This window comes from Pelodiscus sinensis, chromosome 13, assembly GCF_052426305.1.
Source record: "Pelodiscus sinensis isolate ZL-2025 chromosome 13, ASM5242630v1, whole genome shotgun sequence".
Taxonomy (NCBI): Eukaryota; Metazoa; Chordata; order Testudines; family Trionychidae; genus Pelodiscus; species Pelodiscus sinensis.
Genome location: NC_143064.1, coordinates 31,655,825 through 31,727,913, shown reverse-complemented (window position 1 = coordinate 31,727,913; position 72,089 = coordinate 31,655,825). Strand labels below are relative to the sequence as shown.

General features: G+C 42.4%; 1 protein-coding gene and 1 long non-coding RNA gene across 2 annotated transcripts; one reads left to right on the top strand and one right to left on the bottom strand.

The window, feature by feature from the left end:
• The first annotated feature begins 15,809 nt into the window (after positions 1-15,809).
• On the top strand, positions 15,810-43,352 carry CHMP1B (charged multivesicular body protein 1B). Its single transcript, XM_075940781.2, has 8 exons — positions 15,810-16,059; positions 21,164-21,261; positions 34,889-35,035; positions 38,749-38,817; positions 38,897-39,004; positions 39,739-39,782; positions 41,332-41,404; positions 43,142-43,352. Exons 1-8 carry the CDS (start codon positions 16,044-16,046, stop codon positions 43,184-43,186), a joined length of 600 nt encoding a protein of 199 aa, XP_075796896.1. The 5' UTR covers positions 15,810-16,043; the 3' UTR covers positions 43,187-43,352.
• Positions 43,353-44,097: 745 nt separating this feature from the next.
• LOC149523656 (uncharacterized) lies at positions 44,098-65,724 on the bottom strand. The gene is made up of 2 exons (XR_016350566.1): positions 65,612-65,724; positions 44,098-44,791 (listed from the first exon to the last, which is right to left on the bottom strand). It is a non-coding gene; the product is annotated as an uncharacterized LOC149523656 (long non-coding RNA).
• Positions 65,725-72,089: the final 6,365 nt, after the last annotated feature.

The following is a 72,089-nucleotide window of genomic DNA, read 5'->3' as shown; positions in this document are numbered from 1 at the left end:
TTTTTTCCGTTAGAAAATGTCAAAACATTCCCTTTAAAAAAAATTAAATGGTCAATGTAGAAACTTTTCAAAGCCTACCCTTTCTTGTGAATAGTTTCGCTTTTGTGGAATCATTATTTGGAAAAAAAAATCTTAAAATTCTCAAACTAATCCTATAGACACTTCTGCATGTGAGTAACTTCACTCTGGAAGAGGTCCTATTGCTCTCAGTCATGTTTGTGTTTGCAGGACTGAATCCATTAACACTGGTGTGAATACTGCATTAGCTAGAAGTGTCAGGGTAATTTGGCCCTGCACATGCATTGGGACTGGCACAGTGATAGAGGCAGGGGGTGGGATGCATTTCCCCTATTCTGAGGCTGCTGTAAATGGGATGCAACTGTCTTGGGCTTGGAAAGTTCTGAAGATTGCTCTAATTTGTATCCTTACTGCAGTGACCCTTAGGAGAAGTTGCACTGGCACAAGTTGCACTGGCACAGAATTGCTCAGAAATATTACTCCGGGCACTCGGAGTCAAGAGGTCTGTTACTGATGTTCTAACTGGCTACATGAACTGTTAAATCTCTAGGACTGTTTTTTTTAGTTTTGTTTTATAAGAACATAGTTTGGTGCTGGTGGTAGGCACCTTGGGATTTTTAATAATGATGCTTATTATTAAATTAGTACCAGCTGCACCAAAAAACTCAACTGCATGGTCAATTTGTCTCATAATAAACGCACCCAATTTTTCTGTTTCCTTAATTTATTTTTCAAGTCCAGCATCTTTGCTCTCAGTTGGTTTTCCCAAGACTTATCACATATTAGCAAGCAACTCCGTAAAACAATGTGTACTCTTCCTGATATCACCCCTTGCAGATCCATACATAGAAGGGTACCTATTGGCATGGAGCTACCCCCGCATGTGGGAAAGGAAAGTGACTCAAACCTTCCTCCCCCCAGGGTCTCTGGACACCTTAGCTCAAGTGGAAAAGGCATTCTATAGGCATGTCTACACAGCAGGGCTAAAGCCGAATTAAGCTACCCAACTTCAGCTATGTCAATTGGGTAGCTTAAGTCAAAATAGCTTATTTTGGCTTTTGGCACTGTCTACATGGCAGGAAGTCCGAGGAAGAGCGCTCTTCCTCCAACTTCCCTTACTCCTCGTACAATGAGGGTTACAGGAGCTGGAGTAAGAAGTCCTCCAGATCAATATTATTTTGATATTATGTCAAAATAACCACTTGTAATGTAGATGCAGACTATGTTATTTTGGAATAACGTCAGTTATTCCAAAATAACACTGCTATGTAGATGTACCCTGTGGGAGTACTTTAGAGCTATGAGTACCATGCTGTCAGTTACTGGGATAAGCCATCAGAAGAGAGCATGCTCACATGTGCTAAAAAATGTATTAGATCAAATCTGTGTTCATAAAAAGCATGGGTTAATTGGGCTTCAGTCCCGATTGGAGTAAAATGCCAATTAAGTCATTATTGTTCACCATCCCACACTGATAATTGAATTAATGGAAGTTTCTTGGCTCAATCTGAGATTAGGGAATTACTGGTTCAGAAATTAATTTGGAGCTACAGATCATTGAAAACTCAGGGATTAGGTGGGTCTGTATAGATTAGTTAGGCCTCCTCATGTTCAGCCAGGACCAACTGCACTTTGCTACTAACTTCATTAAACAGAACTGAACACTCTATGACCTCTAGCCATTTTTGGTATAAATCGGATTCATAGTTTCCTATCATAAGCAATTTTCAGGTATAAGTGCATTTGTTTGAGACCATCTGCTATAATGAATATTTCAGCAACTAGTAAAGTAGGAAGTGGGCTAAGATTGAAATTTCATGTGCCAGTTTTCCCCATTAGAGTAGACTGAAGGGCCAAACGGCATGACTAACTTAAATGTCCAAAATAATTCAGCTTCATGTGGCCTCTGAGACACTATAATGTGTAGGTTTAAAAAAAATCCCATTGCTCCTAATATTTGTATTTAAATTTCTTTAGGGACATTCAATACAACTTGACATGAAGCCTTTTATTATTTTTATTCAGTAATTGGCAGAAAAATTGTATGTCTTAATCATCAAAATGAATTCCACAATGTTCCCCTTGAGTTTTCTGGTGTGTCTACATTGTATGCTTATTTCTTCTGATCTGCTGCCTTGAATCCATCCAGTTATCTTTTTCCACAGTCACTGTCTTTACTTCCTTATGTATGATTGATATGAATGACAATTTAATTGTATTAATTACTGTAATTATAATCAGTCCTCTCCTCTTTATAATCTGCTGCTAGAGTTACAGGCAAACCAATGCATATGTGCACTCATCCTGATAATGCAACCTTTATGGATAAGGAAATACCACTGAATATAATGGAACTTTTCACAGAGTAGAAACTTCAATATGAGACCACCAGTAGGAAATAGTGCATATACACAATTTGTTTGCTATTAGTCTAAAAACAGATATGCAGTTTGTTAAACACATAATATAGAAAACCTTATTTTTTGTGTCTAGTATCAGTGATGTTTTATTCTCTGGTCTGGCACGTGACCTCTACTAACTTGTTTAGGTGATCTGTGCCTCAGTTTCTCCATATCTAAAAGTGGATAACACCACTGATGGACACTGTATTCTTTCATCAATCCCCAGGATGCCAGTGCAGTGTCCAACTTCTGTCCTCTCCTTCACAGGGCTCCTCTAAATTCTACAGTCCAAAGTGAGATTAAAACATTCCCCAATCATCTCAGGTCCAAACTATTCATTCCACAGGGGCTCTCCACTCCTAGTGCAGTGTCTCTCCCTTAGTTGGGGTTCTCAGTTCTTTCCCAGAATTGGGTCACAGTTCAATCTCTTTGCAGGAACCAATCTTGCTTCCTGCAACTACTTCAACCACCTACAAGGTCTCAGGTTCCTATTCTTCTGAGCAGTCCCTGGCTTCTTGCCTGTGGTAATGCCAACAACCCTTTCTCAACCACACCCCTTTTATATGTAGCTTCCTGCTGCCTTTTATACTTGAATTACTTGATTCCACTCAGGTGAGACTCCTCTTGTAATCAAAGCTGAGTTAGCCCCAGGCTTCCCACTCAAAACTAAGATGAGGGTTACAACCTATTTATATTGTGTGCCTTGAAATCCCCAAATAAAGGGCATCATGTAAACACTAATTATTTTTATATTCTGCATCTTATGGTTCAACTTGCCAAAAATGTTCAAACAATGAGCATTATTACATTATGAATTTATATTAGTTTGGAACTTGTGGGGTTAAAAACAGATAGGAAGATGGTAGAGGCATCTCCTTTTCTTCACATCTTCATATTAATAGCATTCTTGAAGGCTGAATGATAGTTTAAAGGTATGGTGGTAACTTTCCTGAAAAATAATATGGGCATCTAATCTAGTTGCTAATTAGGAGGTTTAAAAAGCTATCACTTTTATAACTGAATTAAAGCTGAAATTTCCATACTTCGTTGATGATTTTTGCTTTTTCTAACTTTAAAAATAACTAGTTGTGTTTATTCTAGGAACAATTTAACTCTTGCTGCATTCGTTCATGTCCTGAAAACCCACCCCCATTTCAGAGCATATGGGTTAAAAATGGCAGATTTGGCCAATCCTTTATCACTTTAGAAAACTGAATTCTTCTACTCTAATTTTCTAACATGGATGTTCAAGAATTCTTTCCCCATTCTTTAATTGAATTCTTTATTCTCATTCATGCTGTCATGCAGCTCAATTTGAAATGTTGTTTCTCAAAATGATCAAGCACATAGTGACACACTAATTGTATTATTTGTTTTGTTCTTAGCACCCATAATAACACAAGATATCACAATAGAATATACACAAAATAAACTAGTTGTCAATAAAAACTGAAAGAAGATGGAAGAATATCACATTTGCTTTAATTTTTAAGCTCCAGAAATAGAAAGCTAAAATGTCCCTGGCTTAAATAACATTTTTGACTGAAAAATCTAACTTCAGAACACTCGGCATTTCAAGACATTAAGGTGATTCAGGAAGACAACTCAAGAAAATAATTCAGTTTTGTCCCAATTGACTAAAGTATTTTTTCTACAATCTAGTACCTGTAATGAGTGAGTGAGCATGAGACCTACCATTGATTCTTTGCATTTCAAGCAACCCAAAAAAATGTTTACATGTGTTAGCAACATATTTTTGATGTAACTATACTTTCGAAGAAACAATCAAACCTGCAAAACTTGAATTAGCTTTTTGACACCCTGAAGGAAATACAGTTTTGTCTGACGCAATTATAGCCATGTCATTCTGTAAAGCCAACCTTGTTGTTTGATTACATACATTATCCTGCAAACATTTATGAAGAAGCTTAATTTTATGCATGTGAATAGTCTCAATTACTTTAAGACTTTGAATCATGGCCCTAATCCTGCACTACTAGAGTCAATAGGAGCATTTCCATTTATTTCAGTGAGTGCTAGGTCAAGCCATATATATATATATATATATATATATATATATATATATATATATATATAAAATTAAGTGTGTGATATGCCTGTTTATCCTAAGCATATCCCTTGATTTCCTCTTCCTTGGTGCAGCAAAATCCTGAAACTACTATGTAGCTGGGAAGAGAATGTAACATTTTAAAATAAAGATGTTTCATACAAATCTGGTGCCAGATCCTCAATTTATGCGATTATCATAGCTCAACTGACTTCAGTGATGACATTTTGTGCCAGCAGAGCATTAGATAAAATCCTGATTCTATTAAAATCAGTGGAGTGAGAATATCCCCCATTCATTGTCTCAAGTCTATTAAAATACTTTTATTAACCTTATTTTCTTCTGTAGAATGTTTACAGAATCCAGTAAGTAGGACTTGCCATCCGTTAGGCAAGGCTAGTTTCCATTTTTAAACTGAATACTCAGTGGTTTGATCTGGTTAGTTGGACAAGGTGACCGTGAACATAAATGGCAAACATTGAAAGTAGTATATAGATACTGGGGGAAGTTTTTAAGGTTAGGAAGCTATTCCGAGTAGCTTCTGTTCCAGGAGTTTTGCAGTTATGTAGTTTTGGCATCTCTGGATGATCACTTTTCTATTAAGAATGAGAAAGTAATGTGCAATGAATAATTTATTTTGTTGAGAACTTATCCACAAACACTGATTTTTGCAAATAAAGGCCTTGATCCTACAACTTGCTCCATGACAGTGACTTCTACTGGGCTCTGTATAGATGTCTGCAAAGAGCAATTAACAGGCCTGGAGTCCTACTCTTTAATTATAGAATTTCAATTGTATAGATTATTCTAACACTCTTAAGCTTTTTCATGCAAATATTCACATTTTGTACATGAATTGCACTTCCAGGAATATTTTCTGATATTCAGCTAAAATTCACTGACTTAAATTTTCTGCTGGGATAAACTGGTGAAGCTCTATTGACTTTAATGAAAATGCACTATTTTACACTTCAGAAAATTTGCCCCTCTGTCTTTACAAACCTTTTTGTTGATGAATATATTCACAGAAAATGAACTTACCCAAAAAGAATTCAAAATTTTATTCAAATAAATTTTCACAATTTCTTGAGGAATTTGTTCATCTTCTACTACAGTATATATTTGGAAGAGTTTGTACACCTGTGTCCATCCATCTGTTCAATAATTCCTCCTATATGGTAAGAGCTAGGACCACTAAATTCATGATGTGGCTTCCTCTTATCATAACTTAAAGCAACTTCAGGATTTGGTTGTGCCAAGAAAACAGGATGTGCCTGGAATGCAACTGTTTCTCATAAAACACTAATGGAAGGGTCTGCTAACAGGCATAGGTATACTGCTGAATGACCATGGCGGGGAGAAGAGGGGATGCACATCTGTAAGACAGTGGCCGTTGTGGGGAGGGGCTCTGGATGTTGCCAGCCACGGATAAGGTACCCATGCTGGTGCCGGTCATGGTTATACTCCACCCACCATGCTGACACCCATGCCCCACAACTGGAGCCCAAATCACTCTTCCCCGTGCCCCCCCCCCCCCCCCCGCCTTGATCCCAGCACCAAACATGGGAGAGGACTCAGGTGGGCAGCACAGCCCCTGTGGCCCTGGGGAGGAATCACTGCCGGCTCGGAGGCACGACCCCTGCTGGCCCTGGGCTGCTGCCAGCCAGCCGGCCCCAGGCTGCCCTCCCAGTCCCCTGACCTGAGCCCCCCTATACACCTTCCAGCCCCTGCCCTGACTCCTGCACCCCCCACATACCCAATCTCCTGCCCTGACTCCTGCATTCCCCATTCTGAGCCACCACAAGGACCTGAGCATATTCAAAAGTTACACTGTAGAAAATTGCACAAATGGTAAATCTGATCAAATGCAAGAACCCCATGACTAGAGAAAATGAGGTGGACTTTCTCATATCAACATTACTAATGGAATTCTCCATCTTCAGTATAATTTACAAAAATTATGTTTATGTTTCACTTTAATTAGTTACATATCTTGTATTCCATTGCATTTTAATTACACCTATCCTGTTATCTACTGGCATAGTAAAAAAATAGTGGCATGAAACATTTATTATTTAAAGAGTTGAACATATTTCCTCAGGCATATCAGAATTTGTTGTTGTTGTCCCATCAATCTTTTTAAAAAAAATCTTATAATTAAAAAAGGCATTACAAGATACATGTTATTTGAAAAATGAAATAACATCCCATCCTGAAAACAAATAATACACAAGGGTATGTCTACACTACCCTCCTAGTTCGAACTAGGAGGGTAATGTAGGCATACCGCACTTGCAAATGAAGCCCGGGAATTTCATGAGGAGTAACGGTAGTTCGAACTAGGAAGCCTAGTTCGAACTACCTAGTTCGTGCCCCGTGTAGTCGCGCTGCATGGGGTTCGAACCAGCGGGGTTTTAAAAATGGTGGCTCCCCGCTTATGCAAATGAAGCCCGGGAAATTCAAATCCCGGGCTTCATTTGCAAGTGCGGTATGCCTACATTACCCCGCTAGTTCGAACTAGCAGGGTAGTGTAGACATACCCCAAGAGAGTAAATAAAATTAGGAGAGAATAAACAAAATATAGGTAAGAAAACCAATACAAATGCTCTTTCACTGTGCTTCATACATATTTATGTGTAAGGCAGTGGTTCTCAAAGCGTGGTCCATGATCATCTTGCAAGTGTAAGGGGACTGTTACCCCTTACTAAAACTCTGTGGGAGTTTTTGGTTTGCTAGCTCGCAGTATCTGAAGGGGAAGAGTTCATGAGACTGACTGACCCCAGAGACAATGGAAAGCAGTCAACACTCCAGCTCAGCCTGATTGACAGGTTGGACAGGCCAGTGAGGAAGGGGAGAGGCCAGGCCCCATCCTCCCTGTGAGCTGGGATTGTTCTGGCTCTCTCTCTGAACAAACAAGCTGTGTGCAGAAGAGGTCCTGCAAAGACAGAGAGCTGAAATAGGAGGACAAGCTGTGTGAAGAAGTCCTGCCAAAACAGGGAGCTGAGAGACTAGCAAAGCAAGCTGTGTGCTGAGGGGCAGTTTTTGCAGCAGCTGAGCCTGACACACACAGCTCAAGAGCGCAGACCCTGTGTTGAGCAGCAGACTGGCAGTGCTCAAAGAGCCAAAAGGAACAGAGAAGCAACGCAAGAAGCTAGTGTCCAGCCTGCAGCCCCCTGCAGCACATCCAGGGCCTCTAAGGAAGAGACTGTGGACTGTCCTTACACTCTGCAGGCTGCTGTTTTGATGTCCCTGTGCTACAGAGCAGGGCTGTGTGTTCTCATTTAACCATTCTCATTTTGTCTTATTCTTTTCTCTTTAATCAGTTGTTGTTTAATAAATTGTATTTGCTTTAAACCTTATGAAGTGATCACTGGGCCAAGAAGGCCTGCAGTGTAAAGAGAGTACCTCGGAGTGGGGACACCCTAACTCCTGCCCCTAGTGACTACAAGGTCAGGGATTAAGCCCCAGGAAACCTGGGCCCAGCCTTGTTGGGGTTTCAAGGGCTCTGCTACTCAGGAGAGTGGAGGGGGAGCCCTCAGGATCAGGGAGCCGTGGGGTAAAGGAAGTGGGAGCGGGGACTCAGATCCTTTCGCTGGTTCATTTCACCGGGGTGGTATAGAAGCCAGGAAAGTTCCCCACAATAGCGGGATCATTCCCCCGCTTACACAAGTAGGCCACAGGCTTGGGATTCACCCCTCTCATCCTCAGTGGGGAATCTGCACTGGTGGCCCTCTTCCCACGAGGTTGGAGTGCCAGCACCAACTTCCTGCTGCAGGGGAGGAGGAGGGAGGAGCCTAGCAGGCCGGATTCGGCTTGCAGGGAGAGTAATTGGCTCTGCATGCTGCCGCTTCGTCCTCCTGGCTGGGGGAATGGCAGCACAGGAAACTGCTTGCCTGGAGGTTTCCCCTGCTCTTTCACTGGCTGTATTGGGAGTGGGGGGGGGGGGGCGTGCCTGGGAGCAACAGGGGACATGGAACCAGGCAAGAGCCCTCCAACCCTTCATGCCCACACCCTGTGCTCCCATCCTACTCCCATCCCTATCTCCTAGGCCCTCCCCCGACTTCCATCCTGCTCCTGTACCCTCCCTCCTTCATACCCCGAACTCATATATCCACCCCACTCTTGCACCCATCCTGTCATCATGGATGGTTGGCTGGTGGTCCGCAGAGTTATGCGTTAAACAGGGTAGGCCACTAACCAAAAGGTTTGAGAACCACTGGTATAAGAAGACCACTCCACTATAAATAAAATATATATATATATAAAATTACTAATGGTATAAGCCTTGATATAGCAAAGTACTGAAGTAATGCTTAATTTTAAGCTTGTGAACAATATCATTGATTTTAGTGGGACTGTTCACATATTTAAAATTAAACATGTATAAATGTTTTTGCTTAATAGATGACTAGATGAATTAGAGTTTAGAAAACCTTCTCTTTTGCAGAGAGAAACATAATTTTTGCATGCTCAGCAATGAATAAAAAAGTACAATCCCCTGATAAAAGCAGGACCGATCCCAACTAAATCATCCCAATCAGGACTTTGTCAAGCCAGGACTTAAAAACCTCGAGGGATGGAGAGTCTACCTAAGTAATCCATTCCAGTGCTTCACCACCTTCCTACGTCATGTTTACACAAGGAAATTATTTCAAAATAACTAAATTGAAAATAATAACTCCCGAAATAACAAAATCGAAATACTATGTCCCCATTACGGGGGAGCCTTGAAATTAGTCCAAAGCAAGCTCTATTATTGTGGATGCACTATCTCAACTTAGAGCCCCAAGAAGCACTGAGGAGTAATTACTTCAAATTACTCTGGGGAGAACTTATTTCGAAATAGCAGCAGCGGAGCATCCACACTAATACTATTTCAAAATAAGCGTAGCTCCCCATGAAAGGCAGGAGTTATTATTTCAAAATAACCAGCCTGTTATTTTGAAATAACATGGTTGGTCGAGTAGATGCTTCGCTTACTATTTTGAAATAAGGGGAGTTAATTTGAAATAGCTTCCTAGAGTAGACCTGGACCTAGTAAAATAGTTTTTCTTAATAGTCAACTTAGACCTCTCCACTGCAACTTGAGAACATTGCTCCTCATTCTGTCATCTGTCACCACTGAGAACAGCGTCTTATCTGGAACCTCCCTTACAGGGCCGGCCTTAGGCCGATTCACCTGATTCCCCTGAATTGGGCCCCACGCTCTGAACCCAGAAGTGTGCTGGGCGCACTGTGGGAGAGGGCGTCGGCCCTGGAGGAGTGTGGCGGCTGCCTGCACTGCAGGAGGTGTGAGTTGAGCATAGGGTTTCCCTGTGCCACGGGCAGGAGGAGGGAGGTGTTAGCTACCTCCGGGGCTTGGTGAGGGAGGTAGCTGGGGATTTTTTGTGTGCCTTTTTTTTTTGCTCAACCAAAATTGCTGTGGGGCCCCATCGAAATTGTTCGAATTGGGCCCCGCACTTCCTAAAGCTGGCCCTGCTCTCTTCAGATAATTAAAGTCTGCTATCAAATCCCCCGAACTCTTCTCTTCTGTAGACTAAATAACACCAAATCCCTCACCCTCACCTCATAAATCATGTGCTCCAGCCCCCTAATCATTTTTGTTGTCCTCCATTGGACTCTCTCCAATGTATCCACATCTTTTCTGTAATGGGGCCCCCAGAATTGGATGCAGTACTCCAGATATGGCCTCACCAGTGCTGAATAAAGGGGAATAATCACTTCATTAGATCTGTTGGCAATGCTCCTATTAATACACCCCCAGTATGCCATTAGCCTTCTTGGCTATAAGGACACACTGTTGACTCATCCAGCTTCTCATCCACTGTAATCTCCGGGTCATTTTCTGCAGAATTGCTGATTAGCCAGACAGTCCCCATTACATTATTGTTGCACATAACTCAGCATTTTAATCAGAAAAATCAATATTCAACACTTCTTTTAACATCACCATTCAAAACTGTTCTGAATTGAAACAGAGGTTCTCTGTCTAGAAATTATCTTGTGTAATTTAGTCAAAATATATTCAGCTAGTTTTTTTCCCCAGAGGAAAAATGTATACTTTTCCTGGTTACCTTTTTATAGTCTTCTAGCAAAGCAAAAAACATTTTATAAATGCTTCTTTGATATTGTAAAAAATTTGTCAAAATCTCATCTAGCATGAATCCATCCAAATCTGAGGATTTGTCACAGATTGAAGTGTCATTAAAGGAGGTTTTGGAATTAATTGATAAACTTAACAGTAACAAGTCACCAGGACCAGATGGAATTCACCCAAGAGTTTTGAAAGAACACAAATGTGAAATTAAGGAACTATTAACTATGGTTTGTAACCTATCCTTTAAATCAGCTTCTGTACCCAACGACTGGAAGATAGCTAATGTAACGCCAATATTTAAAAAGGACTCTAGAGGTGATCCTGGCAATTGCAGACCAGTAAGTCTAATGTCAGTACCGGGTAAATTAGTTGAAACAATAGTAAAGAACAAAATTGTCAGACATGTAGAACATAATTTGTTGGGCAAAAGTCAACATGGTTCTGTAAAGGGAAATCATGTCTTACTAATCTATTAGAGTTGTATGAAGGGGTCAAAAACATATGGACAAGGGGGATTCAGTAGATACTGTATAGTATATTTAGATTTCCAGAAAGCCTTTGACAAGGTCCCTCACCAAAGGCTATTACGTAAATTAAGTTGTTATGGGATATGAGGGAAGGTCCTTATATGGACTGAGAACTGGTTAAAAGACAAGAAACAAAGGGTAGGAATAAATGATAAATTTTCAGAATGGAGAGGGGTAACTAGTGGTGTTCCCCAAGGGTCAGTCCTAGGACCAATCCTATTCAACGTATTCATAAACGATCTGGAGAAAGGGATAAACAGAGAGGTGACAAAGTTTGCAGACAATACTAAACTGCTCAAGGTAGTTAAGACCAAAGCAGACTGTGAAGAGCTTCAAAAAGATCTCACAAAACTAGGCAGCAAAATGGCAAATGAAATTTAATGTGGATAAATGTAAAGTAATGCACATTGGAAAAAATAACCCCAACTATACATATAATATGATAGGGGCTAATTTAGCTACAACTAATCAGGAAAGAGATCTTGGAGTCATCGTGCATCGTTCTCTAAAGATGTCCACATTTTGTGCAGCGGCAGTCAAAAAAGCAAACAGGATGTTAGGAATCATTAAAAAAGGGATAGAGAATAAGATGGAGAATATCTTATTGCCCTCAGCTGTTCCTAAACTTTTCCAGACGGGAAATTCAGAAAGACTTGGTGACCCAAGGCAATTCAAAAACAGGGGGAGGAGGGAGAGCAGAGCCACCTGGGGACACACTTGGCAACTCTTTTGAAATTTCCCATAGGCTGGGAAACCCTGCTTTATATAAATCTATGGTATGCCCACATCTTGAATACTGCGTATAGATGTGGTCTCCTCATCTCAAAAAAAGATATACTGGCATTAGAAAAGGTTCAGAGAAGGGCAACTAAAATGATTAGGGGTTTGGAACGGGTCCCATATGAGGAAAGATTAAAGAGACAGACTTTTCAGCTTGGAAAAGAGGAGACTAAGGATAAGAGACTAAGGATAAGATAGAGGTCTATAATACCATGAGTGGTGTGGAGAAAGTGAATAAGGAAAAGTTATTTACTTGTTCCCATAATGTAAGAACTAGGGGCCACCAAATGAAATTAATGCGCAGCACGTTTAAAACAAATAAAAGGAAGTTCTTCTTCACACAGCGCATAGTCAATCTGTGAAACTCCTTGCCTGAGAAGGTTGTGAAGGCTAGGACTATAACAGGGTTTAAAAGAGAACTAGATAAATTCATGGAGGTTAAGTCCATTAATGGCTATTAGCCAGTATGGGTAACGAATGGTGTCCCGAGCTTCTGTTTGTTAGAGGGTGAAGATGTATGGCAGGAGGAGACCACTTGATCATTACCTGTTCGGTTCACTCCCTCTGAGACACCTAGCATTGGCCACTGTCAGCAGACAGGATACTAGGCAGGATGGACTTTTGGTCTGACCCAGAATGGCCATTCTTATGTTCTTATGCTTCAATTTTAAATTTGCATATTCAGAGACTTTTCATTTTACAGTTTCCATACTCACCATATACATTTATAACAATAATTCATAAATAAAAATATTGGTTATAATAAAATACAAAATGTAGATTCCAAAACTGGCTTCTGAGATCAATGAGTTTGTTGAAAGTACAACCTTTTTGAAGTATTTCTCATATGCATTAATCATTTAATCTGTCTCCTGTGTTTTTTCTTTTACACCTTCCCTTAAAGGGGGAAATCTCTTATTTGATGAAATGTCAGTGGGTCTGTATGAGTACAGTTGTCCTAGAAGTATTCTGTATGGCCATAGAAACACAGGGAACCACAAGGCTCATAAAACATTAGAGCTAAATTGTTTTGGTTTTAAAGAGTGTATCTTAATTTTACTAGCTTCATAAATAATGGCTTTATTTATTTTGTTTTAGTTTTGAATTTAAGGTAGATGAGAAGGGAAATAAGGCCAGGATTAGGGTTGCTAAGTGTCTGGTTTTGAACCAGACAGTCCAGTATTTGAGCTTTCTGTTTGGGAAACAAATTGAGAATATATATACGAGAAAATATAAATGTCTGGTATTTTCTAAATAAGATGTAATGTAGATTGTGATGTAATATCAATTGTCATTTTTGTGATGTAATATCAACAAAAATCAAATGTATTTTTGTTGAAACCATCTGGCAACCCCAGGATCATGGTATATTTTCAATTTCTAATGATATTGAATGACATACTTAAAAAGAGTCAACACATTAAAACTAACTCACCTAGGGATATAAGCAAATAGTCGACTACCTCAGTGGTTCCCAACTGGTGCTCCGGAGAACCCTGGGGATCCGCGAAGCGAAAGCAAGGGTTCCGCAAAGAGCCAGCACTCCCCCACCCCCTGTTAAAGAGACAGAGCCATGGTGAGGGCTTTTTTGATTCAACAAAACGCGGCAGAGGCCTTTTTTTTTTAAAGGCAACTCTAGGAGTTCCGTGGCCAAATAAAATTGGGAAACACTGATAAGCCTGGTCAAGTGGTGACTTGACTAATTGCTCCTCCACTTGCTGCCTCTATCAGAGAGAAGCAGCAAGGGGTGGAACAGAAACCAGTGCTGGGAGGAGCTTGTCCCACTGCTGTGCCTCTTCCTTTGAAATGTAGGAAAAGTCCCAAGGGCCCCTCTTGTCTTTCTTATGTCCCAAGGGTGCCAGGTGCATCTATTGCCAAGCTGGTCTGAGGTGACCGCATGTTGGACGTGGGAGTTCAAACCCTTGACCTCTGGAGACAGGTACTATATTTACTATACTACTGGAGGAGCCCCCCAAGCTCCCTACCTTCAATTCCATCAACTAGTCAATAGTTGATTAATCAAAATTTAACATCCCTAAACTCAGCACAACTTACCAAAAACCTACTATTATCCATATTACAATAGAAGTACTATGGAATAGATCCTGCAAAGTGCTGAACACTCCAGATCTGATCCTGTGAAGCATTTAAGCATCCACCTATCTGACTGACTTAAATTTAAGCAAATGCTGAAGGGTTTCCTGAATTGGATTTGGACTTGTGCTATACAGCAAACTTTTTTTAAAAAATTTGCTGCCTGTTCTGAAGAATTAAAAAAATCGTGTCAACTTGAAATAAATTCCCCAACATTAAACAGATTGAGTTAAAAAAATGTTACAGATAAAAAAACATATGGCTTGACCGTATGCTAAATATTGTTAATAAAGTTGAAGGATTTTTTTTTAAATTGAAGTCATTTTGAGTAAGAGAAGCAAAATTTGTCAAAACTTTTAACTTTGCAGGCACTGGGGTTTTTTTACTAAAATAATTTGGTGAAAATAACAGGAATTCACAAAATGTTTGTCAGCCTAAAGTGCCATTTTACTGGGAGAAAAAGAGACAGGGGAAAAGTGAAAAGTTTTACTCAGCTCCAACCCTACATGTTCCATAGTTTTCAGTACTGAGCCTGTTAACGTAACATGGCATCTGCATGGATTAAGAGTTAAGGAGCAGGTATTTCGTTAATCATGTAGTCAATACCATCGGTATCAACTACACAATTAGTCAATAAGGAGAAGAGCTCTGCAGACCTGCAGTGAGGCTAGCTCCCGGAGTAGGCATGATCCAGGACTGAGTAGTCCCAACTCGCGCCGGGTCCTGGACCACTGTACTTCTGCCTTTTAAATGTAGGAAGCGCCAGGTGGCTTTTACTACATTTAAAAGGCAGAGCTGCAGTGGTCCCAGACTGGTGCAAGCCGGGACTGCTTGATCCCAGCTTGTGCCGGGTCCAGCAGCCTGTTCACGGTAGCCTGGGTTGGCTGCAGGCAGAGGCTGCTGCAGGAGCAGCCTCTGCCCGTGGCCAGCCCAAGTTGCCAGAAACTCAGGATGCTTTGCAGCAGCAGCCTCCCTCCCCCTCTTCCCGCTGTTGCCTCTCATAGATGCAGCAGAGGGGAGGAAGGTAGGTGGCACCATAGAGACAGTGCTGGGAGAACTGGCTTTTAAGCCAGAGCCCCCCAGCACCAGCTCCTGTCTCCTGGTTTGCTGCCTCTGCTACAGAAGCAGGAAGGAGGGGAGAACTGAGTAGTCTTGTACTCCACAATATGCGTACGCCCCTAGCCTGGATACCTATGTTAGGGAAAGGTCTTAGGAAGAGGCCCAGTACATCAGCGAGTCTATGTCCAATGGGAGGCAGCTTGAAGCTCCAGGCAGAGCACTTGCAGGCTAAGTGTGCCTACAGTTGGCATTAGCCCCGCAGACTGACTAGAGGCGATTCCCTCCCCTAATTCAAGACAAGGGGGGAAGGAGGGAAGACCTTCCCGCAGGGAAATGGGGGGAGGGGCACTGCTAGGGTTGCTAGATGGTTTCAACAAAACTATGGGACACACTGGACATGACATCACAATCTACATCACACCCTATTTAGAAAATACGGGACCGAACAGAAAGCTCAAATACTGGACTGTCCCATTCAAAGCCGGACACCTGGTAACCCCAGGCACTGGCTGGAGGGGATAAAGGAGCTGGGCGCCCCAAAGGCTTGCTATTAAAGCAGCTGTGAGCCGCACATGCGGAGGCTCCGCCCCCCCACGCGCAGTACGTTTCGCGGCAGGCCAGGCAGGTGGCCGCGGAGTGTCAGGCTAGGATGGATCTTGCGCTCTCCCAACCCCTGTAGGGGGCGGGGGCGGTGCGGGGGCGGCTCACTCGCATCCGGGGATCTCGGCTCCGCTCAGGCGTCTCCCCTCGGTGAGTTGCACCGCGGCGGCGCGCACGTTCCCCTCCTCCCTCGACCCCACGCCGCTCACGCGGAGCGCGCACGTTGCTGACGCTCCCTGCCGGCTGCCGTCGCGTAAGCGCTGGGTCCCGCCGCCTGCGCGAGACGCGGCTCAGGAGGGGAAGGCGGAAGTTGGTTCCCAAACAGCCGCTGAGGGCCGGAGAGCGCTGAGCTGCCACCCCGAGCCTCCCCCGCCGGCCGGGCCTGAGGAGCCGCCGTCATGTCCAACATGGAGAGTATCCTTTGGGCTGAAGGGCAAGACCTGGCGGGGAGGAGGCGCGGGCAGGGCCCCCGGGTGTCTGCAGTCCCTACCCCCCACAGGGGTCCTAGCAAGGGAAGACACCCCAACTCTGGGGGGAGGCCTCGCCAGGAGTGGGCCCGCCGGGGATGGTGAGGGGCCCCTCCCTGGGAGAACTCCCTCAGGGGAGGGGCCCCGTCGGGAGGGGGCTGCCCATTCCTCCCTGGGAGTGACGCTGCCGTTGAGCGACACATCAAACCCCTTTCCTCACCAGACCAGCGACGGGCAGGCACTGAGCGCTGCTGTTGGCTAGAATGTCAGTCTCCTCCACCTCGGGGATGGGCTGGCAGGATTGCAGGGAGCGGCCTGAGCCATGTGACACTTTCTAGGATCGCACAGCCCAGTGTTTTATTTCAGTTCAGTGTGAAAGCACAGTATTCATTCAAGCCTTGACAGGGGCTCAGACCATCTCCCTTTACCACATCAGGCCTGTTGGAGACGTGTCTCAGTGGGGATGTCATAGCAAGTTTCATCCAGTTTTATTTTGATCTTGGGCTATGTGGGAAAGTGGAAGAGTCTGGAATGATGCATAATAGAAACTGGTAGTTTCCTTCTTGTAAGACCCGATGAAGGCAATAGCTGAAGTATAAATTGATCATCTTATGTTAGTACCATAACAGAAATTGTGTATTATTCTGTTCTTAGATACAGAGTATACATGGAAACAAGTGAATTATTCCAGTTTTGCAAGGAAAATAAACATGCTAAATGGGAGAAGGGAGGATTTCTTTTGTCATAAGAGAGCGAACTTCTTTGGGATTTTTCTTGTATTCATGAATGATACAAGCATTGCTGCCAAAACCTAGCTTCCCAAATGGGGGTAACATCTAGTTACTGCTGCAGGGATAATAGAAAGCTTTTTATCTAGAAGCAGGAATGTAAGATCCTGGTAAATTGGTTAACCAGTTAAACGTGATGTTTAACCAGTTAATGGATTAAAGAGGTGCATCCGCTGTGGACAAGACTGTTCCGGCTGCTCTGGAGTCCTTCTATCCATGATGGACCCTGCAGGGCTGGAGCATCTCCCTGCCCACAGTGAGCAGGGAGCTGCTCCAGTCTCTGCCAGTGAACTGGTAAACATCATCTATTACATATGATGTTTATGTGTTACACTTCTAGATAGGCATGTGAAAGGTTAAGTTTCCTCCCACTCTTTCTTAGCGGTGGGATGTGAAGAGGATGAAAGTTACTTTATTTATAAGAATCTATTTTCTTATGTTTTATAATGTTCGTAGTAAGAGATTGCTTATATTTAAACTTTCTCTTCCATTTGACCTTACTACTCTTCAGACTTCCTTTCCATTTTAAATCTGACTTGTTTTATGTAATTGGTCTGATCAGTATCTTATTGGCACTGTGTCTTAGTAAAGGTAGCTGTACATTCCCTCAATCCTCGAGTGAGTTGGGAGGGATCAGATCAATGACAATCCCTGGTGCAAACTTACATCTATCTGCCAGCAGCACCAAAGGTTTATTCTGTTAGCCAGAAATAGTATTCTAGTCATGCTTCTAAGCCAGAGTCTGTGACAGAGACGACATAGAGCCATCTATTCTAGCTTTATGTCAATTGGGGTTTTCTGCACACCACAGGAATTGTTACGTGGATGGGTCATCTGACTTGGAGGCCATAGCAGGGGCCAGAAACGAACCCTTTTTTTCCTCATAGTGGCAAGGAATCATGCTTAATATCCATTATAAACAAAAATATAATAAACTTTTCCTTGGTATATAAAATGATCTTACCTTTAATGCTATTCTGTATGTTTTGCTCAGCAGAATCTTGATCTGTAGTTTTAAGGATGTTGACAAGATGAAATGTTGGAACAGGTTTCCAAATAAATTATGGTGAATAGAAGAAGTATGATTTCATTTGAGTTACCATATATTGAGACCGATACATTTAAAGGTTGGAGCAAGTCTATGCTAGGGAATGAAAAATCTGTGAGGCAACAAATGATGCATTGTGCTATCCAACATAGAAACATTGAGTAACTGAGAGAGTTTAAAAATAAAATCCTTGTGTGTGTCACCATGACTCAAAGCCATTGATTTAAGGAAGTGATGTAATACTTTACATGGTTCTGATCATTACCTGAGCTGGATTGCAGTTGGCAACCTATAGATGAAATTCTTTATAGCCTGTTATCAGTCCCTAAGGCAGAACGGTCTAACTTGTGATATAGTTTACGGGCCAATGTAATATATTTAGTCCTGAGGGAGTTGAAAGACATGGTGACCTAGCTTTTACAGCCCAGAAAAATGAACACCAACAATTATTTCAGTATTGTGGGTACATTTTTCTTAAAAAAAAAAATAAATAAATAAAAAATACAGTGAGTTTGACAGTAAACCATACAGATAATTTGTTACTTTTTTTTTTCATCCAGCGCTTGGCTTCTTGCCCGCTGAAGGGCACTGAAGCTTAGCACTTCTTGCCCGTGGTAGGGTCAGCTGGGTTTGTGGCTCCAACTGGGGATGAGAAGCAGGGTGAAACTTCCTCTGGATGAAAGTAAGCAACGGCGCAGGTCATGGGTTCTCCACCTATATCTTAGGGTTTGCACACCAAACTTACACTCCTCTCTCTTACAAAAATGAGGCATTGTGGCAAAGTCAGTTCCTTTTTTTTTTTTTTTTTTTTTTTTTTTTTTTTTTTTTTACTATTCACCTTCAAGCCAGGGTTTCACAAGCCAAAGTGTAGTGTGTATGATTTAAGGGGGGGGGGGGAATTCTACAGAAAATTCATTGCATAAATGTATTTTTTATTAACAATTAAAAGATTGTTCACTGCTGCTTGTGCCAACTAATGAGTATATATTAGGGCAGTAGTTCCCAACCTTTTTTTATACTGCGGACTGGCAAACTCATTCAAAAACTTTTGATGGACTGGCGTGGAGTCATTTGCATATTCATTAGAACAGCTTATTTGCATATTTTCACATTCATGATGGTAATTAATTTTAAGCAGTCCTATGTTATTTTGCATTGCATCTGTATGCACACAATGAATAACCCAGCATTTCTCCAGGTTTGCCCACTTTATGAGGGTCATTGTCTGTCTTCGCTTCCCTCCTGCCTCATTCCCTTTGCCTCAGGACACCTTCCCCTCCCCCCCCCGGCGTCTGGGCATTGGCCCCCAAGCAAGCTCCCACCTCCAGCCCATCAGCGCTGCCCAGGGTGAGCCCAACCCACCTCACTCTTCCCCTGCGATTGGCACCAAGCTCTTGTGCACCTGGCCCGTGACCCTGCACTGTCACTTATTGGCTTGAGTGGCTGGGCACTGCATGCACCCTGATGGAAAGGGAAGCAGAAGAGCAGCTTTTTGCCGCGACTGTCCAAGCTCACCAGGATCACACTGATGGGGCTGGTGCTCTCACCTATCCTCCCCTCCGTGGGTAGGCAGAAGCACAGCTGCTGCCACCACTGCTCCCCCCACCTCACAATTCCATGCATGAGTGGCAGCTGCGGGCCATAGAGATGCCTCAGTTTAGGGGCTTAGAAGGGCCCGTCAAGGAAGCGAAGACTGGTGGACTTTCGGTTCCGTGCATGCGCTCCACAGCTTGCTAATGCTGCTTTTCTGGATCTTGTGGAGCAGCCTGTGGCAGGTGGCATCTTCCCTGGGGCTGGGCCTGCTCCTGCGAGGCATGAGACACACGTATCTTCCGCTCTTTTCCCAATGCTGCTCGGCCCATATGCACATGCAGGCCCAGCAGAGACCCCTGGAGCACCCGCCCACTGTACCACTCACTGTGCACTTCTCCAGTGAGTGGGGTTGAGGCAGTGTGGCATGACCTGGTAGCATGCCGCGACCCAGCAAGCAGCTGTTTGCGGCCCACCACCAGTCCATGGACTGGCATTTGGGAACTGCTGTAGTAGGGTGGAAAACTACTTTGAATGAATACAAACATGGTTTCAGCAAAATCATTCTTTGCCTTCTAAAACGAAATGATTCGTCCTTCTAGAGTCTTAAATAAAACATTTGTTTATGCCAGAGGAAGTTTTATTTACTTATGATGATTTTTTATATTTGTAGGCTACATAAGGGCAGTGCTACTCCACTAAACAGTACATGACAAAATTGTCCATTGTTATCTAGTAAAAGTAAAGATTTATAACTGAAGGATGTTGTTGAAGCCTCATCTTGTCATGGCCAGGTGTTATAGCGCACATTGTGGTAAAATCTCTTATTTGTCTTCCTACCTGATATAGGGATGGATGAGGTGAAAAAGAATGACATGGTAGCTTTTAGGGATGTTAGTGTGTACTTGTTTACACGATTAACCGATAAGCCTGGGTGCATCGGTTTCACCCTCTTGTGGGCATGTCCTTCCTGTGTGCAAAATGTAATCGTTAAAAAAGTCAGTGGTTACATGTTTTCAAAAATAAATTTTTCACATCCCTAGTTGCTTTGTTTTTCATTTCAAATTTACTATAATTAAGATGACCATTTTTTATATGGGGGGGAGGAGAGATGGGGAGTGTTTATGGCATCACAGAATTCCTTAACAGAAGGAAACATCTTCATAGAGTTTTAAAAGTTAAAACTGGATAGATGTCGTGTATGTATGTAGGGATGGCATTTCAGAAGTGTTTAGCATTGCAATGATTCTGTTCTGTTTGAAGTCCATGATAAAACTATCATTATCTTCAGATTCCTAGGGGTTCAGAATCATCCTACCTATATAGGCATACATTTGAAAGAACAGCATTCTTTATTCCTTTTAACTACTTAAATTGAGTTAATCAAATTAAGCTAATTTTGATTCCAAACATTAAAAAAATGTCCAAACTATGGCTTTTAAACTTTAGAACTAAGATGACAAAAGGAACAATGTGGACAATGAAAAATCAACAAGAGCAATCACAATAAAGTATCTTTTTGTTCAGTTTCAGTTTTATGCAAATTGAATGGCTGACCTACCAATATTAAAATTTGCAGAAGGAAATACAATATGCATGTAATAGGCTACTAAATCAAACGGAAAGTGACCTGTTCATATTTTCAGTATTTGTAATATTTTGTAGATCCTTAATATGCATTGCAGAACACCTATTTAACTTGAAGTTTGCTGCCAAAGAGCTCAGCAGGAATGCCAAAAAGTGTGATAAAGAAGAAAAGATTGAAAAGGCTAAAATTAAGAAGGTAAGTAATGAAAATAACGCATGCGTATCTACAGGTTGAACCTTTCTAGTTCAGAATTCTAGTCTTCTGGAATGATTTTAGTTAGCCAGATGTCCACTTTTCATGGGTATGGCCAAGTTTCCCATGGTCCCATAAAATTTGTTTACAGCCACTAGTCCTCGCTCTCTGTGTTCTGTGCTGTTATTTAGCTCTAATTTACCCCTAAAAGTTCTCTAACAGCCCAGTAATCAGTGGAATTGTTGGCAATGCTGCTAGACAATATTGACCTCCTGTGGTCCTGAAAATTCTCTTGTTCAGAACTGGTCAGGTCCCAAGGGTGCCGGACTAGAGAGGTTCAATCTGTACTTAATTTGTTTTCTTTTGTGCTAGGCAGGTTCTTAACTTGTATTTTGCTATAGTTTTCCAGCTGTGCATTGTAATAAAACATGAATGCAAGGGGGCTGGACTTGATGGCCTTCTAAGGTCTCTTCCAGCTCTATGAGTCTAAGAAATGTATGTAGATTGGCAATGTAATATTTCCTTTTGGGTGTAATGTATTTGCGACTCTTGTCAGAATATTTTTAATATTTTAAAATATTGTACATATTAACACTGGACTTGTCTTTAAAATATGTATACAGTGTTTTTGTAGTGCAATCACTTTTTCTTGACCATATTTCTCTAAATTATCTTAGATTCACACATTACTAAATGTGACATTAAAATTTTAAAAATAGGGTTCATATCTTTTTAGCTGTTTAAAAGTAGCCTGAAGTTTTTTAAAAAAAGGCAAAAAAATACATCAACTTCTGTGTGGTTTGATTCTCCTGGAGAACACATTGAGCGTCTTATGAGGACTCAGAGGTGTGTCAGACCTATTTGAGGTGCTAAGAGGGTTGAATTTTCTCCCAAGTGCATATTAAACATTGACATTAAATAGATCTTGAGGCAAGCTTTAAGCCATCAGGATAAAACTCAAAGCTTGGTTGTTCTGCTTTCAATCTCTTGTCTGATATCATAATACTAGTCATTTTCCAGTCCATAAAATTAGAGTGAGACGAGTTGAAGTTTAGACAAAAGGAATAATACAGGAGATATCTTTCAGGACTCCTTAATATTGTAAAGTAGCAAAAAGGGCACACACATATTTTTCCCATTTCTAACACCCCTTTAAAATGTTCATCATTCTAGTTGACTAGATGAATTCATTATTTTGGAAGTTATTTTTTCTTGTTTAAAGTACTGTGATAGCAGAAGGAAGCTCTTGTGACACACAAATTTCACTTAATCATCTGAAAGAGCAGTTTTGTATTTAAAATTCTCTCTCTGGTTTCTGATTGTATAATGGATTTATTCAGTATTGTACTAAATACTTTGTATTGTACTAAAGTCTTTCAAATTCATTTGGGAGCCAGAAGTTAAACTGGATTCTTTTCTGGTATGGCTAGCTGAAGGCTTTGTTCATCATCATAGTACCTAAGCACCTTCCATCTAAAATCAATAAAGTTCTAAATGGACTTCAGGAAGTCTCTGGCACTTCTTCCATTTTGAGGTTAAAACCTCTGCTTATGGGTAGGATTTTTAATTTTGATTTTAAATAATTTCCTTTTTTAGGTTGATTTTTCTGAGGGTTTTACATTTATTTTTATTAGGCGGTGTGACATACTGGGGGTACCTTGCTGGTTTCTATGCTGGCTCTGTGGTAACCCCCCCTGGCTGCTGTCGGTACCACGGCCCAGCAAGACAGGGGATGAGTCATTATGCAAAGAGGGTCTCTTAACCTGTCTGACCAGCTACCCCCCAGGGAGAGAAACAAAGGACGGTGGAATGCTGCCCCTGGCTGGGGGGCAGAGCTGGAAGAGAGTTAGTTAGTCTCTGTCTGGGATCATGGAGGAAGCAGCCTAAGCAACAGGCTGCGGTTTTGGAAGCCGAGACTCCCCGCCCCATATCAAGGGGTGCTGAGGCATCCTAGGCCTGCCCTGGAACCAGATTACATCTGTGCTGTGCTGTATCCTGGAGAAGCAATAAACTCCCTCTATTCTACTGGCTGGTGAAGTCTGTTCGTGCCATTTCGGGGGTGCAGGAGGTGGGAAAACCCCAACGTGCCGTCACAGGCGGGTTTTTGGGTAGAAAGAGATGTCCGTATTGACTTCATATGGTTCATATGTTCAAAGAGGAAGATATTTTTAGTGCTTCCACAATTCCTATTTAGTCATTTATTGCTAACTAAATGCTGCCTCAATGTATATTACACAGATATGCCTGAAGGCAGAATTTGATCTTTCAGTTTGAATTTAGTTGTCAGTTCTGTTGGTTTTATAGGAATAATAAGGAATATAATTTAACTTGCTGTTTCATTGCTGCGGGACTGGCTTTTTTGTTGTTGCGAGACTTCTTTTGTCTCTACACAGAGACTTTCATTTCCCTGTTTGACACAGGTAACATGAATTATGAAAGCCAGTAACTTGATTTCTAGCTCTGCCTTTGTATTTTTCGCGGTGGTGGTTATCTCTCCACCCCTTCTTCCCCCTGCTCCCCCCCCCCCACATTTTGTACGAGGGTCTACTCACCCTAGCCTCAGAGCTCTTAACTGCAACATACTTGAGGCTTTGTCTACACTTTTAAAATTAAAGCGTAGCCATGGCAGCACTTTAAATTGAAAGTGTGGCCATGGCAGAAGCACTGAAAGAAAGTATATAAACCACATCCATGAGGAGAGAAGCTAACAACACTGGGTGCCTGTTTTAGGGATGTAAGCGACTAATTGTCTAGTCAACAAGTCTCTTCCCTCCCTTGCTGCCCCTATCACAAAGAGACAGCAAGAGGGGGAAGTGAGGGGGTGCTGGAGGGAGCAGCTTAAAAGCCAGCTCCAGCTCCGTGGGAGAGAGCAGGGGCCCAGCAGCGGCCAACTTTGAAATGTACAAGAGTCCCCGCTGGGGCTCTTGTGAATTTTAAAGCAGAAATGCTGCATGGCACCTGAGGTCAGCGGGGGACTCAGAGTCCTGTGCTGGCCCCAGGCTCCATGCTGCTCTTCCTCTTTGAAATGAGCCAGAGCCCCTGCTGGGACTCTTGTATCTTTCAAAGTTGGCACGACATGTGGAGCATGGAGCCAGCAGGGAGTCCCCACTGGGCTCTTGTACATTTCAAAACGAAAGTGCCCACATGGAACCTAGGGTCAGCGGGGAGCTCCCTGCTGGCCACGGGCTATGGAGTGCCAACTTTGAAATGTGTAAGGGGGACTCCGAGTCCCCCGCTGACCCCAGGCTCCATGCGGCGCTTCCACTTTGAAATGCACAAAAGTCCCCGCTGGGGCACCACACAAAGTTTCAATCTTTGAAATGCACACAAGCCCCTTTTGGGGCTCTTGTACATTTCAAAGGTGGAACTTGAAAGTCCTTATCGACTAATCAAATAGTCAATGGAAATCCCATTGACTATTTGAATACTTAATCGAAATTTAATATCCCTAGCACTATAACTTGCGGCTCTTGAGTGGAGTGGTGGGTTTTTTTTCACATCCCTGGAGCAGAAAGTTACATTACAGCCAAGTGGCAGTATAAACTGAAATAAGAGGTGTTAACCAACACAGGCACACACCCCCAGCTCAGTAAGTTACAGAACAGTAAAGTGCTAGTATGAACCAGGCTAGTTAACTACTCTCCTTGTAGAGTTGGTTTACAGAGTGCTCGGAGATCTTGCTTCTCAGCACTGGTGCTGTGATCACACTTTCTGTTTAAAGAGCAAAGTTTTAGCCAGAGTGTGATATGTGATGAGTTCGGAAGCTGGATGCAGCAAGGCAGGTTGTTTATAAACAGAGGTAGGGTGATTAAGAGAACAAAAGGCTTGTGGTTAAATAAGCGAAAGATCATTTGATGATCCCAAAAGCATTTTCAAACACTCGAGTTAAAGATAGAAAACAAATGGGGAGAAGAAAATAGTGGTGTCCTCTGGAGGTCTGTACTGGGACCAGTGCTGTTCAGTATGTTCTAAAATGATGTAAGAAAGGATAAATTGTGAGTTGGGTAAAATTTGCAGATGATAAAAAATTTCTTCAAGATAGTTAAGTCTAAAGCAGACTGCAAAGAATTTTAAAGGGATTTCACAAAACTGGGTAACTTGTAGAGCCCTGCAAATCCTCAGGTATTCGCATTCCACATCTGAAGATGTGGATGTGGATATCTGCAGCTTATTTTTTATGGATATTGTTCCGGACACAAGGATTGTTAGGAAGAGATGGGATCCACCTAACCAAGACAGGAAAGAGTATCTTCATGGGCAGGCTTGCAAACCTAGAGAGGAGGGCTTTAAACCAGGTCTGTTGGGGGATGGTGACCAAAGCCCTGATGTAAGGGAGTAAGTTGGACACTGGGAAGAATCGCAAGGAGGAACAAGCAACAAAGGAGGACCCCTGATTCAGATGGAGAAGGCAGGGTGATCAACTGGTTATCTAAGGTGTTTGTACACGAATGCGAGAAGCCTGGGCAACAAACAGGAAGAATTAGAAGCCCTAGCCCAGTTAAAGAACTATGATTTGATTGGAATAATGGAGATTTGGTGGGATGATTGTCATGGAAGTGTATAAACTGTTCAGGAAGAACAGGCGGAGGAGAAAAGGAGGAGGAGTTGCTTGTATGTTAGAGAGCAGTATGATTGCTCAGAACTCCATTACTTAGAGGGAGAACAGACTGTTGAGAATTTGTGGGCTAAATTTAGAAGCGGAAGCAACAGGGGTGATGTTGTGTTTCGTGTCTGCTATAGATGGCCGGATCAGGTGGATGAAGTAGACAAAGCTTTCTTTAGACCACTGAGAGAAGCTTCCAGATCACAGGCCCTGGTTCTCATGGGTGACTTCAATTACCCTGACATCTGTTGGGAGACCAATACAGCAGTATACAGACAGTATACAGGAAGTTTTTGGAGAATTTTGGGGATAACTTCTGATCCGGAATAGTCAGCATGGATTCACGAAGGGCAAGTCATACCTGACCAATCTGAATAGCTTCTGTGATGAGGTAACTGGCTCTGTGGATATAGGAGAGTCAGTGGATGTGATATACCTTGACTTTTGGTACGGTCTCCTACAATATTCTTGCCAGCAAGTTAAGGGGGTGTAGATTGGATAAATGGACTGTAAAATGGATAGAAAGGTGGCTAGACTGTTGGGCCTAACGGGTAGCGATCAGCAGCTTGATATCAGGTTGGCAGTCGGTTTCTAGTAGAGTGTCCCAAGGATCAGTTCTGGGACTGGTTTTGTTCAACATCTTTATTAATGACCTGGCTGAGGGGATGGATTACACCCTCAGCAAGTTCACAGATTACACTAACCTAGGGGGGAGAGGTAGATATGCTGGAGGGGAGAGATAGGGTCCAGAGTGACCTGGACAGATTAGAGGATTGGGCCAAAAGAAATCTGATGAGGTTCAACAAGGACAAGTGCAGAGTCCTGCACTTGGGGCGGAAGAATCCCAAGCATTGTTACAGGCTGGGGACTCAATTGCTAAGTAGCGGTTCAGCAGAAGAAGACCTGGGGATTACAGTGGGTGAGAAGCTGGATATGAGTCAACAGTGTGCCCTTGTAGCCAAAAAGGCTAATAGCATACTAGGGTGCATTAAGAGGAGCATTGCCAGCAGATCCAGAGAAGTGATTATTCCCCTTTATTAGGCTCTGGTGAGGCCACATCTGGACTATTGTGTCCAGTTCTGGGCCCCCCACTATAGAAAGGATGTGAACGCATTGGAGAGGATCCAGCGGAGGGTGATCAAAATGATTAGGGGCTGGAGCGCATTACCTATGAGGAGAGACTGAGGGATTTGGGTTTGTTTAGTCTGCAGAAGAGAAGAGTGAGAGGGGATTTGATACCAGCCTTCAACTTCCTGATGATAGTTTCCATAGAGGATGGAGAAAGGCTGTTCACAGTAGTGACAGATGGCAGAACAAGGAGCAATGGCCTGAAGTTACAGTGGGGGAGGTCTAGGTTGGATATTAGGAAAACCTATTCCACTAGAAGGGTGGTGAAGCACTGGAATGGGTTACCTAGGGAGGTGGTGGAATCTCCATCCCTAGAGGTATTTGTCTCCGCTTGACAAAGCCCTGGCTGGGTGGATTTAGTTGGGATTGGTCCTGCCTGGGGCAGGAGGCTGGACTTGATGATCTCCTGAGGTGTCTTCCTGCTCTATGATTCTATTTGGACTTAAAATTTTGACTGTAACTACTCAACACAACAGCAGACGAAATTCAGTATTGATAAATGCAGGTGGCAAAATATAATCCCAAATATACATAAAAATGATGGGGTTTAAATTAGCTGAGTTCATAAATAAAGAGATCTGAAAATATCTACTCCATGTCTAGTGGAAATCAAAAAACCTAAGAGAATATTAGGACTTATTGAGAAAGGGTGACCAGATCTGCACAGTTTACAATAAATGGGTGTACTATAGATTTATATATCAGAGGGGTCATGCATCTGACGAAGTGGGTCTTTGCCCACGAAAGCTTATGCTCCTACACTTCAGTTAGTCTATAAGGTGCCACAGGACTCCTCGTCGCTTTTATAGATTTATATAGATGCAATATATTTTCTATCTAATCCTTTCTCAAAAAAAGATATATTAGATTTGGAAAAGAAACAGAAAAGGTTAACAGCAATTATTAGGAGTATTGAACACATTCAAGATGAGGAGAGCTTAAAAAGACTCGGACTTTTCAGCTTGGAAAGGAGATGACTAAGGGGGAAATATGACAGAGGTATATAAAGTCATGAATCGTTTGGAAAGATTAGGAAGCGTTATTTACCCCTTCAAATAACACAAGAAGTAGGAGGCACTCAATGAAATTAATGGCCACAGATTTAAAACAAAAGAAAGTTTCTCTTTACAGTCAACCCGTGGAACTCTTTGACAGGGGATTTTGTGAAAGCCAAGATTATTGCATGGTTCAAAAAAGAACTAGATAATTCGTGGAGAATAGGTCCCTTAATGGGTGTTAGCCAGTGTGGGCAGGGATTAAGGATGTTAGATATCATGTAGTTGAATAGACATGTAACTGCATAAAATATTATCGGTTACACAACTATTCGATAGTCCCCAGGGGCTGGGCTTGCAGCCAGGGCCTCTATCATAGGCAGCAGTCTGGGGTCTGTGAGGGGAGCCACCTTAAAAACCAGCACCCCTGAGACTGGCTCCCTGCAGCCCCTCTGTACTGTAGTCTCTGATACAGAGGTAGCGGGGGACGAGGGGGAAGGTGGTATTTGGTAGGATTAACTAATAAACCATGGTTCTTTGAGTGATGTCCCCATGGGTGCTCCAGTGTAGATGGTGGACTCGTCCTGGCACTGCAGATCGGAGTTTTGAGCAGCAGTAGTCATCCAGACTGTCCATGCATGGCTGGTGCCTCAAGGTGTTCGCGCCCTTTTGCACACGAACACGGTCCGGCTCCCATCAGTTCCTCTCAACCATCCTTGGCTGCGGATGGAGCGAGCTCCTCTCTTCAACTTTGTCTAGTCAGAAAAAACAAAGAGAGTTGTTAGTTAGTTATCGTTTATATAATCAGTTTGTAGTTAATAATTATAGTCCTTAGTTCGTAGCGCATTTTTAAAAAAACACCTTCTTTATTGCTGACCCTTTTCAGGCCTAAACAAAAAAAAAAACCCAAACAGACTTAAGATCAAACCAAAGAGGACGGGTTCTCCCGGTTTTAAGAAGTGTGACACGTGTTGCGAACCCATGCTGGCCTCAGACAGCCATTCTTCATATATCCTGCTTGGGTGAGGCTCATGTGCCTCAGAAATGCTCTCACTGTTCGAAATTAACAGCAAGGGCCAGTGCAATAGGGAAATGCACCTCCGGATGATTGTGTTTGACAAGATGCTCCAGTCATTGGTCTTTGTGTCCATGGCTTCCGCAGACCCTGCTACCGTGCAAAAACAAAGTGCATTCTCTTGAGGATCAGTTCCGGCAAAAAAGATGTGGGCTTCACCAGCACATTCCCTCCTGCCAGTGCTGCTCAGCAGGGTGAACACCAGGGATAAGCCTGGGACGTCAGGCACCACCTCTTTGCATGCAAAGGTGGTTCCAGTCACAAAAACGAAAGAGACAGCACTTTCAGTGCCGATACCACGGACTCCGACAGCACTTAGATCGACGTCGGCACCAGCTGCCCCATCTGCCAAGACCCTGGTGCTGGCCACAGTGGCACCACTGGCACCTGCAGCTCTGGAGCCCAGGTCACAGTCCAACCTGGCACCGGAGAGGACTGATACTTTCTCGGTACTGAAGAAAGCCCCTGCAAAGACAGACATCCGAGCCCAAGTTCTATTTCTCCTATGTTGGCACTGGCACCTTCTCCAGCGGCACTGAGGTCACTGGTCCCACACACCCTTCAAGCAGAATGGCAGGCTTCTCCATACTCGCCACATCAAAAATCTCTATCCCTGTTCCCTGCGGCACCGCGGAGAGATTCTCGTCACTATTCGAGGTGCCTTGCTCTTTCCCTACCACCTTTGTCTAGGGTTCAGTAATACTCCCTCATTCATCCATGCTGTCACCACATGATGTGTATTGGGAAGAGCACAGGGGTGCATACTCTTCAAAACATTTCTCACGTAGGAGATCGCATTACCACTACAGTTATCGCAGCCGTACACCTTACTACTCCAGCTATTATCATCACCAACAGTTACGGTCTACAGAATGGCCCCCCTGTGGCGGTAGATCGCCCAGATATCTGCCTGCCTCTGTATTGCTGCAGGACCACTACCCTCTGCTACTGCCTTAGAGCTCATCATCCCAAACACATCACTCAGAACCCGAAGAAGAGCAAGTATTAGTTGCGAAGGAACAGCAACCTGACACTCCCCCATGGACCAATCATCATCTTCCCCTGACAAAGCTGTAATTCCAGGCGATGTATTGCCTCCTGAAGATCTGTGTAAGAGAGTTGCAATACGTCAGGAGGTGCAGTTGGTGGAGGTGCAGGATAAGGAGTACTGCCTCCTTAAAAATCTCCAGCCCCCCTCACCAGGCTAAAATAGAACTCCAGTTAGATGAGGCAATCATGGAGGCATTGAAGGAGATTTGGCAGACCCCTGCCTCTGCCCTACCGACAAACAGAAGAGTGGACAAGAAGTACTTTGTCCCATTGAAAGGGATGGAATATTTATTTACCTATCCCCTGCCCAATTTTTTAGTCAGAGACTCTGCGCAACACCGGTCCAAGGCTCCTCAGTATAAAAATGCTACAACTGAGAGAGATAGCAAAAGAATGGATATATTTGGGAGGAAAGTGTACTCTTCAGCGACACTGCTACTCCTTATTGCCAGTTACGTGGCACTTCTGTCGAATCACAATTTCGACAATTATACAAAACTGACAATGCTGACAAGTTGTTAATATGTGGATTGTTGTAAAGAGGCACCCTCTGTATATACAACAAAGAAGAGATATATTTTGTTCTGATATTTTGCTGTTTATGAAACTGTAATGAGGTATACCAGCTACCTGTTTTAATATTACTAGACATAGTATTCTTATTGAGTTCTGTTTGATTAAAAATTGGATACTTTATTTGTTTTGAAGGTTAGATGCTTGAGAGCAATGTAAGTCTAGAATGCTACTTCATCATATACTATTTCCTAGACTTACCTGTGTTGAAGCTCTGGGAGAGAGCTGAAAGTTTCAGACATATTTTCAAATGCATAGGACACAACATCTAGTTCAGTGGTTCCCAACCTATGTTCCACAGACTGCTGGTGATCTGTGATGGTACTGTACAGGGTCCACAGAAAGTTTAAAATAGAAATTAAAATAAATGTACAGTGTATAAAACTATTTACACATTTTAACATATGTGTATATTGTGTAATATATTAAATACTTAGTTTTGTGATCATGTTATGTGAATGTTACTCTGGTCTAACCTTTCAAAAGCTATTAGAGTGGTAGGAAGGGTTGATTTGGGCTAGGAAAAATGTATTTGTAGATTAATACAGAGACTGAAAAGAAAGGAACCGGGAGACTATTGTGGAACGTCAAGTTCCACTTCAAAACACAAAGTAAATGGAAAACATGAAAATAAAGTGATGTATACTTGAAGTTATGGTTTATATGGACTGGCAGTGAATCTGAGCCATATCTATTATGCTTACCCGGTAAGGTGGTACTGTCAAATGAGAACTTAAAACCAACTAATCTTCAGTGTCACATTGAAATGAAACATGGTGAATATGTTTCTAAGCCAATTGAATTTTTTGAGAACAAACTTAAAGAATTTAAGGAAAGTAAGAAATTAATCCATTAGGGTATGTCTACACTACCCTCCTAGTTCGAACTAGCGGGGTAATGTAGGCATACCACACTTGCAAATGAAGCCCGGGATTTGAATTTCCCCGGGCTTCATTTGCATAACCGGGAGCCGCCATTTTTAAAACCCCGCTGGTTCGAACCCCGTGCAGCGCGGCTACACGGGGCTCGAACTAGGTAGTTCGAACTAGGCTTCCTATTCCAAACTACCGGTACACCTCAAACTACCTAGTTCGAGCCCAGTGTAGCCGCTCTGCACGGGGTTCGAACCAGTGGGGTTTTAAAAATGGCGGCTCCCTGCTTATGCAAATGAAGGCCGGGAAATTCAAATCCTGGGCTTCATTTGCAAGTGCGGTATGCCTACATTACTCCGCTAGTTCGAACTAGCGGGGTAGTGTAGACATACCCTTACATAGTCACAGGCAGTGACAATGCTAAGACAATGGAAGCCTCTTAGCGGGTGGCTCAGCTCCTTAGTGAGGACAGGAAAACCACACACCATTGGAGAAGAATTGATATTACCCACAGCAAAGGAGATGGTGAGTGCAATGCTCAGAGACAAGGCTGGCAAACAGATTGGTTTAATTTCTCTCTCAAGAAACACAGTTCAGCACAGAATTGCCAAAATGGCTCAGAATGTTAACAAACAACTAGCTGAGAAAGTGCAGAAAAGTCACTTCAATTCTTTGCAAATTGATGTCAACGGATATCACAAACCATTCAAACCTCCTGTCAGTCATCAGTTATGACTACAACAGACAAGTCCGAGAGGACTTCTCTTGCAAATCTTTGCGCACACTAAGGATGTTAAATTGCAATTCATTGACTAGTCAATGGAATTTCCATTGACTACTTGATTAGTCCATTGGCACTTCCACATTTCTCCTTTGAAATGTACATGAGTCCCCGCTGGAGCTGTTGTACATTTCAAAGGAGGAATGCGGAAATCCGCGTACAGCCCGGGGCCAATGGGAAGTCCCGCTGACTCCGGGCTGCACACGGGTGCCTACTGTGAAATGTACAAGAGTCCCCAGCAGGGGCTTTTGTGCATTTCAAAGCCATGGAGCCTGGGGTCAGCGGGGGACTCGGATTCCCCTGCTGACCCTGGGCTCCATGCTGCATTGCATGCCGTATGGACCCTGGGTTCCATGTGTCACTTCCCTGGAACCCGGGCTGATCCCGGTGACCCCGCTGTCCCCAGCTGACCCCAGGCTTCACGCTCGGCAGTACAGCTGATCCCGGCGGCGTTTTAAAAGGTCAGTGCCGCATAGCTGAACCAGGGATCAGATGTGCGGCAGCAGCTCCGTGAAGCTCGGGGTCAGCTGACTCAGTCCTGGCTCAGTTCTGCGGCGCTGCTGCTTTGAAGTACTCCTCTCCCCGCCCCCCACCTTTGCTGCCTCTATATTATATTATAGAGGCAGCAAGGGGGCGGGGAGAACCAACTAGTCCTGAACATAACTAGCCCACACCCCCAACAGGTGAGGCTATTTTTGAGGTGTTGAGTGATTTCATGAGGGAACATGATATTGACTGGTCAGAATGTGTGGGGATCAGTACTGATGGAGCTCATGCAATGACTGGGCCAGTACACTGGAGTAATCACTTGAGTTAAAGCATTGGCACCCTTAGTGCTAGTTGTAAAAAAAAAAAAAAAAAAAAAAAACGTGCTGACCTAACGATAGTTTTGGACGAGTCGGTGAAGATTGTCAGTTTCATCAAGCCGCATCCATTGAATTCAAGACTACTTGCTGCTTTGTGTGGTGAGATGGCCAGTGATCACAGCTAACAACTTCTTCACAGGGAAGTTTGCTGCCTTTTGAGAGGAAAGGTTCTCGTGTCTGTTTGAATTGTGTGATTAAGTGAGGATTTTTTTGCTATACCATCATTTTGAACTTTCTCATCACCTTATTGAGTTTCTTTGGCTAGCTAAATTGGCTTATTTAGCTGATATCTTCATCTACCTAAATGGACTTAATCTAAGTCTACAGGGAAAAGCTGTGACCATCTTCCATGCCCATGAAAAAATTGGTGCTATGATCAAGAAATTAGGCCCCAAGAAATTAGGGACATCGTGACTTGATCAGTCCAACTATGATTCTTTCCCAAATCTGTCCTATTTTTTGGCTAGCTCAGAAATGCAACTCATACATAAGGTAAAATGTGAAATCAGAGATTCAAAATCTCAAAAGACAGCTGTGTGAGTACTTTCCTGTACCAATATAAACAATAATTGGATCAGAAACTCGTTTGTGGACCTCGATACTGACATGAACACAAGTTTGAAATCCCAAGAATTCAAATTTGACATTCCGAATCTCACTGAACTATCATGTGACACCTTGTTGATGCTTGTCTTCAAACAAAAGCCCCATGTCTTACTATTGGCTATAAATTGTTACTCAGTGTTCAGAACTTTCTTACAAGGCTGCAAAATACCTGATGCCTTTTCCAACAACTTATGTTTGTGAGATTGGATTTCCAGTGTTGGTTATATTAAAATCGTTGGTTGTATTTAAAATCGAAGTACCAGAGCCGACTGAATGTGGAATCAGCCTTAGGCTGAGACTGTCATCAATCCAACCAATATCTACATTCTGTCATCTACACTACAGCATCAGCCACTTTGTTAAGCAAGTAAAGTACAGGGTGTCTACGCTGAAATGTAACAACTTTGAAGCATTATAATTTTTTATGTATGAATGTGAGATGGTTGAATCTTGCACAGGTACCGCATCGTGTATATATAAGTTTCTATCTCTATGTTCTTCTGAGTTTCAGATTGACATCTGCGGCGTTAGACAATGTGTGGAGGGAAATTGAGGATCAGTGTGACATCATCTGTGCTAGGAATGCTGCATATGTTGAATGTGTACCTTAATGTACCCTAATAACGTGTACCCATTTACCAAATGTAACTTAAGCATATTACCTATGAATTGTGTACATATTCTTATGTTTGCATTATTCAGTACAAATATATGGCACCTCAAAGTTGTTATATTTCAATGTGGATATCCTGTAGTATTTCTCAATACTACTAATTTGTTTAGATAACATGAACTATTATACATTTCAAATAATTATCAAGTAATGGAATGTTTGAAAACAGCTCTATTATTAATAGTTTGAAAAGGGGTCTGTATGCTCAAAACATTTGGCAGGCACTGATCTAGTTTACATGTGAGTTATTTAGAATCTTTCCATTGACTTCAGTAGGAGTTGAATTGGACCTTGGCTTAACTTTTGAAAGTATAAGGGCTTTTTTGAATGATAATTATGAATTATTTGAGGGATAATTATGAATTATGAGTAATTATTGCTAGAGATGATTTGCTTTTATTTAAACAGGCAATCCAGAAGGGTAATACTGAAGTTGCAAGAATACATGCAGAAAATGCAATCCGACAGAAGAATCAGGCAATCAATTTTTTGCGCATGAGTGCCAGGGTAGATGCTGTAGCAGCAAGAGTTCAAACGGCAGTAACAATGGGCAAGGTAAGCATATTTTCATACTTCCATGTATAAACGCTCTAGACAGCTAAAACCTAGATTCTCCTTTAAACTGTTTCAATTCTATCCCTAAAACAGTGGGGCTGTGTCTAGACTGGCCAGTTTTTCCAGAAAATCAGCCACTTTTCCGGAAAAACTTGCCAGCTATATACACTGTCCGCTTGAATTTCCGCAAAAGCACTGACTTCCTGCTGTGAGAAATCAGTGCTTCTTGCGGAAATACTATTCTGCTCCCGTTCAGGCAAAAGTTCCTTTTGCGCAAAACTTTTGCACAAAAGGGCCACTGTAGACAGCTCAGATTTGTTTTCTGCAAAAAAGCCCCAATCGCGAAAATGGCGATCGGGACTTTTTTGTGGTAAAGCGCGTCTAGATTGGCACGGACGCTTTTCTGCAAAAAGTTCTTTTGCGGAAAAGCATCCGTGCCAATCTAGACGCTCTGTTCCGAAAATGCTTTTAATGGAAAACCTTTCCGTTAAAAGCATTTCTGGAAAATCATGCCAATCTAGACGCAGCCTGAATGAATAAGATTACTGGAATGACTTCAGCTGTGGTGCACAATCAACTAAATTGTGTAGGAAGCATTGGTTATGAAAGTTATGAATTAATTAGTTGACCTAATGCCACTATCCTTCATGTGTAGTGCCCTGCCTCATTTACTGCCATACCAAATGTGTAACAGACTATGAAATCTAGTCTTTTATGTGCATTTATTCTATACCATACAGATTTTAAGGGAGAGACCATTGTTTCTCAACTTGGGGGTTATGACAGAAAAAGGAGATGGGAGGGACACAAAGTTATTCGGAGCAGGGTGGCTGGAGAGCACTGGCTGTTGGCTGGGTACTGCGGTATGAAGGCAGCAGTGCAGATAAGGATGGCAATACCATACCATGCCACTGTGATTCTTGCATTGCTGCCTTCAGAACTGAATGGCCAGAGTGTGGCAGCTACTGATCAAGGGCCAAGTTATGAAAGCAGCAGTGCAGAAGTAAGGGTGGCAAAACCATACAGTAACATCCTTACTTCTTGTGCTGCTGGTCATGGTGGTTCTGCCATAAGTTCTGGATTCCTGTTCACCAGCTGCTGCTCTCTGGCCACCCAGCTCTGAAGGCAGCATGGCCACCAGCAGTCATGAAGAAATGAGGATAGCCGTACCACAACCCCTCCATAATAACCTTCTGAACCTTCCTCCACCTCCTTTGGTCAGGACCCCCACAATTACAACACTGTGAAACTTCAAATTTAAATATCTGAAATAATGAAATTTATTATTTTAATATCAAATTGACCAAAATAGACTGTGAATTTGGTAGGGCCTTACTTATGTGGTACTGATGTCATTGTTGCATGTCACTTATAGTACTTACAGGAGACAAATGTTTCCTGTTGGCTAACCAATGTATCCTACTTTAAATCAGTGTCTCGACTCAAAATTTTTTAAATATAAAACCCTTTCAGTCTACAAGTAGGTGTATTTGAGTAATTACTTTCTTGTGGGTTTCCAAAAAGACCTATAGAAAGTATTTCTGCTATAAATTATGAAAAATAGATATGTAACAATACTTTATAATCTTCTGGACAATAGTACACTTGTCTTTAATCGTCCTGGCTCACAGTGACCTGTCTAGTGTCCACATTTTTTAATATACTTTCAAGGCTATTGCTGCAGACCTGTTACTTTAGTTTGAGCTTATTAAATCACATTTGGGTAGGAAATCCAAGGATATCATAGGAAGCAAAGATGTTACAGAAACATGAAACTATTATTGTAGGCCTGAAAAGCTTCTTTAAAAATCAATTTTATAAAGCTTCATGGCCTTGTTTGTAGTGGTCTTTGTTTTTAGTGCATCCTGTCATATTAGTTTAGATAGAATATATGGGCTCAAAGAGTTAAAGGCGTTAACATGACCTTAAAAGTTTCAGGGGTAGCTGAATTAGTCTGTAACTTTAAAAAAGCAGTTAAAAAATGAATAGTCCTATAGCATATTAGAAACTAACAAAAATATAGTTAGTATCATGAGCTTTCATGGGCACTTCTTCAGATGACAACATTGTTTTCTGCAGGACCACTCGTTTTTTTTACCCCTTTTTTAACATGACTTTGTAACTGTCCAATATTGAATGGTGTTAAATAGAGTTTGGGATTTGGTATAAAAGGAACTTCACCTGATTAATACCACACCATTACCTTTAACCCTGTCCCTTACTCCCTCCTTCCCCCTCCCTGTTGTAAAGATACAGAAAGGTAGGAAAAACAACTGAAGCATTTGAAATGAAAGGTATTAAGTAAGGCTTTAGTTTAATGTGTCTTGTTTCCTTTTCCTGTGTCTAGAAAGTTTTTGAAAAGAAAATCCCTTTGTTGGACAGTCTTTTAGATGGTTAGGGTTTTTAAGATTGTGGTAACTGTCCTTTTTGGGAAAAGAGAAGTTTCTTGAGAGGGGCTGGTGCTAAAGCTGTTGTTGCTCTTAGTCTGCTCCTTCTTTAAGATGAAACAAGAAAAGCACATATGGAAAACAAAAGAGCACTGAAGATAGAAAATGCAGCTTCTGTTTCTGGTGTTGACTTTTGCTTGTATCCTTGTTACTGGAGAAACACAAGCACTGTCTAACGTCTTAGAAGCCACATTCAGGCCTTGAAAGCTTGTACCAGCAGTGGGCTATTCTAGGGCATCACATTTAGCTGCCTCTTTCTGGTTGCAGACTTACAGCAGTGTTGTGAAATATACAACCTTGATCACTTAGCCAGAATCTTATTGGATAGAAGGAAAAAGGAGGCTAGAAAAGTGAAGCTATAAGATAGTGAAGGAAAAGAGATAGGAGTCAGGAGCTGAGAAGCGACAGTGTCTCACATCCAAGGTGGCATTTGGAAGTCAGCTGGAAGCAGTGCTGGTGACGATGCCATCTGGGTCCCTAAATATCTGACCTAATGTGGGAGCCCAGTGGTGTGACAGTGGATTTTGGACTCCTAAGAGACAATGAGTGTGACAGCCATAATGGTAAAGTTAGTTCCTTCCCTTTCTCTCGTCTTTGTCAGCCAGTGTCCACATTCCTCATGTCCCCAAGTCTCTCTTTGATGCTCTGAAGGAATCAATGACTGGGATAGCTTGTTTCCTTATTGTTTTGATCACCACTTAAGTCTAATTTCCAATTCAACACTGATTTCTTTTTTTGCCAAGTATGAATTTAACACAGACCTTGAATAATATTAGTAGGCCTTTTTGTTTAGACTAACTCAGCTTTTGGTCTCCCTTTTACATCTTTTACCTTCAACATCCATTGTTATAGGTTGTTGTGACGTTCTGAATTTTTACCCACTTTCTCACAGTTACAACCAGGGTAGGTAGGCTTACTAGCCCCCAGTCGTAACTCAAACAAGCTTATCTAGGTTTCAGTTCCCAGTTATTTGTGAAATGTCTTAGTCATAGAGATTGAGCCACGATCGTGTTTTACAGCTAAACTGTAAAATTCTGAAAAAATATCGTTTATTGTAAAAAAACCTGACAGACCCTTAAATAGCTGTATAAACACCACTACTACAGAGCTGTAACAATTCTTTAGATACAGAACATGAGAACAAACAAGTCTACTTAAACAGAATGGATTAACCAAACTAATTATGTTCCTTATGCGTTTTGGGTTTTTTTATGTTAGGTTTATATCTTTTACGTATTGTGGGTTTTTTTTGTTTTTGTTTTTCAGGTAACAAAATCAATGGCAGGAGTAGTTAAATCTATGGATGCTACATTGAAGAGCATGAACTTGGAAAAGGTAGATATAAATTTAACTATTTGGAACTCGGAGGTATACATGCAGTTTTTTTAGTTTGATAATATTTATTTATCTGCAGATATCTGCCCTAATGGACAAATTTGAGCACCAGTTTGAAACATTAGATGTTCAGACGCAACAGATGGAAGACACAATGAGTAACACAACTACATTAACAACACCACAAGTAAGAATAATTGATATTGCAATTAATAACTATCATATTAATCAGCTGTGCACAGATGATGTCATTTCTTCTATTCCTTCTGGCTTCTGAAAGATGTTACAGGAGTTGAGGAATTTTTCAATTTAACCTGCTACCTTGTGAACAAAAGAATAGTTTGAGCTGCTAATGTAAATGTTATGCATACTATCAAACCCCCATCTTATGTGTTGGGGTGCTATTCTAGTATGAAATTGTCAGCCTTTCCTTAGAAATGTATGGAACTTTGATTAAATTTTAATACACATTTTTAGTTTAAAAAAGCATACCAATGTCAGCTGTATCACAATTAAAAAAATGGTTCCAAAGAGTAAAAAGTTTTTGTTCTAAGAATTATATAAAGAAGTCGACTTTGGGAGAAGATGCTTTCTGTGCCCTAATTTCAAAATAGTGATGACTATGGTAACATTTCTGTTAGGATATTAAAGTGATGTGATTTGTACATAAAAGATTAGACTTAATTGTATCTGGAAATATTACAGATTGGCAGTTAAACTGGGAGAATTGATTTGCATGACATAGTATAAGATTATTCTTAATTCTTATAGCTCCCTCTGGTGGTAAAGTACTATAAATGTTCAAAATCCACAGATGCTCCAGTATAAGACAGTAGAATTTTTGCTTATTTCAAATTGTACTATTAATCTTGTTTTTAAATATAATAGAAACTGACTCATTTTTTATTTCTTGTGCTATAGAACCAAGTGGATACACTTCTACAGGAAATGGCGGATGAAGCAGGGTGAGTATAATATAAATGAGTAGTAGTAGTATTTGTGTATTTTAGGGGCAGTTGCATCTGGACTTTGCATTTGATTTTAATTAAATTACCCTCATATTTCCCTCACTTTAAATGTGCTACTCTTGTGCAGCTAAATAATCAAGTGGCTGTATATATGCTGTGCTTTCACTTCTGGATATTGTGATTCAAATCTTCTTGAGTGAAAATAGATTGAGATTATAAACCACCATGTAGTGTTTGCATGATTATTTATGATAAAGTCTAGAACTAGAGCAGTTTATTTCTATAATTTAAAAAGCACTTCAAAGACAGGGACCATACTGAAATAGCTAAACCTATTTAGGGTAGGAATGTGAACAACTCGTAGCTCCCACGCCTCCAACTTGCTGCCTCTATCAGAAAGAGGCAGCAAAGGGGCATGGAAGAGAAGGGGGGGGTGCTTCAAAGCATGGAATCTGGGGTCAGCTGGAGACTCCCTCACTGATTCCGGGCTCCCTGTGGCACTGCCCCTTTGAAACACCACATGGAGCATGGGGCCACCAAGGGACTACTTGAGTCCCCCGCTGGCCCCATGCTCCCCATAGCGCTTTAGCCTCACCTTTGAAGTGTAGCAATAGCCCTGGGGCAAATTGCATCAACTATTTGATTAGCCAATTAATCTAAATTTAACACCCCTAATTTATGGTGTGTTTCATGTATATGAATAGGTTCAACTCTTTGAGCATGATCCATTTTTTATTGTGATCTTATAATAGAAATGAGTGGGGGGCAAGGCTATATAATATATTAAGTACAGATGTTTAATAATATTGTGTTGTCTGCGTTTATTAAGGCAGCAAGGATCATTTATTTTAATTTACAAAATGTTTGAGCCCAGGATATTTCAACTAGATAATCAGTCAACTCTGCTTTTACTCTCTCTCGTCAATTTTGAGCTGAGGATATTGCCAATGATGGCAGGGGACTAAACTTGATGACCCAGGAGGTTCCTTTTAGTCCATTGCCCGATGTGCTAATTACACGCCTTTCTTGTCGTCTTTGTAAGGAGTTGGTGTTACTGCTTCACTGCCATTAGCACACTGGCCCATAGGCATGAAAACATCATCCCTGCTTGTGGACTGGGCTTTGTTGTGGATTTGGGAGGGACAGAGAATTAGTGCACCGTACTACCTCTGCGGGGATATGTACAGTTACCTTCATTTAATGTATTTTGGATTCAAATTCTGATGTAGCATTTCATACCGTCTCTCCAATCTGAGACTTGCTTAACCCATTGATACTATTCAAAAGCATCCCCAGGAACCAGAAACTTTGCTAATCATCTCAGCAATTATTGCTGTTAACTTTGACAAACTCTTTGCTTAGTGATCACCCCACTTTCCTGATCAAGCCTGCCTAATTAACTGACATACAAAGTATTAGGTTGTGCTTAAGACTCTGGTGCCTGCATACTGCACAGAATGCCATTTGTGAACTGCTTACACTCTGCTGTGGCCTGTTGCCATATTGATATTCATGATATATATTTGTTTTGTGTTTTCAATTGTAGCCTTGATCTGAACATGGAACTGCCCCAGGGGCAAATGGGTTCTGTTGGCACAAGTGTTGCTTCCACAGAGCAGGTAAATATTGCTTTGTAACTTTTCTAATAGATCATATATCACATTTATTTATAAGGTTTCAGAGGGGTAGCCAAGTTAGTCTGTAACAGGAAAAACGTAAACAACAAATAGTCTGGTAGCTTTAAAGACTAACAAAACATGTAGATGGTATCATGCGCTTTCGTGGGCACAGCCCACTTCTTCAGATGACTGGAGGGTTGGATGTCTGGAACTAGTCATCTGAAGAAGTGGGCTGTGCCCACGAAAGCGCATAATACCATCTACATGTTTTGTTAGTCTTTAAAGCTACCAGACTATTTGTTCTTTACGTTTTTTCTTATTTAAAAAGGTTACTGTTGTACATGAAATTTTAATACTGAAATTTATTTGCAAACCTCTAGGACCATATAATACATTAGTTTTATATTTAACAAAATAAGTGCAATGTGTAAGTAAAACTAGTTGTGCACATACTTTTAACTTTTCCTCTGTCGCTATCTCAGGGCCATCCTGTGCATACATTGCATCAGATCCTTTTCTCTTGCTAAGATCCCCTACGCTCCTGAAGTGATGCATAGGGGCCTTACGCTAGCTCTGAATGAGAAGTTCAGGATTCCTTTGACACTAGGCAAAACTTCAGCAGAAGTAACAGCTGTGTCAGTTTTAACACCACTTGCTTCCCCTGACCTGGTGAAGAAAGATTTGAGACTTTAGTTCTAGAGTAATGTGCATTAGTGAATAACCCTTTAGGGAACTATTTTAGACAAATCATGTTAAAGGAGAAGTTCCAGCCTGCACTAAGGTCTCATTTGATCACTGGTTCTGGAAGTGGCAGAGGTACAAGGTGGTTTGGAGCCACCATTCTACTTCCATTTCTCATCTGTGCTGAACTTGTGCTTGGTTCATTTGAGGATGCAACTAAGAGTGTATCTACACAACAGGACTTAACTCAAAATAAGCTACACAAATGGAGCCACATCAATTGCATAGCTTATTTCAAAATAAGTGTCCACACAGCACTTATTTTGCAATAAAGCACTCTTCCTCCAACTTCCCTTACTGCTTGTACAATGGGGGTTACAGGAGTCGGAGTATCTTGACAATATTTTGACATTTCAAAATAACTGCCTGCTGTGTAGATATGGACTAAGTTGTTTTGAAATAATGCTAGCTAATTCAAAATAAAGTTGCTGTGTAGACGTCATTCATGCTTAAATTTGACTCTTTACATATGGGCCTTAACAAAGATGCTAACTACCTTACCCAGTACAATGATAGCTTCCCCAATTATCACCCCTAATATCATTATCTCATAGACACTAACCTCCCCCTTTCCCTCCTCCCCCACGTTCTAAAATCTGATTTGTCAATTTTATGCGTGTTCATTTTTTTTTTATTTTATCCCTTTGGTATATATGGTCATGCCAATTTTCTTCCACAACTTGATCTGAGGAAGTGAGTCTGGCCCATGAAAGCTCATCGCCTAATAAACCATCTTGTTAGTCTTTAAAGTGCTGCATAGTCGTCCTGTCTTTTGTTTCAGCAAGACCAGACTAACACGGCTACATCTCTAGTACTTAAATGACGGTTACAGTTCAGTCAATTAATACTTGTCTCCTAGAAATACAAATTCTTATCTGGCTCTTGTTTGTTTTGCTTACTAATGTGTTTGTGGTGTGAATGATAGTGCAAGTCTTATGTATTAGCTTTTAAAAAGTAAAATACAAAATAATTTTTTTTTATTCTGACATTCTGCAGGATGAGCTGTCTCAGAGACTGGCCCGTCTACGAGATCAAGTTTAACTTAAGTAATCAAAGCTGCGATTCTCTGTATATGCTTCCAAAGCAGTCACACTGTATATATCTTGCGCTGTATGCCGTGTGCTCTGGGTGTCAAAATATTTGTACTATATGATACTTCACTTTTGGCTTGCTATCCTTTCTAAATACATTAAGAAATTCAAAAGTATCACAGCCTTTTGATGTTTTTCTAGTTCTGTATAGTACATTTTGAATCTGGGGATATATTTTTGCAATTATCTTTTCTCAAAACCAAGCTAAAATTCCAAGTCAACTAATAATGTTGGCTTATTCTAGTTGAAGGAAAGCTGAACACTATTAACATGGTATATAATATTTTAAATTATAAAGTGGGTTTTTAAATTATGAAGAACATGTACAGTTGGAGAACTCATGCATGCAGTTCAGATGATGGTTTCAGTCCACTTGCATACGCAGCAAAATTCATGGAATACACAAATGAATGTGTTGTCTTTATTAATATGCATATTAAAACAGATAGTTGGACTTGCATCTGTTTTTATAATCTTTTAAAACTACATTACTTGCAGGACAACTTAATGGACCAACTAGCTACCAAAAGCTGTTTTCACCTAACTGACAACTTGTATGGTACCATCACTTCAGTACAGGAAGAATAAAATTTATTTTTCAATACTTTGTCTAGATTAATTGGTATATGTATATTAGTCAAGCAGAATGACTCCATATTATGTTGAGTAAAGTACTTATGTTAATATCTTTGAACTGTCATCTGTATATTCTGTAAGAATATGGACTGCGTTTTGCTGATATAACATCAACACACTTTGTACTGTTTTGCTGTGATAGGAGGTGGTGGTAGCTGCCTATTGTAGATTTAACTATCCACTTTAAAGGTAAATCCATTCAAATATATTCTTGCTTACTGTGACTTTTAATCTAAAGCTGTCAGAAGTATCAAACTCTTAATGTAGTCCTAATTCATGGAAATAACCATTAAAATCTCTAGTCAGAACAACCTCTGATGTTATGAGAAAAAATGATTTTTGCCAAAAATAAATTCTCTTCAGAATTTTTTAAAAGCCTCTGTTTTTAGGCTCCTAATTACAGTACAGCTTCTTTTGTTGTAGTGACGCTTCTTCGTTACAGTAAAATACAGAAGAGTTTATTAGATTTTTAGAAGTAGACTTTGACAAATGTGTAGGGTATCACATAGCTGTAGTCTTTCTAACGTTGCAAAAAATAATTCAAATATGATTTTTCTGTAAATAAAGGTGAAAACATACTGACAACACAATTCATTCATGAAATTGTTTAAGTAACAAAGGCATTCCAAGCACAATTAGAGGCTTTCACAAGATGATCCATAACTGAGCAGTCAGTGTTCATACAAAATATTCTTTACTGAGAATAAAGTAATACTCTTCTTTCAGTAGTGTCCCCGTGGGTACTCCACTATAGGTGTCAGGCCTATCCCGCTGCTGCTGCAGATCGGAGACTTTCAATAGCTGTAGCTGTAGCCGTGTCATTAGTGCCCTTTGTCTTATGAGTGCAGTCTGGCTGCTGCCAGTTCCTCTCAACTGTCCTCGGTCGCAGACAGAGCTCTCCCTTTCTCCTCAACTTCATCTAGTTAGAGAAGCAAATACAGTAATTAGTTAGTAGTTGTTAATGTTACTAGTTTATAATTAATAGTTGTAGTTAGTTTATAGTTTAAAAAAACAACAACTTTTTTCTTCATTTCACTGGCCTTTAGGAAGTTGAACGGACAATGCTGAGTTCTCCGGGCTTTAAAAAATGTGATGTTTGTCATAAGCCTATGCCAGCCTCAGATGGCCATTTGCCTTGTATCTGCTGTTTGGGCGAGGCTTATGTGCCTATTGCCCCAAGTTAACAGCAAGAGCCTGGTGGGACAGAAAAATGGGCCTTTGAATTATTTTATTTGACAAGGTGCTCCAATCATTGGACTCCTCATCCATGGCTATACCAGACTCTGCTGCAACACAGAAACGCAGAGTGTCCTCTCCAGGGGTGGCCCCAACAAAAAAGATGCGGGCTTCACCTGCATGTTCTTTGCCACTGGCCCTGATGAGCAGGGTGAGCACGGGAAATAAACCCGGAATATATCTTCCTATGCAAAGGCAGTTCCAGGCACAAGACCTAAAAAGGCACCGGCTGCAGTGCCGACTGTGCAGGCACCGTCAGCACTGACATCAGGATTGGCACCGGTGTCTTCATCATCTAAGGCACCGGCACTGGTATCCAGGCCGACCCCAATGGCACCAGCTACTACAGAACCTATGCCGCAATCCAAGCAGGCACCGGTAAGGCCTGATGCTTTCTCAGCACTGAGGAAAAGGTCTGGAAAGACCAACATGCATAGGCGTCCTAGCCCTATTTCGGCCTTCCTGACATTCTCTCCAGCTTTGGCACCTTCTCCTCCGGCACCAAGATTGCTGGTGCCACGCATTCCTCATATGGAATGGGCGGAGCTTTTATACTCGCCACATCACAGGTTTCCATCCCCATACCTGGCAGCACCGCAGAGAGATTCTTGATACTATGTCAAGCACCTCTCTCCACCCACCTCATCGAGAGGCTCTGAAGTCTTTCCTCACTCACCTGCGTTGTCCCCACATGCGGCATGTGAGGAGGAGCACAGGAGTGCCTTTTCTTCTAGGCATCCCTTCCCTGGACAATCGTATCATTACCACAACTATCATCGCAACCACATACCGTACTCTTCATCCCATCATCATTACCATCGGTCACATTTGAGGAGATGGTCCCCGTGTTGTAGATTGCCCGAATACACGCCTGCCTCCGTATCACCATGTGAGTGACACCCCCCGCTGCCACCACCACAAAGCCCACCACCTCAAGCGTATCACTCAGAACCAGAGGAGGGGCAATTATCAGAGACTGAAGAGCAACAACCTGACATTTCACCTACTGACCAGTCATCATCCTCTCCTGATGAGGCCATAATCCCAGGCAATATATTGTCCCCCCTACAATCGTAAGCAGAGATTTGTGTTGAGCCAGGAGGTCCAATTGGCAGAGGTGCAGGATAAACAGTACTGCCTCCTTAAAAATCTACAGTCCCCGCATCAGGCCAAAATCGCACTCCCGATAGATGAGGCAATCATAGCTGCAGAGGAGATTTGGCAGATCTCTGCCTCAACCCCACCAACAACAAATAAAAGGGTGGATAAGAAATACTTTGTGCCATCAAAGGGGATGAAATTTTTATTCAACCATCCCCAGCCAAATTCGCTTGTCATAGATGCCGCGCAGCACAGGTCTAAGGCTGCTTAGTACAGGAATGTGGCAATGGACAAGGACAGCAAAAGATTAGACTTATTTGGCAGGAAGGTGTACTCCTCCACTACACTACTACTTCTCATTGCCAAATATGCTGCGCTCTTGTCAAATCCCAATTTCTACAATTATATGAAACTTACAGTGTTGATGGAGCATCTCCCAAGAGACCCATCCTAAAATCCATAGACCAAGAAGGCCATGACTCAGCTAGGACAGGCTTTCAGATCACTCTGGATGTCGCGGACCCAGCTGCCCATTCCAGGGCTACCGCAATTGCGATGAGGAGGTCTTCATGGCTGCAAACTGCGGGAGTTCTGAGAGAGTTACAGAGCAAGGTCGAGGACCTCCCTTTTGACAAAAGCTCTCTGCCGAGAGAACAGATGAGGTCCTCCATTCCAGCAAAGATTGACATACCACCCTCTGGAATCTTGGTATGTACACACTTCCATACCACTGCAAACAAGGAGCCACGATTACACATATAATAGACATCAGCAACATGGTTTTCACCAATCATGATCAAGACAGTGGCCTCTAAGAAAGAGCAATCAGACCAACCGTGCCTCTAATCAACCAGCCAAAAAGCAGATTTGACTCCTTAGTCGGAGGCTTGTAACCACTTCCTGTTGTCAACCCGGAACATCAAGCCTCATCTCTTTCAGAACCATCTGAGGCCGTTTTATCGCCAATGGGCCACCATTACGTCCAACAGTTGGGTTTTGGAGATCATGTCATTTGGTTTCACCATCCACTTCCTTTCTCTGCCTGCAACTACCCACCCACCCAGTCCCTCTACAGGGACCTTTCTCACGAGAATTTGTTGAAACAAGAGGTCCATTGTCTTCTCTCCATTAGGGCCATAGAGGAGGTACCGGACGAGTTCAGGGGAAGAGGATTCTATTCTCACTATTTCCTCATGCAGGAGAAAACTGGAGACCCAAACTCGATCTTCGAAAGCTCAGTCGGCATCTCCGAAAACAGCGGTTCAAAATGTTAACCCTTGCATCCATGATACTGTCCTTAGACACGACAGGGATTCATTTGCAGCCCTCGACCTTCAGGATGCCTACTTCCACATCATTATCTATCCAGGCAATTTCTTCATTTTACAGTAGGCAGGAAACATTTCCAGTATCAGGTACTTCCGTTCGGCCTTTCATCCACCCTCTTTCTTTTCCCCCCCTCCCCCCCAGGGTATTCTCAAAAACCCTTGCGGTAGTGGTAGCTCATTTACGTCGAAGGGGCATTATAATTATAATTTTTCCCCTACTTCAACAATTGCCTTATAAAAGGCCCCTCCTTGGTGGAGACACAGCATATAACAATAGCTAGACAGACTTTTGATTCAACGAAACAGAAGTCCATGATTGAACTCTCTCAGACTTTGGACTTCATAGGCGTTCATCTTGACTCTTCTGCAGCACGAGTCTACTTATCCGTTAAAGAGTTTCAGTCCAGCCAAGATCTGCTTTCTGTGCTGATCACCTGTCTTGCTGTCTCAATACTCACTTGCCTACCATTAATGGGCCATATGACTGCAACAGCTTACGTAGGCCATCACACAAGACTACGCTTCCTCTGCCTTCGGCAGTGGATGACACAGTGTATACCCCTACAAGACACTATGTCCACAGATCAGTGGCCCCTCCCCACAACATTTGCACATCCCTCAAATGGTGGATTGATCCCCGCAACCTCTTGTCAGGTGTTCCATTCCACTGGCCTCAGCTTTCAGCCCAGATTACCATGGACTCCTCCCTCATCATTTGGGGTGCCCATATGAATGGCATGTACGTGCAAGGCCGGTGGTCATCAAGAGAGACAGCCCTCCACATAAATTTTCTTGAGCTCAGGGCAGTCGTCAACACCTGCAGACACTTCCAGGATTACATCTGATAGTTGCACTGCAGAATACTCACCAACAATATTGCCACAATATATTACATAAATTGCCAAGGTGGAGCATGGTCTCGATTTCCTCTGTGCAGAGGCAGTCCACCTCTGGAATTGGTGTGTTCGCAACAAGATCACTTTAATAGCATCCTACTTACCTGGCACCAACAATGTCGTTGCAGACTCCCTGAGCAGACATTTCGCACCCGACCATGAGTGGGAAATCCGCACCAACATACTTCAATGTATCTTCTGTTATCCAGGCAGGTGTTTTTAAAATGGAGTTTATAATTCAAAATGGAGTCTGCTGACCCCTTTTCACCTCAGCAGTGTCTCTTCCCACCAAAACCACCCTGAAGAAGGCCTCTGCACACGGCTCCAAACCTGTGCACCCCGCACTAATACCATGCGTGTGCATCTCAGTTATGCACCCGCCCCTCTTTTTTCTGTGCACACCGCCCAATTACTTTGCACCCCACACGCTAACCCAGTTTTCCCACCTTGACATAATCTTCGCTGAGGAGAGATCAGGTTGTTTGGTTCTCCTTCATCCGTCTGTGCGCGTCGTCGTTTACCCTGAGGAGCCCATTCATCCATTCCTGCGTGACCTGATTGGGACTATCCAGATCCAGTGGTGTTACTTCGAGGTGTGAGGGAAGCCTCCTCCTTTTATCCAGCACTTTGGGATTTTGGGATTATCATCATGGGTCTTGCTTATAAGGGACATTCAGACAAGGACTGGTGTCTACTAGCTCCAAGCGTCAGTTCACATGGAAGGCAAGGATTGATCCAGACCACTCCAGATCCCGGATCACCAGACCACCATCGGGGAATCTCCCTGCTGTCCTCCCTCAAGGCTTCCAATTAGCCACAAAGTTGAAGGTCGTGAGCATCTATCGCCACTTTCAGACCTTTGTAAAGTATAACCTTCTGTGTATGGGATCTTTCCTTTCTTCTTCTTTTCAGGGTAGGGTGGGACATTTACAGTTGTCTTGTTGATTGATATGTGTTCACAATCTTTAAAAATATATGGTTTGGCTACAAATTCCGTCTCAGACCTGATTTGTGACTAGCTGTTCGCCGGTGATAGATATGGATACCAGGTCGAATCTGGCTTCTGTGGGGGAGGCGCATTAGGCTTTAATTAATTGCCCACAGCAATTGTTTACCTCAGCCTTCCGGGTAACACTTCTGTCATTGGGGTTTTTCCCCAATAGACCTCTTTGACACCTACAAGAATGCGACTTGCCGATATTATTGCTCCAGGGCAGGCATAGTTTGGGAATCTCTAGGAGATGCCTTTCTCCTCGATTGGGGTGGGTTCTCTCCTGTATGCATTTTCCCCCTGTCGTGCTTATACCCAGGGTTCTGGACAAAATCAACACAGATGGAGCCAAGCTGATTCTCATAGCTCCTGCCTGGGCACGCCAATCATCCTTCCCAAAACAATTGACAGACCTTAATACACCAAATGTCTCTCTTGCCGCCATATGCACTTCCTTGCTGACCCAGGACTGCGGCTCCCTCTTGCACCCGTAGCCCCAGATCCTGCATCTAACCACCTGATTCGTAGCTGGTTCTGCGCATCCAAGGATCTCTGCTCAAAGCAAGTCAAAGATGTCCTGATGCACAGCAGGAAGGACACCACTCGAGCTACTTACCTCTCTGAATGGCGAAGGTTTGCTTCTTGGTGTTGTGCTAACCAGATCTACCTGCATGCATCACCAGATCCTCAAGTACATGCTTTACCTGAAGCAAACAGGTCTAGCTGTTGCTTCCTTGAAAGTACACCTTGCCGCAATTACTGCCTTCCGCCACTTGATAGATGGCACTTCGGTGTTTGCTCACCCAACTGCGAAGAAGTTCCTAAAACAATTGACAGATCTTAATCCACCTCATAAACCCCCACCTCTGCCATGGAATCTGGACCTAGTGCTAGACACTCTTACTCAACCTCCCTTCAAGCCCTTGGCCACTATGTCGCTCCAGATGTTCATGCTGAAGGTGGTCTTCCTGCTTGCTATAACATTTGCTTTCAGAGTCAGAGCTTGCGGCCCTGATGTCAGTACCGCCTTACACCACCTTCAACAAGGGATGGTGTGGTATTACGACTTCACCCAGCCCTATCCCCAAAGTTTGCTCCGAATTCCATATTAACGAGCCAATCATACTCTCATCCTTTTACCCTAAACCACACACCTCATCATGGGAGGTGATCTTCCACACTCTCGACATGCACCGGGTGCTTGCCTTTTACATTGATAGAACCCAAGATTGGCATAAAACAGACCATTTGATACTCTCTCATGGATCGATCCAAAGACAAGATATTGTCTTCCCAGTGTATCACTAGGCTTATAGTTTCGTGCATCACTACTTGCTACTCTATCCACAATAGACCACTTCCATCCCATCCAAAGGCTCATTCTACAAGGGCTGTGGCCACATCCATAGCCTTTCTACAGGGAGGTCCCCTTCGGGACATTTGTTGGGCAGCTAGATGATCATCCAATGCCATGTTCATAAAGCACTATGCAATTGTGCAATCTTGACTGCGGATGACTCTTTGGCTTCGGCAGTACTTTCAACTTCAAACAAACCCTGATTCCGGAGCCCACTATCCAGATATTTGAGTACTGCTACAATCACCTATAGTTGAGCATCCACAGTGTCACCACTGGAAGAAGAAGAGGAAGTTACTTACCTTGGTGCGGTACCAATGGTTCTTCAAGATGTGTGTCTCCGTAGGTGCTCCACTACTCACCCTCCTCCCCACTCCGAAATCTTGGTTAGTAAATTTCTCGTTTCAGATACTTGAGCAGGTGAGAGGAACTGGCGGGAGCTGGACCGCGCACATGAGACAAAGGGCACGAATGTCACAAGATGCTGACTATGCATATGCGGTCTGGCTGACTACTGCTACTGAAAGTCTCCGATCTGCGGCGCTGGGATGGGCCCAACACCTACAGTGGAGCACCCATGGGAAGAGGGAAAGGGACGTATCTTGAAGCATCAGTATTGCACCAAGGTGAGTTACTTCCTCTTTCAGCGAAGTATAGTTAAATCTGTGTTCATTAAGTTAAACTGCTGTTGGTCAAAGCAACAATTTTAGACCCATAGGTTTCTTGTTATGTACTTGCTGTAACAGAAAGTGTACTGACTTTAAGAGAGTCCACCAAGTGGCATTATCTTATTAAAACAGTCCTCTTAGTCATCTATATAAACTAGAGTTTATAGTCTTTGGTTGTTGTGATAAGAGATCAAAGCAGGGAGAAATGGTACCTGGAGTAATTAAATTGTTTTGACTTTCTAGTAGTTATTCTTTTGATGTGTTAATTCTTTTGTTATGTTAATGCATTGTATATATTTCTTAAATTGTGTGAATGCCTCCCATTTAAATAATTAAAATAGGAAACAGATGGTTTTAAATTTAAATTAATCTTTAACTTGTTTTGCTACTTTCAGTAACGAAAGCACTTCTCTTTTTAAAATACCCCTGGAAATTCAGTGACCTTAAAAATTTTTATTCTTATGCATTCCTACTAAACATGTAAATGTCTTCCACAAAGTTATAGGAACTAAATATGTGGTTTGTGTGAGGAGGAATTGGATAATGCAATATAGAGACTTTTCTCCCAGATCGGGAGAGAATGTCTTGAATAAACAAATATAATTATTTGATGGCTGTTTTCCCCTTAACGTAAAATGACTTAGAGAGCAGCTTTTGGCTGAAATATCCATGTGTTCAAAATAATAATTGGCGGTCAAAAAGGCCACTAACTATGTTGTTTTATTATCATTCATACAAGTAAACCTCCAGAAAAATTTTTATGGCATGCTAGCCACTGCACTGCACTGACATGTGTTCTAACTGTTGTATTTCTGAACAGAGGAACTAAGTCTTCAAATCTATTAATATAGCACCTTTCATCATCGTGAAATTCACTACAGAGGTTAGAAACTGCATTGTTTTTTGGAGTCTTTTTGCAGTAGGCATCCTTTATCAGTTTATCAAATAAGATCAGTTTAGTGTGAAATAAAGTGTTGTCAAGCTGCTTTTTTTTTTTGTACTACACTAGGACTAATTTTATTAACTAAAATGTCTTGAAAATTTACATATTGAAGGCATCATCAAATCTTTCACATGAGTTTACAGTATATATGAAAATGTTCTATTCGGCTTGCACTGTTATCTTTCATTTTCTTGCTCTTTCAAAGGAAGCAATGTGGAAATTAAAATATCTTTGAAATTATGTTGAAGATAACTGAATATCTGGTAGGAATTAAAACAGTTCATAAGTCCCAAACAAGATATTGACAACTGAACACAAGGTAGATTATCAGAGGCAACAGCACGGGCGAGGCATAGGGGAGGCTTTTAAACTGGCTTTTCTCACGGATCAGCTCCCGGCTGCCACCCAGCGCTGCTGCCTCTGATACAGAGGCAGCAGTGTGAGGTGGCAGAGAGGGTTCCCTGGGAGTGGGGCTGGGAGCTTATTGGTTTCTGTCCCCAACTCTGGGACTGTTGAATAATCGTGTAACCACTAAGCTTTGATTCAGTTGCACAATTAAGTTAATATCTAACCTCCCTAGTTTCAAGACATGCCCTTCATTGGTATCTCCCACTGGCTAATTTAGGTGATTCTCCACTTACCATGCTGGCTTTTGTGAGTCGCATTCTTAGGTCTTGTTTGTACTTATCGGAGGTTCAACATTCCGGGGTTTGATCTTCCAGGGATTGATTTAATGGGTCTAATAAAGACCCGCTAAATTGAATGCTGAGAGCACCTGCGGTACTCTTAGCCTCACTGCGAAGAGTACTGCAAAGAGAAGTCAATGAGTTTTTCCCATCGACCTCCCACTGTGGGGCCACTCTAGAAAATCATTGTAAGATATGTTGATTCCAGCTACGTAATCATCATAGCTGAAATTGCGTTTCTTCCATTGATTTTTCTCCACCAGTGTAGACTTAGTCATCTGTTTCTCCCTATTAACTATAAATGGAGCGTATGTCTGTGTGACTAATCCAGCCTTCGTAGATCTCATTGTTGCTCCAGTGATATTTCTAGTACCTAAAAGTTAGGCGTTACTGTGCTGAGCAGTTTATGTGGGGGATGTAAGTGACTAGTCAACTATCTGATAAGCAGAAGCTTATTGGATAGTTGACTAGTGATGTGACTGGTCACTTCCCCCGTCCTTTGCTTCCTCTATCAGAGAGAGGCTTCAAAGCCAGTTCCCCCCAGCACCATCTCCAGGGGTGCAAAAGAGGTAGAGGCACAGTGGGAAGCATCACAAGCAGTATCTGAAGCAGTCGCTGCTTGCACTGCTTCTGCTGTGATTCTGCTTTTGAAATGTATATTTCAAATGCTGAGGCGCTGCAGGGAGCATGGGGCCAGCAGGGACTCCCAAAGGGTGGAGGGGTCCTTATAGACTAATTGAATAGTCGATGAAAATCTCACCGACTATCTAAATTTAACATCCCTAGTTTATATCCCTTTGTTGTAGATCTGTGGCCTACTTCCTTCTCCATTCTCCAGTTTTATAGTTTCAGGACTAGGTATTTGGGGCTGCAGAAGTTCTTCGTGTAAAACCTTTTCTGTAGCAAAACTTAACCTTGATGCCAAATATGCTTCCGCATTTTTGCTTATACAGGCAGTCCCCGACTTACGCGGATCCGACTTATGTCGGATCCTCACTTACGAACGGGGCTTTTCTCGCCCCGGAGCTCACGGGCGGCTGGTCGCTGCCCGTGTTCTCCAGGGCGAGAAAAGCTTCTCCCGGTCTCCCTGGTCTGCTGGGGGGGTCCAGCAAAGCTGCTGGACCCCCCCAGCAGACCAGGGACACCCGAACAAAGCCGCCGACTGGGAACCCCCGCCACATGAGCGGCTTTGCTCCTGTCCCCCTGGTCTGCTGGGGGGGTCCAGCAAAGCCACTGGACCCCCCCAGCAGACCAGGGACACCCGAGCAAAGCCGCCGCCTGGGCGGCTTTGCTCGTTTGCCCGGAAGCAAAGCCACCCAGGCAGCGGAACCCCCGCCGCCTGGGCGGCTTTGCTCCTGTCCCCCGGTCTGCTGGGGGGGGTCCCGCAACAAAAGCCTGGTCTGCTTGGGGGGGGGCGCACTAGCTGCGTCCCCTCCCTGCCCAGCAGACCAGGGAGACAGGAGCAAAGCCGCACAGCCAGCATCCCGCCGCCTGTGCGGCTTTGCTCGGGGGCAAAGGAGCAAAGCCACACGGGCGGCGGGGTCCCTCCGCCTGTGCGGCTTTGCTCGGGTCTCCCTGGTGTGCTGGGGGGGACTCCCCCAGCACCCCAGAAAGACAGGAGCAAAGCCGCACAGGCAGCGGGGTCCTTCCGCCTGTGCGGCTTTGCTTGGGTCTCCCTGGTCTGCTGGGTGGGGAGGGGACGCAGCTAGTGCACCCCCTCCCCCCCCAGCAGACCAGGCTTTTGTTGCGGGACGCCTCGGGTAGAGCAGCTGGGGTGCTGCCAGGTTGGTCCTGTGGGAACCTACCGGGCAGCGCCCCAGCTGTTCTGTCCCAGGCTCCAGATTCAGCAGCTGTTGAAACTGATCAGGCTGATTCCAGGAAGCTGGGGGCAGAGCAACTCTGCCTCCGGCTTCCTGTAGTCAGCCCCTGGTCAGTTTGTGGCAGCAGCTGAATCTGGAGCCAGTTCCGACTTACATACAAATTCAACTTAAGAACAAACCTATAGTCCCTATCTTGTACGTAACCCGGGGACTGCCTGTATTTATGAGGAGACTTAACCCACACACCTAGTATGGTTCACTGTCCCACATACAGCACTTAGCCCTTTTACAGCAACAGATAAGAACAAGAGATCTCTACAGCCTAAGTTGAGAGGCAGTTGGCTTTTAGATCAAGTGGTAGAGGCTCCTACCCTAAGTTCCAAAGGTCCCAGGTTTGAATCCACTCTATGGCGGTTTACCAGTGGGGGCTCATCCAGGATCTCAGCTTGGGTCTCTGAAACTTGGGAGGTACTTCCTCAGCTGGGGAAATATGTAGTCCACACCTAACGCTATGGTCTAGACCAGTGTTTCCCAATTTTATTTGGCCATGGAACCCTTTTGAACTCGAAAGAATTTTGTGGAACCTCTGACTGCGTGCACAATGCTAAGCAGTGACATCATTGTTCCCACTCTCTGGCTTAGCTGGCATTACACAGGGACACTTATCGTGACAAACACAAATGAAAATTGTTTTCAATAAAATTCATAAATGAATGAAAATTCCATTCCATTACAATAATTCAGGTTGTAATGGAATTTTCTCATGGAACCCCTATTTTCTCACGGAACACTATTTGGGAAATGCTGGTCTAGACTGCAGTGCTTTTCTGGGATACCAGAGGTATCCCGGAAAAGCAATGCCGCATCCAAGGAATGCGTCTGCTTTTCCAAAAAGAATGTTGGAAAAGCGGACGCATTCTTTCGCCATCCCTGTAAACTTCATTTTATGAAAAAGGAAAGGATGGCTTGAAAGAGCAAGTTTTTCTGAAATTTGGCACCATGTAGATGTGCCAAATTTCAGAAACGCCTCTTTCGAAAGAAAAGCGAAGAAAGAGACACAAATTGTGGTTTGCAATTTGTATATCTTTTTCTGACTTTTCTTTGTAGTCTAGACATAGCTCTAGTGTGGTTCACTGTCTCATTCAGGCACTTATACCACTTACAAGAGTGATAAGAACAAGGGCTCAGAGCCAGTTGGGTTTTAGTTCAAAGATGTAGAGGCTCCTACACTAAGCTCCATAGGTCCCAGGTTCAAATCCACCTGATGCAGTTGCACAGGCACTTCTATTGAGAAATGTATTTTGGAAAACCACTGCCACAACAAAGAAAAAGGCCTTCTTTTTTTTTTTTTTTTTTTTTTTTTTTTTAACATCTACACACCGCCAAATATATCAGACATATTGGTGGTTTTGTCTGGTCATATTTATAAACTTCCTGTGTACTACCAACCTGACCTTGGGCCTTGTTTTGAAATTTTTCACTTGAAAACCATGCAAAGCTTCAAATGTGATGAGTACTTAAGGGGGAAAAAGAAATAACCTGATAGCTGCAATAGGGTAATTATGCTAGGCATGGCTATTGTGTTGGGTTAGACATAGATATTCTATATGTGGCAATCAGTACAACCAGAATATAGTGAGATCATTTAACAGAGAGAACAATTACTTGAAGGATTACTTATGAATGATTAAATATAATAAAATGAAAAGTAATCCTACTGAGTTTAAACATTTCTCATAATAAATGATGATACTTGATCAGGTGATTAATACTTTGTCGATCATTCCAGACTGAATTGTGTTTTTAAAGTTTCTATTGTTTTTAGAATCTCCTGGTAAGATAGAAGGGAAAATATTTGCTATTAATATTTGTCCTACTTATAAAATCTGTGGCTACGTCTAGACTGGCATGATTTTCCGGAAATGCTTTTAACGGAAAAGTTTTCCGTTAAAAGCATTTTCGGAACAGAGCATCTAGATTAGCACAGACACTATTCCGCAAAAGCACTTTTTGCAGAAAACTGTCCGTGCCAATCTAGATGCGCTTTTCCGCAAAAAAGCCCCGATCGCTATTTTTGCGATCAGGGCTTTTTTGCGGAAAACAAATCTGGGCTGTCTACACTGGCCCTTTTGCGCAAAAGGACTTTTGCCCGAATGGGAGCAGCATAGTATTTCCTCAAGAACATTGACAATCTTACATGAGATTGTCGGTGCTTTTGCGGAAATTCAAGCGGCCAGTGTAGACAAGCTGGCAAGTTTTTCCGGAAAAACTGGCCAGTCTAGACACAGTGTGTGTATGCGTGTGTCTGTCTGTCTGTCATTAAGCAATTTGACTTTTATTTTGACTTTTTGTTCCTTTGTTATCTTAAAGACAGGTGATTCAGTATGCATTGTCCATCAGTTTCTTACCAGTTAAAGCTACTGTACATCAACTCTAGCTCATAACCTGCTAGATAGTATCGAAGTTATAAGAAGCAGTTACACTTTTTAGTATTTTCTTTAATTAACACCATAATATTGCAAAATATAAACTGCAAGTATGTTGCACAATGATTTAAGTAATTTGTATTTATTTAAATTTTCTTTGCCCAAGATTAACTTGGCTTCCTTGCTTGCCCGTAACTAGGGGGTTAAGTTGTGCCTAGTCTAAATATAACTGGTAGGAAGGGACTGATGGAATTTTTAAAGTGTAATCTTTGATTAAATGATATGTGGATCAGAGCAAGTTAGAAATATATTTTGGCTGCTCTCTACTTTATCCTTTTAATATGTGACAGTACACTTTAAACAATATTTCTCATGTAAGGAAATATGCATGTTTACGAAGTCAGTGGCATATACTGCAAATATGATTGTTCTTGTTTTTAAAGTGTCACCTATGTTAATAGATCTATCATTTTAAAACAAGTTGGAGGCAGAATGTACCCATTTGCTGTTTGTTCGAGTGCTCTCCATGTCTACACACACATTGTACTTTTAGTGTTTGCATTTATCACATCGTAAGATTTAGTTTGAGCCTCATAGAGTGAGTTGTACAATGCTTTGTACTTTTTGCTAACTGAATTTTTTTCAGTAAAACCACAAGAAGGGTCAGTGGCCTTATTTGTATTGGAAGCAGCTCTCCATTACCATTCAAATAAAGGAAAAGATCTCTTTGGGCAATCTGCAACTAATTTCAATTGTCAATTGAACCCTTTTAACTTGGAGGGAGATGCAATAACTGAGTTTAACAGGCTTTAATTTGACCTTTACTCTTCTTTATTAAGCAAGTCATACTGAATCAGCAATGACATCCAATTTAAAGAGAGAAAGCCAATGGGACTTAGGCCCTTAAATACCAAAAGTGCTTTTTCTTATGGATGTGGACCATTATTTTAAGGTACATAACCACAGTTTGTCTTGCATATGGTCAGAGTCCATTTTTCAGCCTTTTCCTTACATCAAAATAATTATTTCTGAAAGCGAAAATATTTCACTAGTGCAGACTTTTAATCAAAACAAGTGAGTTTCTGTTGGGAAGATGCAAATCTGTATTAGGATGAACCAATCATTTTGCATAACCTTGAAACAACTACAAATAAAGGGGATATGCTAGAACCATACTTTTCTGCTTGATACCTTATTAATTAATGTAAATTCATGAACAAAGGTTATATTTTGAGGTTGTATTAGAACAAAGCAATGGGATAGGGAATATTCAGAAAGCACTCAAAAGAACTTTCAATTTTTTTTAAATTTTTTTTTTTAAAGAAAACTTTTGAGAACTTTAGGTGGGAATTTAGATTTTCTATTTAGGTATTCACTTATCAATGAAGTGGTGGAATTTTTCATCAGTTGCTGCAAAATTAGTTACTGCTGGAATGATGATTGTTTCATTACTAAAATCAGTTACTTTCCAGAAATTTTAAATTACCTATATAAAGTCCTAACATTTTATTTGAAACTCATAGGAAAAGCAGACATTTCCATCATGAGTGTTGTAAATTAGTTCCAGTCTACAGAAGAATGCTGTAACTAATTGATATGACCTGGAAGTTGACAACATCTATAACAGTGTAGTCAACCTTTCCTCCAATAACTTGACAAATATAATCTCTTTTAAGGCCCATGTTGACTGCATACCCTGCTCACTTTTTTGTAATGGGCACTGTTTCAGCATTTAAGTGATGTTGATTTTCCAAAATTCTATTGATTTGTACAGCAGGTGCCTTAATTTATTAATGCTAGAAGAAAGGAGGGGATATTCAATAACAAAAAGTCTGATCTCTGGCAGAAACTATATATCAAAGTAATTGGTTATCCAGTTACACTGTCGTAATTGGCTGAACACCAAGTAATTATTAGATCTGCTCAATGCAAAATGACATTAAAAATATCCCAAAAAGAAAAATCACATTGATCTGCAAAGATAAAAGGGATAGATTTACATATTAAAGAAAAAGAAACTGCTTAAAAAACAAGACATTCTGACTAAAACCTCAAGAGCATACTGTACAACCAAGAGCAGTAGTACTTAATATTGGCTATATCTTTGATACCCTGAGAAGAATGTGAGTTTGTAGCGTAAAAAGACAAATTTGATGTTATCATGAACTTTTACTTTGAACTCATCAATGGTTAGTTTAGAGTGCAGTAAGTACCTATGAAGAGGGAAAAAAAGCGGGGGGAGTGGATGTCACTGATGTCCTATGTTCATAATCCAGTAATGAGCTGTTCTATTTAGAGGCCAAAAAAGGGAGGAGAAAAGACAGATAGGTATTGAAAAAGGAAACTAGAAAGGCTTGGAAGGCCAGGGCCAAAGAGGCTGACAGACATCCCACTTGCAGAGAGAAAATATGATTGCTAAATAATTTAGTGTTCTAACACAGTTTTTAAAATCTTCCATCTATAATTCCCTGAAAATAAATACACAGGTATTCCAAAGCTTTGGATGGGACCTATAGGTTTCTCATAACATCGTGACATACAGAGAACTATTTTCATAGTCAAACTGCTACTTAGAAAATATTGAAAACATAATTTAAGTTCCTTATTGTAAGATGAGTCATACAAGAAGATTCTTAGCCACATTGATCAGGCCTTAACTGCTAGACTTCACTATCTTTTTCTGAGGTTTATTACTTGTAGAGTGCTTGGATTGTAGAGTTCTCCATATATAAATTATTACTGTATATAGATTTGTGTGATTGTGAGTACAGGCAGTCCCCGACTTACGCGGATCTGACTTACGTCGGATCCGCAGTTACGAACGGGGCTGCCCCGAGTACACGGACTGCGGGAACTCGCAGTCCTGCCGCCCGTGTACTTTGGGGCTTTCTTTGCGTCTCCATGGTCTGCAGACCAGGAAGACGCAGAGCAAAGCCGCGGAGGGGCTCAGGCAGCGGGGCAGCCCAGGCGCGCCTGGGCTGCCCCGCTGCCCGAGCCCCCCCTTTCCCCTCCCGCAGCTTTGCAAAGCCGCAGGGAAGCTGGCAGCGGGGCAGCCCAGGCGCGCCTGGGTTGCCTCGCTGCCCGAGCCCCCCACGGCTTTGCAAAGCCTCGGGGAAGCCAGCAGCAGAGCAGCCCAGGCGCGCCTGGGCTGCCTCGCTGCCTGAGCCCCCCCCTCCCCCCGCCCTGCGGCTTTGCAAAGCCGCGGGGGGGCTCGGGCAGCGAGGCAGCCCAGGCGCGCCTGGACTGCTCCGCTGCCGGCTTCCCCGGGGCTTTGCAAAGCCGCGGGGGGGGGGGGGGCGGGCAGCGGGGCACCCCAGGCGCGCCTGGGCTGCTCCGCTGCCGGCTTCCCCGAGGCTTTGCAAAGCTGTGAGGGAAGCCGGCACCGGGATAGCCCAGACGCCCCGCGGCTGTCCCGCTGCCGGCGTCCTCAGAGGCTTTGCTCCCCGTCTCCCTGGTCTGCTGGTCTCCAGCAGACTAGGGAGACTGGGAGCAAAGCCGCGGAGGACCCAGGCGGCGGGACCGCGGTGCGTCTCGGTCCGCCGCCCGTGTCTTCCTGGTCTGCTGGGGTGGGGGGGGGGGGCGCAGCTAGTACGCCCCCCCCCCCCCAGCAGACTAAGCTTTTCTCCGGACGCCTGTGGCAGAGCAGCTGGGGTGCTGCTGGTTGGTCCCGCAGCGCCGCTCTGGGCACTACTGGACCAACCCAGCAGCACCGCAGCTGCTCTGGTCCTGATTCAGCCGCTGCTGGTCAGTTTCAGCAGCGGCTGAATCAGGACGCCTGGGGCAGAGCAGATGGCATGCTGCTGGGTTGGTCCAGTAGTGCCGAGGAGCGGCGCTACTGGAGCAACCCAGCAGCACCCCATCTGCTCTGCCCCAGGCGTCCTGATTCAGCCGCTGCTGAAACTGACCAGCGCTGACTACAGGAAGCCGGAGGCAGAGTTGCTCTGCCCCGGGCTTCCTGGAATCAGCTGCTGATCAGTTTCAGCAGCAGCTGACTTGGGGACGCTTGGGGTTCTTAAGTTGATTCTGTATGTAAGTCAGAACTGGCGGTCAGTTTCAGCAGCGGCTAAATCTGGACGGCAGTTCCGACTTGCATACAGATTCAACTTAAGAACAAACCTACAGTCCCTATCTTGTACGTAACCCGGTGACTGCCTGTATAAATCAATCTAAGAATGTTTGGTGTGTTTATGGAATCAGGATCTAAAATTCCAACTCATATTCAAAGCTTACTATAGTTTCTGCTGGAATTCCTTGTAGAATTATTGCAAGATTAGGATGAATGTGGTTGATGCTTTCTTGCTCATATGGAGCTCTGTGCACGTCCATCCATGTAGCTCTGTGAAATTCCAGGGTTGGAAGCTGTTTGTGAAAATGTGTTGATTTGGCCCATGTCCATTAGTGAAAACAAAATAACCCAGGCCAAAAAAAAGAAAAAAAAAGGGCAAACTTCCATTTTAGAGAAAAGCACAGTTATTTTACAAGCTTGCCTCACCCAAAATGTTGCAATTTGCACAGACAGTACCACCATTTTGGAAACAGAATTTAGCATTCCAAGACAAAGTAGCTGACTTGTAAAAACTGCTTCTCAATTTCATAGGAAACAGTGAAATCTGAGGTTTTTTCATTAAAGTGACTAAAATATGATTTTGTTAAAGAGTTTGCCAGTAGTGAATATTTTCAGAGTTCTACTCCTAAAATGCCTCAATTCAGGAGAATCCTCCTCTACAGTATAGCCCGTAAGCATGTGTTTAAGCAATGAACAAATAACACTGACTTGAATCGCACAGAGCCAATATTTTGTTTAAAAGGCATCCTTCCTAAACTAGTCTTGTAAGTGCATATTTAGACTGATTCTTCAATTCATTCCACACAAGCAACCCCCTAAGGTTGGCTTCCTTATATGGAACAAATCACAGAACTGGGATTTTAGGTACCAGCAAAATCTGGTGTTGGGTACACAGCAATTGTATACCTCAGTTAGGTGTAGTAAGGTAATCTGGCAATGTTACAGGTGGCTGACTGCAAGCCTTCTTACTGCTGTTGCCAAAGCAGCCCGTTCCCAGTCTGTAATATCCTTGTCACTACAGGGACCCCCAGGAGCAGAAACTGTCAGTTATGCTCACCTGTGTAGCAGTCATACTAGTAGAGATTTTATATTCACTATATGAGTCAGACTATAAGCTCCTTGTTGGCTTGTGACTGAGTGGGATGTTTACCTAGGTCTCCGAAGGTGAATGGTTAGGGGATGTGTGTTTTGTTTACCTGAGGTTTTCAGATTGATTGTTTTTCTTTAATCTCTTAGGGTATGTCTACACTACAGCGCTAATTCGAACTAAGCTAATTCGAACTAACGCATCCAGACTAAAAAACTAGTTCAAATTAGCGTTTTGCTAATTCGAACTAGCATGTCCACATTAAGTAGACCCTGAACCGGGGTTAAGGATGGCCGGAAGCAGTGCCGGCAGGGCATCAGATGAGGACTTAGAGCGTGGAGCTGCTGCCTCAGGCTAGCCGAGGGCTGTGCTTAAAGGGACCTGACCCCCACCCCGGACAGACAGTTCTCAGGGGTGCCCCGCTTGCAAAGCAGTCCTGTCTTGGAGTGCCCTGAGTGCCCACACTGGGCACATCACAGCACTCGGCCATCAGACCGGCTGCACTTGCCGCAGGCTACCATCTGGGGAGAGGGGACAATTGGGGGGGCTGCAGGAGAGCTTCCACCCCCAGAAGCCCGCAGAGCCAGCCCAGTCCTCCCCATCGGGGGCTCGTGACCCATTCCTCCCTCACCTCCTTCCACTTATCCTTCCCTAGCCCCCCTTCCTGATGTACAAAATAAAACGTGTGGTCAAAAATAGAATCTCTCTTTACTGAACAAAACTCAGGGAGACTGGGAAAAGGAGGTGGGAGAGGGGAAGAGAGAGGGTGGGAGAGGGGAGGGCAACTAAAATGATCAGAGGTTTGGAAGAGGTCTCATATGAAGAGAAGCTAAAGAGACTGGGACTTTTCAGTTTAGAAAAGAGGAGACTGAGGGGGGATAGGATAGAGGTCTATAAAAGCATGAGTGGGGTGGAGAGGGTGCATCAAGAAAAGTTCTTCATTAGATCCCATAACAGAAGGACTAGAGGACACCAAAGCAAAGGAATGGGTAGCAGGCTTCAAACTAGTAACAGAAAGTTGTTCTTCACAAAGCAAAGAGTCAACTTGTGGAACTCCTTGCTGCAGGAGGCTGTGAAGGCTAGAACTAGAACAGAGTTTAAAGAGAAGTGAGATAAAGTCATGGAGGTTGGGTCCATGGAGTGGTATTAGCCAGGGGGTAGGAGTGGTGTCCCTGCCCAAAGTTTGTGGAAGGCTGGAGAGGGATGGCACGAGACAAATGGCTTGGTCATTGTCTTCGGTCCATCCCCTCCAGGGTCCCACTGGTTGGCCGTTGTTGGCAGACAGGCTACTGGGCTAGATGGACCTTTGCTCTGACCCAGGACGGCCATTGTAAGCTCAGGGCTCAGGATCGGAGGTCTCAGTGGACCACCTTGATTTTCATGCACACCTGCTCCTGGGTGGCCAGGCTGGCAGCTCTCCTGCCTCAGACGGCCACTTTCCTGTGCCTAGTGCGGAGGTCATGGACGAGGTACACGATGTCTGCACTAGACCAGGCGGGTGCCCGCCTCTTGCAGTCCCGGGCAAGCTCCCGGGAGCCGCCAGCCTGGTCCCGGGAAGAGAGGGAGGGCTGGGGGGCATCGGGTGGCTGGCTCGAGCCGTGCCAGGTGCAGGGTCTGCTAGCTGGGTGCTGGCAGGCTTGCACCTGGCATTGGCATCGTAGCCAGCCCGTGCCCCTTTAAGGTGTCCGGGGCTGGGCGGGGGGCAATAGAGTTTCCCTGATGTTGGCCAGAGTGGCCACCAGGGAAAGCTGGGGAGGGCTAGCCTCCCACTAGTTCAAATTAAGGGGCTACACACCCCTTAATTCGAACTAGTAAGTTCGAACTAGGCTTAGTCCTTGTAGAATGAGGTTTACCTAGTTCGAACTAAGCGCTCCGCTAGTTCGAATTAAGTTCGAACTAGCGGAGCACTAGTGTAGCGCCTATCAAAGTTAATTCGAACTAACGTCTGTTGGTTCGAATTAACTTTGTAGTGTAGACATACCCTTAGACAGACACACCATTCTGTCTCATGGAATAACTAGTGAAACATTTAATTCCTATGAAGCAATATATGATGTGACTGATACCAGCAGACACGAAATGTCAAAACAAGATTTGTGGGCAAAAGGAATTTAGGAAAACATTTAAATTTTTCCTTATTTAATAGAAACATCATTTCACAGGTTCTTTAATATCTTGTTGAAAAAATGCGCACCTGTTGAAAGAAATTCATATTGGGCAACTTTACAGTAAACTGAGACAAATATTTATAAGATCAGATACTATTTTAAAATGTCTTGGGATATACCATGTATTTCCAGAGGTTTTAAAAAGGCATCTTTGATTCTTTTAAAGGGTATAATTTATAGGCACGCAATTAATTCAACTATCATAATATTTGCTAGCTATTAATGTTTTTCTGAGGTTTTATTCTTCATTGTATCTCTGTAAAGGCCAAATTATTACATGCTCCAGAAAGTAGTTGAACTTCTGTTCCAGTATCACTATAAAGATGTGGAGTGTGTGTATATTAATTAACAATGCCATATGACTTAGTCATATATTATGTTAGGATTGGTTCATAGTCACAGTAGGACAGGGAAGTTGCTTTAAGGCAGCTGGTAAACATATTTAAGGTTGAATAGTTAGTCACACTTCTGGAGTTTTAATTGAATTACCTTTGACAATGAACAGCAAACCTAGTGGGTGATCTACTAAATTAAACTGATTAATGGGTTCCCTAAAATCAATTAGCATATAAGGTTGTGAGCATGAACACATCCTGTTGCTCCTTGGGGACCTGAACAGGATTAGAATGACAGCAACAAATGTGAGACAAAGTGAAAGCATACATCTCTTACTGCCGCTGACCTCTGCTACCACACATAAAAGAAAAACAGGAGCCTAACAGGAGCTGAAAGAATCTAACAGTAAATCATTTAAGCTCTGTTTTGCAGAACTGATATAGGATGCTTCCAAACTGCTTGATTGATGCTGGGCAGTATATTAAAAGTAAGACACAGCAAAGAAACCAGACAGTTTTGAGATACCAGTCCTATGCCAATGCAGCACTAAGCTGCAAGAAATAACATCTGCTGGATTTTTATTTTAATTAAAGATGTGCAGATAGTAAAGAGCTAGTTGGAATAGATTACCTTCTGCAGATGTGATATGACAATCCTTTCTATAGATCCACAGAAAAGCTTTCACTCTCTTTGGATGGCTCTTTGTCTGAATAATCAACCTTCTACAAAATAGGGAGATGACTATTACTCTGACCTTTGCCTTACTGCAACATGATTCTGTGCACTACTCAGCTAAAGCATGTAATGAGATACAGATGCTAGTGACAGAACAATAAAATACACAAAAAATAACCACTTGTGAATCTTTGGATTTGTGACACAAACTGATAAGCCAGAGAATTCAAAACTAGAAGGGGAAACAAAAGTAATAAGCACGCTAGCAGCCGTTAGCCTTACTTTTGCTTTTTTTATTTGGCATCATTAATATATGCTTATTTCTTATACCTTTACATTGAAGAGTGCCTTAACTGAGTGATACCACTTCAGTCAATGAGTCGATCTATAGAGTAAGTAGCTCTAAATTGGAAAAAGGATATTAGCAACAGTGACCCTCAAATACTGGGTGGCTTTTTTTTTGTCCTTTTACTTTTTTATTTTTTGTAAACTTTATCTTGCCTTTTACTAAATCTCATGATCAATTTCTAACTCCTGTATTATTTGTCCAGCAGTCTGAGGGAATCTGGTAAGTCTTTCAAAGTTACCACTATTGCATTACATGGGTTATAAGCCCTTGGGGCAAAGCAATAGGTGTATTGGAAATAGGTGTATTGACTATTTTCTGTCAATTATTTTAGATGGCAAATTTAAGTCTTGATTAAATAAAAAAAAAATTTGCTCAACTGCTTTCCTCAAATTTTCAATTTTTATCTAGAAAACTAAAAAGCTAAAAATTGTCAGGTGAAAATAGAAAGTGTGTTTTCAGCACTTTTGATTAAAAACATAAGTGTTTGGTTGAAATGTTGAAAATTTTCTCAGGGGGAAAACTGCTATTTTTCTGACAAGCTCCAGAAATAAACGTAACTTAAAAATCCTTTATATAAAATTCTCAAATGCATGGGTTCAAATTCTGCTTCAGGCTTAAATAAACACTCAAGTGATGGGGATATGCCTTTTCCTTTGCAGTCTCCTGTGTTGGCACTCTATAGCCTTTCCCCATGGGTCTTTCATCCTTGGAACTGCAGAAAACTATTGTAAGATGTGGGTCTGTGATGGGGGTAGAAGTTAGGGACCGCTGATTTACTGTGATCCGCTCTTGCCCCCTTCCCATCTTACTCTCCATTAAAATATGTTTTTTGCACAAATAATTTGCATGAGTCCTCCTTAGTCTGGCCTCTGACTTTTAGAGGACTTACAGAATGTCATAGGGATGAAACTAATAAGATTCTACAGAGGTATTTCTACAAAAGTACAAATTTGTATTACTAGGGCTTGATCCTGTAAACATGTCACTTAATTCACATGAGTAGTCAAATTGGGGTCACTGACATGACTAAAGTTACTGACCATGTAAATGTTTGCATGCATGACCCGGCCTAAATATGCACCTATTTTAGGGAAGAAAAGCAAGGGAGGTACATTGTGGCCTTTTTATTTGACCATCCTTGCTTTTGCTTCTGCCTTAGTACCCTGTACTCTCAGTCTCTCCTTTTCTTTTACCTCTTTTCTGAAGGGAGGCTCTTTTCTGCTTTTAATCTTTGCCCCTATTCGATAAACAGTTGTATTAGCTGGCATTGTATATCATATAACAGCGTACCAGTCTATGGGGAAAAAATGTTCCAGTGCATTGATAGCATACTGTCCTTGTGTGCTATCATTTATTATTTGTATTATCATAGCGCTCAGGGGTCCCAGTTAGGCATACTTACAGCATGTCACTGTTGATTTGATGTAATTTATTGGTGATAAATAGATTAGTTCCCTTGATATTTAAGTCTCTGAGCAAATGGTAGTGTTGCCTTAAACTGCCATTTACAGGTCCCATATTATTTCTAAAGGACCTGGGAAAGCATTCAACTCTGTGTGTTATCTTTTCCAGGGTTAACGAAGCAGTAGTCCTATGTGCCCAGCTTGAGAGACTGGAGGAGAGCCTTGTAGCAAAGACTCATGAGACACATTTTTGCTATAGAATAGACCACCAACTGATCAGATTTTATACTTCGCAAGAGAAAGTATAGACATGCTATTCAGAAGACAGCTCTATCAGTAGAAGACCATTTTGGATACTTAGATTATCTAGAAGACATTTCATCCCAGATCTTTTGGATTTCCTGACTTCAGTGAAACATCACTATGAGGTTGTCAATGTTAAGTAGGAGTGAAGAACTTAAGGCCTGGGGGCCGGATGTGGCCCCCAGCTTGCCTGCATTCAGCCCCTGAGGCTCTGGGCTTCCCCCAGCATTGGGAAGCATGCAGTGGTGCTCCGCCTCCTCGCCGTCTCACCATGGGGCTAGAGCACACCAAATCTACTTGTCTGGGCCCTGTGGTGGGTGAAGGGGGTTTCTTTCTCTTCACTTGGAGGCCATCTCAGTGAGGGTTTGTTTTTTCTTTTTTGCCTCTCACTTGGGTGCAGCTCCCAACTGATTTTTTTCTGTGGGTCAGCAGCCCCTGACCCAAAAGGGTTCCCCACCCCTGATGTAGTCTCCCATTGACGTAAATGGAAATTGTGTTAGGCCTATGCATGTCAATGGTTTACTAAGTTCATGCCTAAAACTTTGGATGTATCGGAACAATTGGTTTTTGTGCTGACTCATGCATGCGCACTTGATCTTTTTTAGGAATAAAGTTCCTGACACCTAATTAAAGTGGTAAGTGTATACTGAGACAGTAGATTAGTTTAGAAGAAAAATAAACGCAAATCATCTTGTGTTTCAGATTAACAGATATTGGGCCATAGTCTGCTCAATAACTCCACAAAAGGGGTTGCATGGCTATAACTACAAGCAAAAATTAGTTTACCACAGTGTTCCCTGTAAACTGAGTGCTTGGGCGGCTGCCCATTGATTAGCAGAGCACCCACAGCAGCCCATACCTGGCAGCATGTGTTTGGTGGTACACATCCACATGTGTCTTGGTGCACATTACAAAATTTATCTTGCAAATGAATGGAAAAAATTAGAACATTGGCTTACCACCTTGATTTGGTTGCAAAGATCTGTCTGTTTTCCACGTTTATTGTTCAGTGAGTATTCATATTTTTCAATATACTTGCTCTGTCCATATTTGATATCCTCTTTCTGTCCATTTGTCATGAGCATTTAAGTGATTCTGTTTTACTGGCCGAAAAACAAACACAAAATAAATTTCAGATTTTTGCACATTATTTGCAGTAGCCCAAAGATACATTTACATGAACAAATATTTTGTGCTGGGATGCCAGTATGCTCTTCTAGTCAGGGGAAAAAATAATACTGTGTGACATCTCTTACCAGTGGCAATTATGCAGTATAGCAGGAATTTTGGATATTCATGATCAATCTGCAGAGTAAGATATTTGAAAAATTAATTGATTAAAGAATAAGTTTGAGGACATTACAGTCTGTTCAAGGGCACTAAATGAGCAAAAAAGAAGTGAAATACCTCAAGTGAATTTTCTTCCAAATTATCACAGTTTTCCTTTCAGCTATTTTCATTTCATCCTGGCCTTCGTGCATCTTGCATACCGCTGAGACAAACCGGTGTTGCTTTTTAAACAGGTTTCATATGTACACTTGGTGTAATAGCTAATGTAATCCTAGTTCCTTAAATAGTTAATTATTTCTGTAATCAAATGTCTGCCTTAGAGCCACCAATTAGACTGTGGGCCCATTTACACAGAAAACCTCTTTGAGGTCAATGGTGTATGTGTGAAAGCTGAATTGAGACTTGTACATTTATTTGTCTATGTCATGTCATTTTGTTTCTTTCTTTTTTTGTTTTCCTGGCAAGTCCCATCTTTTGTAGGTGTCTCCTTTAGAGAGCAAACTGTTCCTAGCAAAAACTGTTTATTTTTATCAGGCAAGGCTAGTGCTACATAAGAAAATTAAATCCTGTCTCTTCCAAATGTCAGGACTATCTTTAACAGTCTAGAATCATAGGATTGTAAGGGACCTTGAAAGGTCATATAGTTCCAGTTCACTGCACTTATGGCAGGACTAAATATTAACAACAAGCAGGCCTGTGGCACCTTAGACTAACAAATGTATTATGTCATGAGCTTTTGTGGGTAAAACTCACTTCATCAGATGAGTTGGAGTGGAAATTACAGAATGTGAGGTACATATAACAGCAAAAGTTTTCTGCAAATTATAGTACCAGTGTTAATTAAATCAGGGTGGATGTGTCTCATTCATAGCATTTGAACTCCAGTGCAGCTGTCTCCCTCTGTAATTGGTTGATAAGATTCTTTTGTAGAACAGCTACTTTAAAATCCATTATTGAATGTCCTGGGAGGTTAAAATGTTCCCCTACAGGTTTATGTGTGTTACCATTCCTGATCTCTGATTCATATCTATGTATCCTTTGGCTCAGAGACTGTCTAGTTTAGCCAATGTACATAGCAGAGAGTCATTGCTGGCACTTAAGAACATAAGAATGGCCATACTGGCTCAGACCAGTAGTATCCTGTCTACTGACAGTGGCCAATACTGGATGCCCCACAGGAAGGGAACACAACCGGTAATTATCATGTGATCCTTCTCCTATCATCCATCTCCAGACAAACAGAGGCTAGGGACACAATTTCTGTTCATCTTGGCTAATAGCCATTGATGGACCTAACCTCCATGAATCTATCTAGCAGTTTTTGGAACCCTGTTAAAGTTCTAGTCTTAACACCATTTTCCGGCAAGGAGTTCTACAGGTTGACTGTGTGCTGAGTGAAGAAAAACTTCCTTTTGTTTGTTTTAAACCTGCTGCCTATTAATTTCATTTGGTGATCCCTACTTCTTATAATTTGGGAATAAGTAAATAACTTTTCCTTATTCACTTTTTCCACACCAGTTATGACTTTATAGACCTCTATCATATTCCCCCTTAATAGTCCCTTTTCTAAGCTTGAAAAGTCCAAGTCTTTTTAATCTCTTTTCATATGGAACCCATTCCAAATCCCTAATCTTTTTTGTTTCCCTTTTCTGAATCTTTTTCAGTGCCAAGATATCTTTTTTGAGATGAGGAGAGCACATCTGTATGCAGTATTTAAGATGTGTGCATATCATGGTTTTATGTAGAGGTAATAAGATTCTCTGTCTTATTCTCTATCCATTTTTAGAGATATTCTCTGTCTTATTCTCTATCCCTAACATTTTATTGGCTTTTTTGACTGCTGCTGTACACTGAGTGGATGTTTTCAGACAACTATCCACAATGACTCCACGATCTCTCTTGAGTAGTTATAGTTAAATTAGTTCTCATCGTATTAAATGTATAGTTGGGATTATTTTTCCAATGTACATTACTTTACAATTATCAACATTAAATTTCATTTGCCATTTTGTTGCCCAGTGACTTAGGTTGATGAGATCTTTTTGAAGCTCTTCACAGTCAGCTTTGGTCTAAACTATCTTGAGCAGTTTGGTATCATCTGCAAATTTTGCCACCTCACTGTTTACCCTTGATATTGTGGGTGGGTCCTGTGATGGTGTCACTTGCATAGATATAGGGACAAAGTTGGCAATGGGTTTTATTGCAGGGATAGCAGCAAAATACTCCTTTGTAAGTGTTTTCTGTGATGTGGTGCATGGCTGTTGGTGAGTATTTGCTTCAGGTTGGGGGGCTATCTGTAGGTGATGACTGGCCAGTCTCCCAAGGCCTATGACAGTGGGGGATCATTTTTCAGGATATGTTGTAGATTGCTATTGATGCATTTTGGGGGGGGGGGGTTAAGCTGGGAGCTGTGGGTGATGACCAGTGATGTTCTGTTATTTTCCTTGTTGAGCCTGTCTAGAAGAAGGTGATTTCTGAGTACTTGTCCTGGCTCTGTACATCTGTTTTCTCACTAGGTAGGTATTTAAGTTTTAATAGAACTTAATAAAGATCTTGTAGGTATTTGCCTCTGTAGGATTGGAGCAGATCTGGCTGTGTCTTAAGGCTTGGCCATAGACAGTGGCTTGTGTAATGTATCCTGGATGGAAACTAAAGGCATGTAAGAAAGAATAGTGGTCAGTAGGTTTCCGTTATAGAGTGGTGTTTATGTGACCATCATTTATTTGTACTGTAGTGTCCAGGAAATGGGTCTCTTTGTGGACTGGTCCAGGCTAAGGTTGATAGTAGGGTGGAAACTGTAGAAGTCCCAGGGGAATTCTTCAAGAGTCTCCTTTCCATAGGATCCATATAATGAAGATGTCATCAAAGTAGCATAAGTAGAGGAGGAGTGCTTGGAAACAGGAGCTGAGGAAACATTGTTTTAGGTCAGCCATAAAAATATAGGCATTTTGTGGAGTCATGTGGGTACCCATAGCAGTACCACCAATTTGAAGACCTCAATTGTACCCAAATTGGAAATAGTTGTGGGTGAGGACAAAGCCACATAGCTCTGCCACCAGGTGTGCCATGGCATCACTGGGGATACTCT

Bases quoted from the DNA above. Each gene is read 5' to 3' on its own strand.
- CHMP1B (XM_075940781.2), top strand. The intron at 39,005-39,738 runs GTAAGAATAATT...CTTGTGCTATAG, and splicing joins CTACATTAACAACACCACAA to AACCAAGTGGATACACTTCT. The intron at 39,783-41,331 runs GTGAGTATAATA...TTTCAATTGTAG, and splicing joins GAAATGGCGGATGAAGCAGG to CCTTGATCTGAACATGGAAC.